At 41.0% G+C, this 71,122-nt stretch overlaps 5 protein-coding genes across 8 annotated transcripts; 2 read left to right on the top strand and 3 right to left on the bottom strand.

The window, feature by feature from the left end:
• Nucleotides 1–1,257: 1,257 nt before the first annotated feature.
• oxld1 (oxidoreductase-like domain containing 1) lies at nucleotides 1,258–3,618 on the bottom strand. The gene is made up of 2 exons (XM_054599346.1): nucleotides 3,432–3,618; nucleotides 1,258–2,553 (listed from the first exon to the last, which is right to left on the bottom strand). The coding sequence occupies exons 1-2, from the start codon at nucleotides 3,480–3,482 to the stop codon at nucleotides 2,158–2,160; spliced, it is 447 nt and encodes a 148-aa protein (XP_054455321.1). The 5' UTR covers nucleotides 3,483–3,618; the 3' UTR covers nucleotides 1,258–2,157.
• Nucleotides 3,619–13,525: 9,907 nt separating this feature from the next.
• gprc5c (G protein-coupled receptor, class C, group 5, member C) lies at nucleotides 13,526–24,180 on the bottom strand. Its single transcript, XM_054599340.1, has 5 exons — nucleotides 23,969–24,180; nucleotides 20,306–21,353; nucleotides 17,431–17,531; nucleotides 16,237–16,371; nucleotides 13,526–15,238 (listed from the first exon to the last, which is right to left on the bottom strand). Exons 2-5 carry the CDS (start codon nucleotides 21,291–21,293, stop codon nucleotides 15,206–15,208), a joined length of 1,257 nt encoding a protein of 418 aa, XP_054455315.1. The 5' UTR covers nucleotides 21,294–21,353; nucleotides 23,969–24,180; the 3' UTR covers nucleotides 13,526–15,205.
• Nucleotides 24,181–28,842: 4,662 nt separating this feature from the next.
• gpr142 (G protein-coupled receptor 142) lies at nucleotides 28,843–38,353 on the bottom strand. Its single transcript, XM_054598600.1, has 3 exons — nucleotides 38,176–38,353; nucleotides 31,984–32,138; nucleotides 28,843–30,488 (listed from the first exon to the last, which is right to left on the bottom strand). Exons 2-3 carry the CDS (start codon nucleotides 32,120–32,122, stop codon nucleotides 29,530–29,532), a joined length of 1,098 nt encoding a protein of 365 aa, XP_054454575.1. The 5' UTR covers nucleotides 32,123–32,138; nucleotides 38,176–38,353; the 3' UTR covers nucleotides 28,843–29,529.
• Nucleotides 38,354–45,393: 7,040 nt separating this feature from the next.
• On the top strand, nucleotides 45,394–50,128 carry btbd17a (BTB (POZ) domain containing 17a). Of its 4 annotated transcripts, none has more exons than XM_054598597.1 (3): nucleotides 45,394–45,496; nucleotides 46,838–47,132; nucleotides 47,828–50,128. In XM_054598597.1, exons 1-3 carry the CDS (start codon nucleotides 45,421–45,423, stop codon nucleotides 48,900–48,902), a joined length of 1,446 nt encoding a protein of 481 aa, XP_054454572.1. In that variant the 5' UTR covers nucleotides 45,394–45,420; the 3' UTR covers nucleotides 48,903–50,128. The 4 variants fall into 4 exon arrangements, with proteins under 4 accessions (XP_054454572.1, XP_054454574.1, XP_054454571.1 ...); XM_054598599.1 differs by lacking the exon at nucleotides 45,394–45,496 and adding an exon at nucleotides 46,155–46,447; XM_054598596.1 differs by lacking the exon at nucleotides 45,394–45,496 and adding an exon at nucleotides 46,155–46,513.
• Nucleotides 50,129–50,855: 727 nt separating this feature from the next.
• map2k6 (mitogen-activated protein kinase kinase 6) lies at nucleotides 50,856–69,953 on the top strand. The gene is made up of 12 exons (XM_054598719.1): nucleotides 50,856–51,009; nucleotides 61,340–61,403; nucleotides 62,426–62,474; nucleotides 63,513–63,626; nucleotides 64,332–64,451; nucleotides 65,152–65,268; nucleotides 65,362–65,413; nucleotides 65,960–66,087; nucleotides 67,143–67,220; nucleotides 68,164–68,303; nucleotides 68,978–69,023; nucleotides 69,773–69,953. Exons 1-12 carry the CDS (start codon nucleotides 50,916–50,918, stop codon nucleotides 69,848–69,850), a joined length of 1,080 nt encoding a protein of 359 aa, XP_054454694.1. The 5' UTR covers nucleotides 50,856–50,915; the 3' UTR covers nucleotides 69,851–69,953.
• Nucleotides 69,954–71,122: the final 1,169 nt, after the last annotated feature.

Raw genomic sequence — 71,122 nt, 5'->3', positions numbered from 1 at the left:
TAATGTTTGTCTCCAGAAAAACAACCCTAATCATATTACCAGTTTGAGACAATCGGATACATGAGATAAAACAGCCTGCAGTATTTAGGCCTTTATCAGAGAAAGAGAGGACGACATGCAGCAAAGTGCCGCTCCATCAGGTGACTGATGATGATTAAGAAGCTTCCTGAAAGGCCTCGTTGTTGTTATGCAATCGTCTCACCATCTGCTTCAGGGAAGAAAAAAAAATCCTCCATCATACAACAGTCTCTCAGTACTTTTCAGTGTAATTCCCTGTAATACTCCAATATCTGTAACAACAGATTACCTCTTGCAGTTGACACTAAACACATGGCTACATCCCACCATTCACTATTCTGCAAAAAATGTTGTGAGTTGATTGACCTGGATGAAGTTTCTTGCAAGAGACAGATTATTTAAAAAAAAAAGGATGCTCAAAATGCAGCAAAGACTGAGTTTATCCTGACTTTGTGTGGGTCAGACCTCTAAAGGAAAGGCTCTACATTTTTGGATTTTTGTTTATCGTTAGCTTCGATGTCTGTCCGTCCACCTGACGTACAGGCTCGATTTTGTGACATCACAACTAGTTTATAAGCCACACAAAAGTTGTGGTTGAGTAGCATTCTGCACTGATAACAGACCCTTCAGTGAAGTAGGAGACATAGCAGATCTGAACCTGCTCAGCTTCAGGGTCCATCAGGTACCACATCGGGTCTGCAAGACGCCTCCTACATTCACCAAAATCTCATTCATATATAAATTCTACTTTTAAACCACAAAGTTTACATTTAGTCAGTGAATACGCAACTTGTTTACATATATTTCTTATGCAAGCAGAAGTTTTTTGGTTGAAAACTTTGATTTCTTAAAGGAAACCAATTCTTGAATATACCGGAAGAATTTTTAATCATATATAAAAACTCTTCTTTATCATAACTATAGTAAATAAACACAGTCTGCCATCTCTGCCAACTGTTCCTGAAGAGGAGCTTGTCCGGCTCGTTGGGTAAATCCACACGGTGATGAAAAGAACACGTTAAGAGGATCAGACAAAACAATTTATCCTCCTGAGAGCAGACGGACAGTTTCACGTCAGTCTGTTGCTCTCTGGTGGCCTTTCACTGTGTCAGAGTGATGACAAGGAAAATCTGTTCATGTCCTCTCAGAAATATTTATTTAACAAACAACTCTGATAAACACATTTTAAATAAAAAATCTAAATAATATAATAACACATACAAAATATACTTTTAACACTTCAGTTCAAACTTATGTTAAATAAAACAAATGTGCAAAATGTGTGCTCTATGTTTTAAGAAAGGAACACAACAATGAATCAGGCTGTAAAAAATAAAAAATAAAAGTTAAAATAAACCACATGGAGTTTCCAATGAGGCCCAAAAACATCACTAATGTTATTACTAAACACGCACTTTCAAAATCCAACCACTTCAAGCACCTGATGAAAACAAGCAAAGACTACTGTGACATCAGTTGAAGCTGTCCTGAAATGAAACAGGTGAATAATTCAGATTTCTATAATGTTTGGCATTCTACCTAACAACAATAGTACTCACAAAGTTAACTGCTGAGATCTGGGAACACCAGACGTCACTGAAAAAACTTTAATTATAACCGTTCTTATCAAACATTATATTACCATCATTTCAGGTGTGGTCGCCTTCAGTTTTACCTCTAAATGAAGAGGTTTTAGATGATCTGGATAAACTGTTGGTTTGTTAACAACCTGTCTGATCATCTTTCCTGATGTGAATACAGCTGTTTCCAGCTCTCAGCAAAATACTTTGGGGAATAGAACGTTATCAAAACAAATAGAAATGATGGACAAAGTCACCATAGTAAGATCCAAGTTGTAATAAACTGGAACTAACCTTTAAATGATTTATGATCAGCAAAAGATTTTAGTCAGGCAGGAAAGGTGGACACCTATAGTCAACAGCCACATTTACTCTTCTCCTGTCGACCAGGAAGCTTGTGTCAGTTCTCTGAAATGTTCTGCAGACGTGAACTGTGTGAGCCACCGGAGGAGGGAGTGAAGATGTGGAGGTGAAACCGGTGACTGGAGTGTTTTATAAAGTTCTGACTAAGAACAGTCTCACAAGACTCAGTCAACGCTGTTTGAAGCTGCTGTTTCCATCATGTCTTTTTTAAGAGTCTTATCTCCATCTTCAGGTAGGTTTTCAGGTTCTCATCCAGAACGTTCTCCTCTATGGCAGCGAGCGCCTGGTCCCCTCCGTCGTGGTAGTACGCCAGCAGCTGCTCTGCATGTTCGATCCACACACAGTTGTGACAGCCGCTCATGCAGCAGTGGGTGGGAGCCGGCGGTGGACCGAGCTCAGGAGACCAGGCAGAGGGGGTGTTGCCGGGTTCTGGTTCAGAGCACTCAGAGGAGTCCGTCGGTGGCGGAGGAGCAGGTGGACCCGGTCCAGCAGAGAGGCAGCGGACGGCACCGCTGTGTCGGCCTCTCCTCCACGACTGCACCGGGCAGAGATAGGACCGATGTCTCATGTGGAGCAGGGAGAGGATGCACAGCTGAAAGACAGCAGAATAAAAAACGATTGTTTATAATCACACTTTGAAACCACAAAGAGCTTTATTTAAGCATTAATATATTTTATTGTTCTCAGTTAGAGACAACAGCACACTTCATCATTTTGCAGTGTAGCTTGTGCTTTATGGAGGACGAAAAATTACACATGTATAAATAAATAAATGCATAAATAATTGTATAAATAAATACAGGAATAAATAAATACTTAAATAAATGTATAAATACAGAAATGAATAAATAAATGTAAGTGAAAATAAATAAATAAAAGTTAATAATCAAACAGGACATAAATAAATACATATCCTGCATTTATTTATGTCCTGTTTGATTATTAACTTTTATTTATTTATCTATAGATTAATGTATTCATTTCTATATTTTTATTTCTGCATTTACTTATTTATTTATACTTTTATTTATTTATTTCAGTATTTATTTAAGCATTTATTTATTACTGTATTTATTTCAGCATTTAATTATTCTTTGACTTATTTATTTCTGCATTCAAACATTTATTTAAGCATTTATTCCTGTATTTAATTATACAATTATTTATGCATTTATTTATTTATACTTATGTCATTTTTCGTCCTCCACAGTGCTTATGTGCACATGTCAATAAAGTTGAATCTTGAATCTAAAGTTCATGCATGTCTAAAGGAAGGGTTTCCTCACAAAGCTGTGTTTTCATTGGTTGAATCTATATGTGTGCTTTGGGTCAAAACCCACTAAAGTTAAAGTGTGATTAGGGAAACATAAACATGTATTGTACTTCAGTTATATAGTGTAGCTCTGGTCCAGGTACTAGCACACCTAAACCAAAAGGAGCTATTTTAGCAACATTAGCTTAGCTACCAACCTTTTGCAAAGACACCGAGGACCGGGCCACATTTACGCCCAAACACAGCATGGTCGCAGTAGACACGAAGCTCGGTTATATGTCTGTGTCATTCATTATCCTTGAACTGTAGGTTTCATATAGTTGTTCCCTCCTGGACGGTAAAGTTCTAGCAGGCTAGCGACGTCCCCTTCATATTTTCATGACCTTTGTGTGTGGTAATAAACAAATACGTTGATTGGCCGAGAGGGGAAATAATGTGACCAATCAGATAGCGCTCCTCAAAATGTAAACCAATAGGAAGCGTAGGAGAGTTTCAGGGGGCGGTTCTCAGAAGACGAGCTGCATTTCCCATATTTGTCCAGCAGGTGTCGGTGTTACATCTGTATTTCCTGTGTAATCTCACAATAAAGCTCATCATACAAATGTCACATGAAGCCATAACTCATATTCAGGAGAGAAACGCCATATAAGTAGAGGATAAGAACAACATATCGATGTATATCCGAAAGAAAATGATAAAAACATAATATTTATCCTTTAATCAAAGACAATATGATGTGATAGTGAGTTTTTGTTTTGAGTTAAAGAAGTCCCTGTAGCTTTGGTTCATGTTTATTTTGTATTGTTGCCATGCACCGCTTAATTGCACTGTTTGCAGCTGAGAAGACTTTATGTGCCTTGTCAGGGCTGTATCATCAACTGGTGAACCTGAGCAACTAAATGTTTAATCCAGCCAAACAGACACAAAACTAGGTCTATTTGTTGCAAATGTCATAACAATAAAGGCTTTTAAATTGTTTTAAAAATAAATTGCTTTTGAGTTTTCTCGTCATATTTCTTTCCTTATCCAAAGAGCACCTCAAACAAATTCTCTCTGAGTCCAGGAAAAGGCCCTACCCAAAACTGTCCTGCCGCAGCCATTCATGCTGCTAAAGCAAAGAGGTAAAGCACAAAGTCAACAGTCATACCTCGGATTATCACATTTGAATGTAAAAAGTCAAAGAGCATCAAAAAGCAGATGGCAACATGCAAAACATTAAGCTTAGAATATACAAATGACTGCACGCTAACTGGGTAAAAAGTGTTTCATATATATACTCTAAAATCATTCTATATTTCTGTAAATGTCCTATAATAAATGTCACTCTGTTTGAGTGAATAATTTAGGACAAGTTTAGGACTCGAAACACATCCTGCAGGACTTGGACTTGACTCAGGACTTTCTTGTAACTTTGTATAGTGAACTGATACGTTTCCCATACACCTGTATTGTAGCTGAGATCATATTTTGGTGATATAATGTAAGCAGAAACCATTATTAGAGACTCAGTAGATGGTTTTTAGCCTTGAGGTATTTCCACTGGCCTAGATTTAGATGAAGTTTGTCTCTCTGCACTGAAAGAGCATTACGAACAAAGTAAAGCAGATTTGTTCTTTTGATGTTTCTTTTCTTTGTGTGTTCGACTGTTCTGTACCGTAACCTGCCAGTTCCTTCACTGTTTGACCCAGTCACCGATGCATGAGGAGGATGTGTGTGTGTGTGTGTGTGTGTGTGTGTGTGTGTGTGTGTGTGTGTGTGTGTGTGTGTGTGTGTGTGTGTGTGTGTGTGTGTGTGTGTGTGTGTGTGTTTAGTATATGGAAGAGAAGCAGCGAGAGAGTCTGAGCTCCCCACAGACCTCAATGTTTGCAAGCCACATCCATGGTAACGCGGTGTGGAAACACGGCAGCTGCTCGGCCTGGCATGAGATACCAGGTGTGTGGTGGGGCATGTTATCTCACCAGAGGCCGAATCACAATGTGACTTCATCCCGAGGAGAGGTTTTTCTCTCCCCTCAGTCACGCTTCGTAGAAATGCACACCTTTATTAGGACACAAAAAGCCGACCGCCATTTAAAAGGCTGCTGATATTGTTCTCTAATAATCTCTGAAGAGGGAATAAATAAAAGGAAGCTGAGTACACAGACTGAACGAACAAAGACGTGAGTTTAAATAGACTCAATGATTCATGCTTAGTCTTATGATAATGGTTTTATTATTATCATAGTAGATTCCACAGAGGTTTCTGTTATCATGAGGCGGGTCTGATGGCTCATATTTCATCATAAATACAAGAAGGGCAGAATAGATTTGATTCTATTTATAGGCTGACGTCATAATGATGATATCAGTCTGGTTATAGTCTTTACAGTCATAGAGTCAGTCAGAGTGAGAAAGTTAGTGTAAAACCAAAAGAATAGACCTTTTATAAAAGTTAAAGCTGGAATCCTTTCAGAAGGTTCTACTTAGAACCAAAGATAAAGACCATCCGTAGAGAAGTCAAAATGAAAAACAAAAGTTTGTTAAACATTTTCTACTGCTTTGTAATTTCCTTCTACCCAGGCTAAAAATAATCCACCCAGCAGGTTCTGCCAAGAACCCATTTATACTCCAAGAGTTTCATCTAGAGCCCACCCTAAGGGTTCCTCATGAGACTCCTGAAGGACCGGGTCTGATGTGGTGCAGCTCAACCCACAACAGTCCTGGTTCTCAGTTTTTGCACCCATGCTCTCAACAACTTTTTATATAAAAAAGGTTCTCAATTGAACCTCTTAGTCTGACGACGAACCCTTCTAAACCCCCTTTCTTCTAAAAAGGGTTCTTTAGATAATCTGGGTTCTTAATATAACCTTTAGTCTTACAAAGAACCCTGTCTTCTTAAAAAGGTTCTGTGGATCAAAAGGGTTGTTAATGGAACCCTTAGTCTTACAAAGAACTCTTGAAAATCCATTTCTTCTAAAAGGTGTTCTTTGCATAAAAAGGGTTCTTAATTGAACCTTTAGTCTTACAGAGAACCCTTGATAAAACACTCTCTTCTAAAAAGGGTTGTTTAAATAATCTGGGTTCTTAATATAACCTTTATTCTTACAAAGAACCCTGGAAAAAGCTATTTCTTCATAAAAAGGGTTCTTCAGAAGTAAGTTGTTCCAGGAAGAACCTCCGCCCTTCAAGAAGAACCCTTATTTATGCAACACCTTTCATATACACTGAGTCATTTGATCCGTTGTTGATGTGAAAATAATCAGTAGTGCAGCTTTAAGTAACATTTTCAATTCAGTTGCTTGTAGTTACTTGAAGTATCTGAATACTTCCTCTAGTCTACTGTGTGTACTCGCTGTGAGGTTCACTACAGGTACTACAATATGACACAACACGATGTGATTGGATATAGGTCGTGGTTAAGATGATCCAGCAGTGCCCGGTATCAGCTTGTGTAGGTCGGCTCAGAGAATGTCTTAAGTATGTCGGGTATGTGGGCACTGAGGAGGCTGAGAGGGACGCCCCCTCCCACACACACACACACACACACACACACACACACACACACACACACACACACACACACACAAACACGTACACAACCATCAACCCCCCCCCCGCTGCAGGATTAGGTTTCCCTCAACACCTTTTCTTGTGGAAATCCTGGAGCCCGGCTTCACCTCCGGCAGGCGTTTCCTGAGGGGCCCTTCGGTTGCAGATTGAGGGAAAGATAGATTAAGTCAGGCACATGACAAATACTCCAGGGAGGGAGAATGTTTTTATACAGTTTGATACTTTTTAAACTTTTCACATGACCCAGCGGTTCCCAAAGTGCAGCCTGAAGACTCCCAGGAGTTCTAAAGGAAATCCTGGAGGATCAACATTATTTCTCTCCGAGGAAGTTTAAAGATTGTATGTATAAAGACGCCAAATCTTTTGCCTAATATCTTATAAAGTATTATGTTTACAGTTATGAAGTCATGAAAAGGCCAATCCAACACTTAACATCATTTAACAACATTAAAACATCTAAACCACTACTACTTTTAAGATTGTTGATACATTTGATAGATATATTGATGGTGCTTATACAATGAAACCTACTGGCTCACTGTTAATTGAGCAGCCATGACGTTGACATTTGTGGTTTTGAGTGAAATAGGCTCAACAATTACCGGATTGATTGATTGTCATTTTGTTCAGACGTTCATGTTCCTCTCTGGATGGATTGTATTATCTTTAGGTGATCGTCTAATTTTTACTCTAGCGTCATCATTAGGTTAAATATTTGTGAGCAAATACCTGCAAAACTTTCCCAAACATTCCCATCAACCTCGGCTGTACTTTGAGTTTAGTGCCTAATAGCAAATGTTAGCATGCTTACTCGCTAAACTAGCTGCTAGCATGGTGGGATTTGATTGGCTCTGTAGATAAAAGAGGAGATAAACCTTCATTGATGAATTCTAATTCAGAAATGTTTTAAAGGTTTCACTGGCCGACGTAAACTACACAGGGCTTTGCTCTGGCTGCAGGCGTTCAGCATGAGAGGGATTAACTTCACCCTGATAATCCTGGTGAAACTCTGTGTGCACAAAAGGCCCGGCAGTATTTTTAACAACTTGTTACTGTGATGGATTACTGAACGGGCCGACCGGGCTCAGGTCCAGAGGCCAAAAGTGTCCGGTCCCTCCTGACTTTCATAAATGTCACTCAAAGAGACATGTTGAACCAGGAAGAGACTACAGAGAGATCAAAACAACCACACAGAGATGCAAAACAGCTGCAAATAGACATTAAAATACCCACTAAGAGACACAAAGAGAGCACAACTACTACAGAAAGGGGAAAACATACGCAAAAAGACTCAAAATGACCAAACAATTACACAAAACGACACAATGTGACCACAACAAGACATAAATTACCTCAAAGAGTCACAAAACAATCACAAAAAGACATAAAACAACCACAAAAAGACACTATATGACCACACAAAGACATAAATGACCTCAAAGAGTCATAAAACAATGACAAAAAGACATAAAACAACCACTAAGAGCCACAAAATGACCACAAAAAGACACAAAATGACCTCAAGAGCGGGTGTTGCACATTCTGCAACGATATACATATATGGGAACTGTTTTCCAGGAATGCAACCCAAACAAAGAGAATTTTAGAAATGCATCAGTGTAAAACAACATTGGTAACATTGGTGACCTCAGATCAGATCCAACGGGTTTGATTTCTGTCGTCAGCAGAGGAGTGTGCAGAGTTTAAGTTATCTGGTCTCCTGTAATGTTCCTCTGATACAGTTGTGGTTCTTACAGCATGAAGAAGTGTTTTCTAACTACAGCTGTGTCAACAGTCTGAGCAAACAGCTTCCCTTAATCCTTATTAACAGGGAGAGCTCAATATGTGACCGGCTGCGTTAAAAAAGGTATCAGTGAGGTGATTTGTTGCTCAGGTGTCCTTCCTCAAGGTCTTCCTCTCTGACTCACAGCAGTAGCTTTGTCCTAAACATACAAAGACCTCTCTGTTCACTGACCCCGAGTGGACGGCAGTCGCCACACTGCACAAAGTGACAAGTCCATGACACACCTGAAATAGCTACTGGTCAGGAATCAGTGGAAACCTGTTTGTGTGTCCGTCAGGAGGCTGAAACGGGAAGCTGCATTAGGAAACAAAGAAAACGTAGATACAGTTCTGCTTAAGAAACAATATGTGTTGTTAAAGTTTGTCACATTTCTGCAGTGATCTTTTTTACTGAAGACATTTCGACATAGTGGTTCTCCCTCTTGTTGTGCCTCATTGATTCCTTTCCTCGCCTCCTCGCCTCGCGTCTTAGTCCCACCCACGGGAGATGCAGCGGAGGAGGCGAGGAAGAGAGGAGAGGAGAGAGGAGTCGAGGAAACAGGTATTTAACAAATGAGACATCCTCACCTCGGAGCAAAATTTTATTAAATATGATGTATGGTATGATCAGCTGTCTATTGTTTAGTAATACTTCTGTAATTTATGATATAAATATGGACTGGTATATATATAGTGTATATATATATTTATATAGAATGTTCTTATTGATATAATATTTTTTTTACTTCTGAACATTATGTCAGGATTATAGCAGATGAATTGAATTAAGCTAGATTCAGTTTAAAACAAAAGTATGAGGTGAATGTCATTAATTAATGTGGTTATATCAGAGACTTATGAGGTGTGATCGCTCATCTGATCATCTTAAATAAATACAGTTTATGAAATCAAAAAGGAACTGTTACAGTTGTAGAGTCCAGCTGTGGTTTGCGATCATTACAGGTGTGTGTCACACCCTCTTTTATTTGTTTATGTTAAGTTGAACACGGTTGTGTGTGTCATATTCTCACAGTCTCAGAATTTGATAATGACCTTTATAATACCACGAAGGCCTCTCCCTCAGAGGAGGTGACGGTGACGAGGCAAACAAAGGATCAGAGGAAGAGACAAACTGTTCCAGGTAAAACTACAAGAGCTACTGAGAACCAAGACGCCTCTCAAACCTGATTTAAAGGGTTTTGTAAATAGACTTTTCTGTTTTCGGAACTGAACGGATAAATAAAGGCTCATCCACTCCTCTGACTGAACCCCTCTCTGTGTTTACCCGGAGCTCAGGTCAGGTCGAGCTGCTGGTAAATCATTCTGAAGGTCACGCAAAGGTCTGCGGCGGTTGAGTAACTGCATATGAGGAATGTATAGCGTGTTTTCGGTGAAAGCGCACCGGCCAATCAGAGGCCCCGGATATCAACACCTCGATCACCAAACACCTGCACTGCTCAGACCTGTGAGTGAGCAGCAGGATGTAAAGCTGTTAATCAACAACGGGCTCGGTTTACTCTCTGCAATCATGAAAAAGCTTTAACATAAATGTGTATGATGACACGAGCAGAGAGAGAGAGCCGGAGAAGTGGAGGGCCGTGGTCACTGGAGGCTGCAGAGGGTTGAGCCGTGGGAGCGAGGCGGGTGGGGGGGGTTTGGGGGGGGGGGGGGAGGTAGGGGGGTGGGTGGGTGTTATTCTGGAGAGACAGAGGTGCTTTGACTCTGTGAAGGGGCCGGAGTTCTGGGCTCTGGTCTGGCTGCCAACTACGCTGAGTTTATCAGTCGGTGCCTGACAGGAGTAAACAACAGGGAAAGAAAAATACTGTCATGGAAAATAAAGTACATTTACTAAAGCCGATACTTTAAAACAAGCTTTGAGGTAGTGGTATGTCAGTGTTAAAGCTACACTAATACCCTAGGCTGTATATAATAGGTTTGTGGAATGATGTTTTGCCACGCCCATTATACCGCTTCTTTTTTGGACTCATGAGGTAGAGACGCTGTATACGTCTCTGGTGTCGACCTGTCAATCATTGTGTAGCCCCGCCCTAAAGCATACCCTGCTTTATGGTCTGTTTGACTCTAAATGGACCATCATTTACTAAATACACATCATGCTGTATTGAAGAAGACTTGAAACTAGAGGTTGAGACCATAAACTCATGTTTACAATGTTTACTGAGGGAATAAATCAAGAGAGAAGTAGAGTCATTTTCTCATAGACTTCTATACAACCAGAGGAGTCGCCCCCTGATGGACAGTAGAGAGAATGCAGCTTTAAGACATGAAGCATTGGCTTCACTTTTCAGAACTGGAGTCCACAAACCAATGAGAGATATCACGATGACTACGTCCACTTCTTATATACAGCCTATATTTACAAGCTTATTGAAGTCAGCTATCGGACATTGTTAAGCTGTGTTTGCAACGTGTTTTTTTCATTTGCAGTGCGTTGATCTCCCAGGATCGCCGTAAATTAGCCCACAAGTGGCCCAAATATTTTTTTTAATGCAGCTTTAAGTTACCGTACTGTATACTTTTACTCCACTACTTTGATTTATGTTGTACTTTACAGTCCCCTACTGCAATATATAAACAAGCAATGGTAAAACTGTACACCCATTTAAATAAACACTGGTGAGGGTGTTTGAATAAGCTTTCTATTGCTCCGTGTGGAGAGTGTTGATGACATTATGTACTCTGTGTTGAGAGAACCTGAGCAGCATTAAAATATATCAAAGGCTGCTTCTCACAGCAGCTTCTTCTCGTGCCATTTTGTGCCATTTCAGATAGTTCACAGCAGTTCTCTCCTGAGCTCTATATCACACCGTGTTTGTGTGTCACTGACTAATTGGACAAACTGCTCGGTGTCTTGGATACGTGCGCTATCAGCAGGATGCAGCTGCTGGTTTCAAGCACCAATTAGCTCTCACAGTGAGACGCGTCCCACACTCCTGACACTGCTGCTTCCATATTCCCCTGGACGCACAGCCTATTCCTCCGGATCAGACAGCCTGCTGAGGCTTATACAGGGCTTTGGTGTTATAATATCTTTATTATGAACAGACGAATGCAGAAAGAACATCTGCAGATTTTCCTCGAACGTTTCATACAAGGAGAGTGTTTGTTTGTGTGTGTTAAAATACAGAGAGAGAGAGAGAGAGAGAGAGAGAGAGAGAGAGATCCAATATGGCTGCAGGGTGATGAAGGACATCAAGCCATGTTTCTTTCTTTCTATCTGATATATATATATATATGTTATCATAGAAAAGTAAAAGGATAAAACAGTAATACAAAATAGAATAATTTAATTAATAACTAAAAACCTAAGAGATGAGTTTGCACGTCAGGAAAGTCAGAGAATTAAAGATAAAAGAAAAAAGAATTTCAACAAATACAACCAAAAGATTTCCCACCCTCGCTATGAATAAAACATAAAAGTGCAACAAAGACTTCATGGTATGTTTGTAAGAGCAGCTCCCATCTGTTAAGACCAACAAAAAAACTCAATCAAAATAATAATTTCAGCATAGAAATTACAATCAAAGAAATCAACAATGTTGTGTTTCTTGTCCCCTCAGACTTTTCCAGATCTCAGGAATGAAGTTTGTCAGCATAATGTTGTTATTACAGTTATAATTTATGAAAATAAGTCATTAAACAGTCGTTATAAACCGTAACTTTAATCATTTTTAATAAGACATCATTGTTTGTAGGTGCTTCTTATCCCCTCATCATCCTCAAATAAAAATCCCTCCATCCACCATGAATCACACACAGCATATCTATGGATCCGTCCAACAGTACGGAGCTTTTGGCCTCACGAGGAGCTACTTGATTAATAATAAATCTAAACCAGGCCGACAGTGAAGAGCTGCATGTCCTCTTCTCACCTTGCAGACCTCTCATGATATATCGGTCCTGTTACTGGTTCCCTCTGTATAATAAATAGACGTCAGAGCCAGAACATTATCACACAAGCAGCTGCACAGAAAAGGTGAAAAAAAGACAAAGCATATTGTTGCATATTCCATTTATCTTCTCACATGTCTTATCTGGTATGCAGCAGTAGTTTTGCAGAACTTTTAATGCTCCGTCCATCATGTTCAAAGTGAGAATCACGGATAAAATAAAACACACAGTAGAGCCTGCTGATGTGGCCTTGAATCACCTCCTCAGAGACTCAGAGGTTATCAGGCCACAGCAGTCGGATCGCCTATTAATCACAGTCCGACCTCTTGACCACAGCGGTTAGTAGCCGGTTCAATAAAGACCATGAAATATGAGCGTGAGTGGATCGAGGTTTGTTTGTGTGTTTGTTTGATCAGAGGGATGTACATAATGGATTACATAATGGATCAAATAAAATAGAATAAAATACTCAATCCACATTTTGCCTGATACTTGTATAACACAGTATTTATTTAATATTATACTCAATGTACTTTTTTTTTAAGCTAATATTATGACTCTGTCTCCATATATTGTATTCTACTCGTGATACTTTAGTCTCGATACACACAACATCTTGCACGCCTGTGTGTCTTGGTGGAAGGACTACTTTTCTGTTGCAAAGGTTAAACCAAAGGAATACCTGGATACTCTTCACCCAAGCATAAACGCTGCACTGTGTTAAACCCCTCCGGTTCTGTACTTAGAGGATGTAATGTGATTTAATTACAGCATACTGTAGTGTTTTCCGCTCTGAGAGATACTGAAGATAAATCAGCATCGTAGGAAACAGATAACTGCAATCAGGACGAATGATCTCTGTCTCCTCTGATGACCTTGATGAATTCAGCCATCTGATGTCAGAGAGCTCGGATCGATAAATGTGTTTGCATGAGTTAATGAACCTGATTGAATTGTGTGTTCCTGCTGTTATCCAACGTCATGATGTGTGTGGAATAAATATAACCGGCTGGCTCACAGGACAAGCAAATGCTTCACCTTTATTCAAATAGATCCAATATTATTTTTGATGTATAGTTAAATAAAGTTTAGAGTGTGTATCAACAGTCTCCAGACTCTTCTTTGTCTCTCTTCCAGGAAATCTCCCATAGAATACAGAACATTTCCTGGTACACCCTCCGACTGCCCTCATCACCTCACAAGAACATGAAATAACACATTATTCATAACATGGCAAGTGGATATTTATTTGCTGTATATTAAAGACATATCACACAGTGGCTCTGGTCAAAAACATGTCGATACATTAAATCAAAGGGTTTATAAACAGCGGACATTGTGATATCTTTCTCAGACAGACAATACAGGTTTCTCTTTAAGGGTTTCTTTGATTTGTCTTTCTAAAAGTTAAAACATTTAAAACGTTTGTTGTTTTCTTTCATAATAAATTCAATATATTTAGCTTGGACTGTTTAACTGACACAAAACAAGCAAACTCTGGTTCAGAGAAACCAAAGTTCTGAGATTGTATTGACCAAATTACAGATTAATCATTAATGAAAATAATGGTTGGATGCAGCCATATTCAGGTTCATTTCAACCAGCAGCAAATATGTTTTTCATTCGGCATCCGTGGAGCAGCAGGGCCCCGCTTGGACCCAGGTCGGGGGTACATCACCCTGGTCTTGGTCACACCCCCGGGTTCATCACTGAAGACGTTTCCAATAGAACCAAGAAAGTGTATTCTTGACCTTTCCCTGTCTGCACAATGCATGATGGGAGTTAACTTTGAGTTAGGGACCAAATATTGATCACTCCAGGGAATCCTAACACACCATGTAGAAGACTGCAGAGTGAAAAGTGAATTATTTTTTGCACATCTGCTGATTGTTTTGTGAACATTCAAAAACTACAACTCCCATGAGGCTTTGAGGGTACTTCTGAAGCTAAACTGGAATGTAACCATCAGGTAAATAAGCAGAGTATCTATTGAAGAATATTGACACAAAGTATGTCATAGTCATCTTCTGTTTTCTTTTAAAGAAAGAAAAATAAAGAAACTCATAAAACAGTGAAACAAGTTCTATTTCAGCTCCATTCGTGTGATTGTTGATTGGTAGAAATAACATTAAATCATCAAATAGCACACAGTGGTGCTATAAATAATATTAAATAAACATATTCATTCAATGCTTCCATGCAGTGTACAACCATTGACACATTAACAACTTATTTACATTAATCCAACACCAGTTGCTCTATTTTACATGTGAACTTTGTGGTTAATAACAATATTCACAACCCAAAGCGAGTAAATAATGTTCCACCGGTGCTGCCGCTGCAGGTTTATGGTGGGTGTCGGGGAAAGGGGGAAGGGTGGGTGTATGGTGAATGTAATATATTTGCGCCGTCAGCACCCACCCTCTATCGGTGTGATTGTGGTCCAGCAGAGGGCTCACAGTCCGGCTAACTGATGCAAAACGTCTTTGTTCTGCAGCAAAGCCGCAGCTTTGACGTCCAAATGAAGCTCTACACTGTCTGACACACGGCGGCACAGAGGAAGCCAGCCAATAGAAGGTTTGGCTGTTTTTCCATCGGTGCCGGGTGGCTCGGCGTTCCTCTTAGAACCAGCTTAGAGAACCACGGAGCGACAGCAAACACACAGTCAGCGAGAGCAAAATGAAAAGACGTGAAGTTAATTTGACGTGTTGTTGAGAGCGTCAGGGTGTTCACCACTGGGACGTCCTATGTAGACCGTTTCCCTGCAGAAGAAGAGAGACATAATGAGACTTTAAATAATAACAGTTTACAGATTAAACTAGAGAGGTGGCTCTGAAGGGCAGCAGCTTTGATTCACAGCAAATTCAAATCTTTAGGCGATCAAAGGATGTGTCAAAACAAAATCCCTTTATTGAACACAAAAAGTTATAGTAGTAGCTGGATTGGACCCAATGATTTAATGACAAAAATAAACTCATGTGATGCATCTCCAGAAAACAAACCAGCAACACAAAACTCCTGGAGACTAACTCTGTTTCACTGATGGACTTCTTAGCCGAAAGAAGGAGCACCAAGACTAAATGAAAAAGGGACTGATTAACTGATGAAACACAGGCGGTGCAGAAAACACACAAAGACAAGAAGTAAAACCAAACATGGCACATGGGGAGGGTAACTTTCAAAGTAAAGCAGGAAACAGAGTAAAGGCCGAATAAGTCGGGTCACGCATTCCCCATAGGTGGATTTGTAGTATTGCTACCAAAATATGTCTAAATAGCTTCTGTATTGCATTGTAACTGCTGTGAATCCCTCTGACTACAGGCCACAGTCTATTCAGAGCCACCTTTAAAGACTAGAGGTGAGTGTTTCATACTCAAAATATAGATTTTCAGTTAAAGAAAATTTGACATTTAGAAGATAAATGTTAAAGACAGATAAATATGGAAAAGAATAAGACCAGAAAGAGACAAATCATGACAAATCAAACCCTTTTTCACCCACATTTCTTCTCCGTTGTAGAGAGAAACACAGATGTGAAGAACAGAGTGAATAAGTCCAGACGAGGTAAAAGACATGAGAGCTCCACCAGGTAAGAAAGTAGGAAAAAACTCCTGACAAAGAAGTGATTCATGGTCAACCTGTAGAAGAGGTTGCTATGGATACAGCAGGAGCTGAGAGGTCGACACGCACAGAGGCAGAGGGGGAAACAGAAAAAGTTGATAAGCGAGGAGAGCCGTGGAGGGCGGAGGAGACGACCTACGCTGTTCCCGTTGGTCTGAGCGTGGGCGGCGCTCCCGGCCTTGCCGTGTGTCGATGGAGTGCTGCTCCCGCTGTCGGTGGCTGAGTGGGTGGACGCTCTGGGAATGGCCATGTCAAAGGAGACCTCCGGAGGGTGCTGCACGACATTGGCCCAGGACAACAAACATCCAAGAAATGAGGGAGGGGAATGTATCAGTGACGGCCTGCTCTTTGGAGAGACCGCCACGACCCGTTTACCAGAACTTAAGATCCTCAGAATCAACAATTTAATTAAATATAAAAAAAATGGTGGGCCCTTTTTGTATCATGTACATGATTTGTCTCTTTGCTCCATTTTAAATTACTCCTCAAAACAAACTTGTCTAAAGAGGCTTTTGATTCCTGATGCAGATGCTTTTTTTAAATTTGTTTATTTTGTTTTAACTCATATTTTTTTACTATTTTGTCTGCTTATTTTAATCATTTTATTTTTCTTATAGATACCCCTGTAATAGTTGCTTTGCTACCTGATTTATCTCTTTGTATGTATTTAATTGCGTCGTTCAGTTTTTATCAGTTTATCACTTTTTATATTCTGCTTTTGAAAAGTGCTACCTGATAAAAGTTAGTTAAATTTTTATGATGATTATTATTATCATTATATTTATAGAGCCCCATGCACGCTGCTTCATCAGATTCAAAAAGCTTGACAGACCTTCTGTACCTAACAGTTGCTAAAATGTGATTGGACAATCTCTGTGAAGGGGAGGAGCTTAGTAAATAGTCATTTATTGGACTATATGGTACATTTGAAACGGCGTTGTGTTTTTAACGGACTGATCGGATCACTACTCCACACGGTATCGTGAAGGAATAAAATGGTATTGGAACATCTCTAACTACTACTATTAAGACAATTAAGACTAGAATGTATCATGTAATAGATGTCAAAATATAATCTAGTTATGACCAACATCTTTTTTATGAAACTTCTTGTAATATATTGCCCATAAAGGTTAAATCTTGCATCTCGTTTTCAAACAAAACAGCACATATTCTGCTGAAACCCGGTTCACACAGTTTGCTCTGTCTCATTGTTTAGACTGCTTCCTCAAAAACAGTCAAATGTTCTTCTTTAATTTCAATATACTCTATGCTATTAATGGCACATTCAAATGTGTGTCTCCGTAAACAAGAGGCGTGGGCGGACACTCACGTTTCCTACTGCTTTGCTGATGAGAGCCAGCTCGGTGGGCTGGTAGACGGCCCCACGCAGCTGACCGGTGTAGCCGCTGTACGGAGACACGGGCTTGGATCCTGTAATGGAAAGACGGGGGGGCAACACACGTCATTAATTTGTCACCCAAACAGTGCAAACACAAGGCGTGATGTTTCTGATGGGAATCAGGAGTGGGAGTGTTTGGGAGAGGGAGGCTCATTAACAGGAATGATTCAGAGGACACATTGCCACTGTTGAATACCTGACTGCAATTCCGGTTGAGCAATTTACGGTTGACCTATCCTGTCCCACTGCTGACGACTATTAACGACTCTTTAGTCACACAGTAGCTCACAATACAAAGAAAAGAAGTCAATTATCCGTAGGAGTAAATGATGCAGGAGGAAGTCAAATGCTGCCGCTCTGTATCATGAACCAGATCTGAGATCTGAAATCCCACAACAGCTGTGCGTACAGCATTTAGCATTCAGATTTGAAAATATAATAATCTTAACAAATAACAAATCTCGAGTTTTAGGGAGTTTGCTTTAAGATTGCATGGGGATAAAAAGAAGGGCTGGAAAAAAAGACGAAATAAAAACATAGAAAGAAAGAGAAACAGAAATTTGAAACTAAATATAAAGCTTTTTAGATAATAGAGTGCTGCAGGAATAAATCCTAAAACCAAGAAATGAGTCAGCATTTTTTCACATCCTGTTCCATCATCTTAAAGTCAATGTGTTTCTGGTTAGATGTCTGAAATAAGGTATCAGTAAAAACCCCTCTGGTGAATTTAGAAGCTTCTATGTGTCTTAAAACATGTCTAAATGAGACGATTAAATGTCCTCACTAGAACACCAGAACACTAGTCCTCCTTTAGGTTAGTGGTGGAGACGTGAAGTCATGTGACTAAACGTCCTCACTAGAACACTAGAACACTAGTCCTCATTTAGCTTAGAGGTGGAGACGTGAAGTCATGTGACCGTGGTGGAGTTCCTTTACAGCCTTACGTTAGCTTTTTACTCCTGCTGAATGTGGTGTTCATTTGTTAAGACTATCTCTATGAACAAAACATGTTAGTATCATGAACATTTGTTTGCCACAGAGATTATTTTCTGCAATAATCCAAAATCCAATGGAAAAAAATAAAAATGATCGAGGGAACCAGTGTGATGCTGACTTCCTGTTGGTTTTCAAAAATACATCATCCTTGCAGCACTCTATGTCTAAAAGTCATAGGAATGTATGAAAATGTAAATCTCTATCTCATGTTTAACTTCAAAGCTGAATCTGAACTCTAACTTTAATATAAATGTTGTGGGGTACAAAGTGTGATTTCCTTCCTGAAATGTTGCAAAGAAAAAGCTTAAAACTTCTCCCAGAATGGAAATATTTGAGTATAAACACCTAGTTATTTTTCCACCACGGTGACTCAAGCTGACAGACTGGTGAAAAAACTCCCTGTAACCCTTGAGGACATTATCAGCCACACAACACCGTCTACCTCACTATCTATGATTAACCTGAGAGGCCACAGACTGAGTGTTCTGATCTTTTTACTGGACTCAAACAGCAGAATATCGAGTTCTGTTTGGGTCATCACAAAGATGTAAAACAACCTTTTGAGGATTTTGCAGGGTAATCGCTCTGGTTCAATGTTTTTGTGGGCTTTAAACTCAGTGATCATCTGTACAAGGTCACTGTTTGTTCTGTGATAAGCACGTTATTATACAAACAGTCACTGCAGAGACAAGAGGACATGTACAATTCAACGTTCCCGTAACAAAACCAGGAAGCTATTCCTGATATTCCAGTGAAATGGAAACGTAGTCGGGTGGAAACTGCGTGAAACTATGCAAAGTGGATGTTTGTGACATCCTTCTTGTCAATACCTCACAAACTACGCAAACTGTCTGTTGACTGGGCATATATTTGCTTAACATGGAATAAAAGGAGTGAAAACGCTTTCCATGAGACTAGAGTGATGTCATACCTGAGAAAATAAAGGTTGGGAGGTTGGTGTGCCCAAACCCGAATATGTTTTTATAATTATTCAAAAAAATATTAACATTTAATTGCAGCCCTTGTAGGCCTGTAACGATAACTTCTTATTTTGGATGATATACTGTCCCAAAAGCAATTGCGATAATCAATGTTTTTGCCATTTTATGCCACTGATATGATAACATAATCGCATTATAATGCAATTACAACCTTTTAAAAAACGGTGAACTATTAATCCTTCATGATATTCAGATATTGGAATCGAAATGTGAAAAGAAATATCCTAAATAAATGAAACATAAATAAAATAAAACCACACAACCAAAACAATAAATTAAATGGGCTCTGTTCCTACTGTTTGAACTGTTAGCGCTGTTAGCACCGTTAGCTCCTAGCAGGCGGATCAGCCTTTGCCATACTGAGAGCCGTGTGAAGGAAGTGCTTCTAATCTCTTATATAGCACCTGTAAACCTCAAATGTTCCCACATCAGAGCTGAAGATAAAGTAAAACATATGGAGGTCATGTCACAATATTGTTAAATAGGTCCATATAGTAATTATTGTGGCAGAACATTTTGCTTTTCAGAAGTGCAGTTGATAGTATAGTTGATATTATTTGAGTTATATTAGTTCAGACTGCAGTAAAATTGCTGTTACGTACAAATGTATCGATAGAGTTTTGTAATCATTGGAATGTCTTGATATATCAGTGTCAACAATACAAAACATTCTGCCTGTAGATTCCTCTAACAGATGGACTACAGACTTTTCAGAGCCACATTTCTAACCTACAGGTGGTGAGAGTTTGATCCAGCACAGAGAGTTTTTCTATTAACTATAAAGATGAAATAAACAGCAGACTACATACCTTGTTTGGGCTCGTCCATAGAGAACGCCTTATTTTCCATGAACATGTTCTGGGAGCTCTGCTCCTTCAGGATCGTCTCGTAGCCGACTCCTCGGTTCGGGTACAGATCTTCCCCAAAGGTCTGCTCGGTCTCCTCAAAGCTGGTCAAGGTGCAGATGTCGGGAATCGAGTAGAGGATGATGAAGGTCCAGGCGTTCACAACCAAGGCGATGGCCAAGGTGGGGTCGTCCCACGTGGGCCCCCCTGTCCTCTGGTTCCCGTAGACGTACATGACGATCCACGCCACCCAGATACCCACAGAGACAAGGCTGATCAGAAGGATGAAGGCGCCTTCCTTCTTCCACTGGTTGTGTTTGCCCGCCATGATGGCGAGACTCGCCACCACCACGGCCAATATCAGGGTCATCACGTAGATCAGCGCCATGACGAAGTCCTCGTTGGCAACGTTGCATGGCGTCGCCGTGGCTCTGCCGGTTTCGGCCGTGGCGTTGAGCGGCCCCTGTGGGTGCCGAACCACCGTGATGATCAGCCACTCGGTGTTGATGACCACCTCCACCAGCCACAGCCCCAACGCCGCCAGACACAAGACCCAGGCCCGAGGCCCGCTGTCCCGCCGGGCGAGGAAGTTCAGCCTCACACACTGCATCAGGAGGCAGGCAAAGCAGCCGCCAAACAGCACGCCGAAGAGGAACCTCCGGGAGGCGCACGTGGAGAAGTCCTTTCCCACGATGAAGGCGAAGGTCAGGCAGAAGAGGCCGGCGGTGAAGACCACGAAGAAGGCCTGGAGCACCACCGAGCTCCTGCGGTTCTTGTCCTGAATGAAGGGCAAGCTGGCCAGCAGCGAGATGGAAAGCACAACGGAGAAGACGATGCCGGCCGCGGCGAAGGCCTCCAGCACGATGCCCCACACAACGTTGAGGTCACACAGATTGTAATAGAGGGAGTCCACCTCGGGGCCGCAACCCCGAGGGGTGGCGTTGGTACTCATGGCGACTGGGAGAAAACCAGGGTTCAGTTTGGACGAGTTGTTCTGGGATCCTGGCAGTAGCTGTACAGACGGAGGAACAAGGAGAGTCTGAGAAACTTTAGATGTGGACAGATCTTAACAAAGACTTAAATACGTCACCAAAGCTGCATAACGATACTGTTGTCTACACCCGATAAAGCAAATATTACACTTATGTGAGTCAGTATACACACAGCAACATGTGATCATTCAAGCCTTCATCATGATGTTTACACAGAAAATTACTTAACTGTTGTTCAGAGCTGGAAAGAGTCAGAAAAGCTCAGAGACCTCAGTAGCCACCTAAAATATCAGAGGAATGTCAAACTCTGGACTTTTCCCAACTCTGACGTTATTCATTAATGAGATTTGTCGACAAATATTGTTTCTGTACATTGAGATTACACCAGAATCAATGAGGTGAAAGTGCATTAACCCTAAGGTGGAGTGGGCATCAAATCAAAAAGTTTTTTTCTATTCAACAACATAAAATCAGAGCGGATCCTCGTCTGGTTTCTGAGTAAATATCTCCAGAGTCCCTATTTTGTCTTTTTGCCGAGTCTTCTTTTTGTCCCCGTCAGATTGTATTTCTCTGAACCCGAGGGACATTGTCTCTGAGCCAAATCGATACGAGTGTGGTGGCAAACATTCACACTATCTAACTTCCTGTGACTTCTGGAACAAAGAAATCAACCTTCTCTGGTTCTCCATGAGTTGGTTGGTCCCTTAGTTTCGTGGCTGTACCGCCCTTCCCTCCGTGGACTACAATTAACCACTAATATGTTTGTTTCATCTGGGCGTGACCCCTGATCACGAACACAGTATCAGTATTCTTCACTAGATTTCATGCCTGTCGAACACAGAAACAGGAGCCTGTGGACACACCGTATTAACTCAGGCCCTCAGTCTTTAGACATCAAAGTTATTTCCACCTCCGTTACCATGGAGAGCTCAAGGACCAACTGTTTTATGGCATGTTGGCAATTTCAATTGCATGCTCAAGGTAGGAACACAAAGATTTTTCATTCCAGTATGAAACAAAAAAAGTAAAAAATGAAAGAACACAACAGCAGTTTGGCTTTCCAAATATCTCACGAGTTCAGCAGGTTCATGCAAATGACCTAAAGAACTAAAGACTTTCACTGAGGATATTTTTTTTTCTTTACATACAAAAAGTTTGACAAAGATAAAACCTCTGATTCCTAGAATACTTTATCAGGATTTTAAAAAAGCAGTAAAATAACAAAACTCAGCTTGTCCTCTCAGTCTCAGAGCATCAAATACGAATGCTTTTGTTGTGGCCGTCACCGTATTTTAGAGGCGAGAAGTCCTCCAAGAGATGATGGGACAAACAAACACAGGACTTTTACTCGTTTGTGGCCCGATGTCACATGACGTTACATTCGTAGCTTACCTGACGTTCCAAAGGACATGTTTTAAACTGGAACCATGATGTTTTTTCTAATGTTAACTAAATGGTTTTGGTGCCTACATTTTCACAATGTTAACCATGTGTTAAGGCCTAAACTGGGTGTGTTAAGTATAAACGGCATGAAAATGCAAAATATTCGCAGGCAGGTACTTTGCATTTGCAAAATTCAGGACTATTTATTCTGAGCAGAGTACGGTCAGGGAGTTCGTCCAATCATTACACTCAGGCAGAATTAAATAATTGGTCAGGCTTATATCTGACAATTTTTTTGTCAGAGTATTTGATTAATTTATCGCCGCCAGGATGTAAAGACAATTTAAACAAAAAATAGGATTACAACCTTGCCTTTAATATAGCTGCTGTGGAGCTTTCAATCATCTCACATGGTCTTCATCAGCATGGTTTGTAAAATGAGACAATACAACACTTCACCGGCTGAAAAAGATCACATGATGTGATCAAAAGCTCATCAACAGCTTAAAGGTGTTTGTGTCAATCCAATCACACAGAAATCAATACTATGTTCTTCAAGGGGCCCCGATTCCCACGGTCCCCTTGTAGAGAGGCCCCTAGAAAAAAACTATCTCGCATGTGTTTTCTGTCCTCATCGGTACTTAAACGCAACATGATACCATAAAACACACAGAGCGTCTGGAAGAAATAGAAGCGTCACAGCTCATTTTGGCCCTCAGAGTCTTCTTCAGGTATTGTGATCAATATGAAACATGAATTAGCTCAGTTTCAGCAGCTTTTATAAAAACACACAGGTTCATCTCCTTCACGTCTGGCTGCTGCTACATGGTGATGCATTTCATTTACAAAACAACACTTTTTCCTCCAACAAAAAATGCTTCTTCTTATCCTTCCTCACCACATAAACTCAAACATCAGATCTGTTCTTCATCAATATGAAGTATTTAATGTATGTAAGAACAGTTTACACACTTCAGGGTGTTTTCAGGGACATAAATGAACATTATAAACACACAAACAGTTCTTAAATATCCATAATAACATGCTTTGACATCGGACACTTGCTCTGCTCCTTTAAAAGCGACAAAAATAGCATTAAGAGTATTTATTGCGCACTTAAAGGAGCCAGTATATTGAAAATAGAACAGAAATGTGCTCTTGAACATATCTCTAGTAAAGCGTCCTTAGATCTTAAAAGTCTGAAGGAGATAATTCATATGTAATATGATCATAAATGTGATGTATTTATTACCTGAATGCTTGTTGATCTTCTTCACCTGCTCCACACAGTTGAAGGTAAATCATGCAGAGTTCAAAATAAAAAAAGTTTCCTCCTTTCGATGAAATCTGATACAAACAGACAGAAAGTTAAAACAGTTCACTTCCGATTTAAGAGAGAAAACCAAAACCTTTAAGAATCCTCCACGAGCGTTTTTATAACGATCCGACTGCTGTGATGGTCTCTCTCTCTCTCTCACTTTCTCTCTCTCTCACATACACTTTCTCTCTCTCTCTCTCTCTTTCTCACATACACTTTCTCTCTCTCTCTCTCTCTCACTTTCTCTCTCTCTACTGCTTTCCCACAATATCCGAATGAACCAATTTTCTAATTTATCCTGTCCTCCCTGTTTTACTTTTTTTTATTTGTAATATTTGTTCTTTATTATCAAATAAACAAATTTGATCGCAGCATCACTAAAATCATCTAACACGTGACAGAGGAGAGCTCGTGGTGTGTGGTGACACCTGGTGGTGATAAAGTATTTCATCCTGCAGCTGTTTAAGGAGGTTTAGTCACATGAAGGTGGCAGCAAAGCACAAAAAAACCCTGAACACTCAAACTGTTGCAGTGTGTAATAAGAATATATTAATGTTTTACTCAAATCAACCATCTCAGAAGATTTTAACCAAAACATCAAGTACAATACTTATTAAATATGTCAGGAGACACTAATACTATATTTAACTAATATATATCACCATGAAACTTCCCCAGTTGATAACTGACATTAAGACAATTCTTTTTTATATTAACAGTTTTATGGAATTGTATCTTTAAATATGCAAATGAGGCGCATCTGATGGTTACTTCTAGTGATTTTATAATAGAGAAAGTAGTTAAAATAAACACCTAAATGTACATTTTGGATGTGTTCTTTTCACCAGTTTGAAAGGAGTCGTGTTATGGAAGAGAAATAGAACTAAATCTTTAAAAATGTGCATTAAAAAAAGAATGATGAATAAAATATTCACAATATGTCCATTTTGTGGATAAAAATAACGTTTCTTTTTACAATTAACACTTAAAATGATGACTCTGCACATGCAAATGACAAGGTAGTAGAAAATGTAAACCAAACTTTGGTGTTTCTAAATATGAAGCTAATCTTAAAACATACCATCTAAACTCAAAATAAATCTGATTTTAATTGAATGATTAATGGAAAATGCTGATACAGAACATTAACCTTATGTGATGCTGTGAGACTTAAAGCTGCTTGAGGCGGTAAAAAAAAGTGGAAACTGGATTTAAATGAGTTAAATGTCAGTTTAAGTCTGCCTCGTTTCCACTTTGTAAAAAGTTTCAATATTTAAAGACATGATTTAGAACATTCTTCTTTTTCTTTAGAGATCAGGCTTTAAGTGAAAGTACCTCTGAAGATTTTATTATTTGAGGTTTTAGTCAATGATTAAAGGACTAGTCCGCCCAGTTCCTTTTTGCTTGTTGACTTGTTGCACAAGAGCTGATTATTCCTGCTTCATTTCCCAGATCTCGACAAACTTCCCTCCTCTTTTCACCTCCATGTGTCTTTAACAGATGAGACGTCTTTTAGCTCTTTGTATTTAAGTCCTCAGTCCGGTGAGGTTTTTATTCTCCTTGTGGTCATCAGATTGGTGGTTAGGTGTAAGGGGTCTGTTTCAAGATATAGATTACTGTCTGACCTCCGTGACATCATTAATCATTATGTCACCTCAAGGTCTTTAAGGAGGTTTTCTTATTGATTCACCGTCTCCTTGAACCAAAACCCCAAAGAAATCTGGTTGTATAGAAGTCTATGAGAAAATGACTCTACTTCTCTCTTGATTTATTCCCTCAGTAAACATTGTAAACATGAGTTTATGGTCTCAATCTCTAGTTTCACGTCTTCTTCAATACAGCATGATGTTCATTTAGTAAATTATGGTCCATTTAGAGTCAAATAGACCATAAAGCAGGGTATGCTTTAGGGCGGGGCTACACAATGATTGACAGGTCACTGAGACGGATACGATGTCTCTACGTCACTCCTCCTCAGTCCAAATATGGTCACTTCCTGTTCACTGGTTGCAAAAAAGCGAGAGGGTGACGCAAAAACACCAAACTAGAGCGTTCAAAATCTCCTCTGTGACCTCACAGAATGAAACAAACCTCACAGACCCTGAGTTTAAACATGTATTTCCTCCGCACATCAAACTCTTCCCAGTGCTTACAGGCAGGATCATTCTGCTTTACAATTACAGAAATAATGTAAACAATGTGTGTGAAGTCACGTCAACAACAACAACAGGCAACTCTGTCTCCTACAAAATTATGTTCCCATACAACTAAACTGCAATCTTACTCACGTCCCATGGGTATTTTTTTTTTTTATCTCGGATTACAGTTGCAGTTTGAAACAGTTTGGAACATGTGGTTAAGCTCGTTAGTATAAACAAAAAATAACCACTAAAAAACAACTTTGTTAGGTTTAATAAAAAACATCATGGTTTGGCTTAAAACAAATCCTAATAAAAGTACTACTTGGTTACACAAGTAGTTGGTTCACACGGGATTCAAACAGCAGTCTCCCAAAAAGGTTCCCTCAAAACCTATTTCCCAATGCAGCTCTGCGTATGGGAACGTCATTTTTTAGGAGACAGATCTGCAACAGGTGAACATGCACGAGAGCAAGACTTTCAACTTTCATCATATTTACATTTACTAAATCGGAGAAACAAAATCATTGGACTGTATGATAACGTTTGTTCCATGTTAAAGTTTAAACCGACTGAACAGACTTGATTCACATGAAATATTAGGATGCACATGTGAGCCAAAGACTGATACTTTGTCAAGGATGTGTTTTGAGTACGCCTCGTAACTGTCCATAAAATACACGTTTTCAGTATTTATACACCTTCATCTGATAGGATACATTTGTCACTCTCTGTGGTTATTTGTCTTTTCATCGGGACACCTGCGGAACAGCATATACATAACCAGCTGTTTGAACAGGAACAAAGGACAGGTGGCAGGCAGACCCTGGGGGACGTTTGTCCTCACCCTCTCCTGGTCCCCTCCTCAACCCCTCTCCTTGTCCCTACCTCACCCTCTCCTGGTCACCCCCTCACTCCCTCTCCCCTCACTCCCTCTCCTCCCCCACAGCTCCATTAAACTTTAATCAAAACCTGCTCTTACATCTTCGCTTCACATTAACTGTTTATTCAGTCGTCTCTCTGACTCTGACCCCCCAGCGTCTTAACCAGTGTAAGGTCGCCGCCGCTACACGCTCTCTCACACCCCCCTCTGTCATTGTCAGGCAGCGGGAGACGTCTTCAAAGAAACGGTTTGTATCTACGTCTGCGTCCGGACTCTCAGAACTCAGTGTGGGACGACGGCGGGACGACATTGACACGAGGACATGAAAACTGTGTCTCACTGTTACAGTAAACACAATGAGGACTGTGGAGGGATGAGAGCATGTTGGAACCTGAATGGGTGGTCAGAGGACATTTGTATATATAAATATATATATATATTAATATATACTGAACTTGAGACTGCATTGCTGAGTGAAGCATTAAAACATGTTTGTGATGACACAGGAAGTTAGAAAGCTTTGAAGTTCTTTGTAATGGATGATGCTGCATTAAGCTTTTCTTTTGCACTTGAGGGGCAGAAGAACTACAAAACGAGCATCTTATTTTGTTGATAAAGTTATAACATGTTAGCAAACAGCTGCCCAAAGGCAACATTAGAGTTCATTAGGAGATGTGTCTGTGTCCATCTGATGAATCTAGATCTCCTTTTAGCTCTGGTTTGGTCTCCATCAGAACTTGAGAACAAATATCTGGCTGTTCAGAAGTTAAATGCTCCACTTTGATCATTGTACGTTTCAAACCACGGAATACGTTGAATGTTGATGTTTCTGAACCAAAAATATGTTTCATACATGCATTTCATATCCCCCCCTTATCATGCTTGCAGAAATGTTCACAGCTACGTAGTTACAATGTGAAACATAACAAAATTACTTCGAAAAAACATCATGGCTTTTGCTAAAATAACGTAAAATCGTAACGTGACAACGTTGTGATGTAGCACAACAATGTAATGGAAGCAGAGTATTGAAAGTATTGAACTTTATTACGTAACGTTATGTAAGTAGTGTAACTAAATAAATAAATAGCTTTTCTTAGCAGACTTTCTTGTGTTACATAAGTAAACATAAAGTCTACATTTATCGACATTAATCGTAGCCGTGGTTTGCAGAAACATACGTTAAAATGTTTTCCTTGCGACTGGGTTGATTTTACAAAAAATGTATTCAGACAAATCAGACAAATCCAGACAAATCCTATAATTCACACCAAATGGACTCCACAGTTTGTGGATATTATTTGAATATTTGTTAGACAGCATCTACTCAGACTCCATTAGAGACCTTGGTGACATATGATTGCTGCATGAAAAATCAAAGTGACAGCTCACTTTTCCAGAGGGCATTAATTAAACGTGTACACATCCGAAGCAGATGACTCATCCAAAACTTAGAGAAATGTATGCAAAATTAGCTGTTATTAGATATTCCTGTTGTAGCAAATGGAAATGTACTAGCTGACATCTGTGTGTGTGTGTGTGTGCTCGTGTTCGTACATGCATGAGAGTACGTATCCTCTGTGTGTGTGTGTGTGTGTGTGTGTGTGTGTGTGTGTTTGTGCAGACCATCAGGCTAATCTGAGGTTTGTTTAGCCAGAGCTGAGGCCGTGCTGGTGATGCAGCGGAGGGGCTGTTTGAAGAGCAGGGTCTCCTCTCCTGCCGCTCAAACAGCCAGCTTTCATTCGAGGCTCCATCCAGTTGCATTTCATGAAAAATAAACAGTCGCCTTAGCAGCTGGCGTTTTTTCGTGCCTTTGGAGCGCGCCGTATAGACGGAGTGCGATTTCTTTTTGCTCTATTGGTAAATGCTCAGCAGGGCGGATCGTCATTTGGGGCAATCGGCATCTTTACACAACGGCAGATACAGCAGTTCATATTTAAACTCTCACTCTTTGCTGAGTTGATATCGTAGCAGAGTGATTAGAATAGACAAATTGAACGACATGATAAAAGTGGGACTGGGTGGATGAATTGATTACACTCAGTGTAGCTTCATGTACATAATCAGTTTCCTTCCTCCCATTCTTCTCCTAATCATGGATCCAACTAACCACGAAGAAAACAAGCTGTTATTCTTTCCTTCTTTCTCATAACATAACATATAAAACATGTTTTGTCACATTGCTACCAAATATGGAAAAGAAAACTTTTATTTTGTCAAAGTCTTCTGAACCAAAATAAAAAGGCTGTCACGGTTATCTGATTTACGTGGACAAACAACAGACTGTGACATGCTTTAATACAAAACAACATGCTTCTTGTGAGTTCATCAGAGGCCCTTTCAGAAAGCCTCAGGGCTGACTGGCAGCTGTCCACGGTCGTAGCTGGAATGCAGTAAGCGTCTCTGGGGTCAGAAGTGCTCCGGGACCGTGGGATGATGGGTGTTTTGGATTAAGAGGAGAGGGGAGCGCGGGGTCACGAGGGCTTTCTGGCCCTGCGAGGTGACAAGGGGGTGGAGTCCCGTGGCGGGCGCTTGTTGTTCCCACTGTACAGAGAAGAGATGGAGGCGTTGGTGGGGGCCTGCGGGTGAGGCAGAGCGCGCCGGGGGTAGAGCGGGCCCCCCCGGAGCAGCAACACATCCCGCACGGCGCCGCGGAAGGGCTTGCTAACGAAGCAGTAGAGGAAGAAGTTGACGGCCGTGTTGAGCATGGCCAGCATGTTGGACAGGTCGTAGGCCAGGTGGACCCGCCAATCCCGGTGGACCGAGGACACGTACAGGTGGTAGATGACCACCGCGGTCCTGGGGGCCCACAGCACGGAGAACACGGAGGTGATGGCCAGCAGCATGGCCGTCGTTTTCCCAAGACGCCGAGGAGGCGCCGACTTGGGCCCGCGCTCCTCCTCGCAGCGCTGCTCCCTCTGTCTCACCCTCAGCGTGTGGATTATCAAAGAGTTCAGCACCAGGAAGATGCTGCAGGGCAGGAAGTAGATGATGGTCACGTGTGTCCAGATGAGGACGGTGTCCAGGGCCGTGGGCGTGTCGCTGTTCCTCCACATGTCCGACCACCAGAAGAAGGGCACGCCCGACACCAGAGACAACGCCAGGACCGCCGCGATGATCTTCCTGGCGCGGGCCGGGTAGCTGATCTGGCGGTGGAGGAGAGGGTGGCACAGCGCCACATAGCGGTCCACGGTGAGGGGAACCGTAGACCAGATGGAGGCATGGTTGGCGGCGAACTCGGCGGCGCTAACGGAGTGCAGCAGGAGTATGGGGACGTCTCGGTGAAAGACCGCCGTCTCCAGCAGGAAGCCAACGAAGATGATGAAGAGCTGGGAGAGAATGTCTGAGCCCGTCACCGCCAGAAGGTAGTAGTACAGAGCTTTCTTGGTGCGGGACGCCAGTCGGGATAAAGCAACGGCCGTGAGGATGTTCACTGACAGAAACAAACACAGAGGGGCAGAAATTATATAAAGAAGAAAATTTGATTATCTACTATTTTTACCTCTTCATTTTTTTAATATCCCTTTGTCATATTTGCTCAAACTGTCACAAAATATTGACAGAAGTACACAATACAGATCATCTGTGAATAAATCAGGTTCATCTGCGTCCTTTTAGTGCTCCTAATGACATTTACAAGATTCCACCACACCTGGAGCAAAACAACCAATCAGAGCGGAGAAGTCTCTTATTCTCTAATGCCCAATCAAACTGTCAGGCAGCGCTGATCAAATATGAATCAAGATCACTGAGCTCATTTCATGTTTTCCGCAACATATTTTAGTTACTGTGTAGCTTTAAAAATGAGAAAATTTGAGACTGTCAAACCTTGCTGCAGTAAAACGAGAGGTTTTCTAAAGGGTCTCTGGTGCTCCAAATCACGACCGCTTTCATCCACAGGGACCGCCAAAATCAACACGAAATGAAAGTTGCTTGATGTTTGTTTTTGTTGGAACTGCAAATCTGATGCAAATTTTATTGCCTGACACATTTTTATAAGGAAAAGTCAACACAGTAAAAGTCAGATTCTCGCATTTGTAAAATGCATTCAAAGCAGTTTAAGTTATAAACCAGTGATTTTATTAGTCTCCTTGCAACACATTTCATACAGTATCTCTTCTGTGCAGTCTCTGCAATCTGTTTTTTACATCAACAGCAGGATCTTTTCACTGCAGCATCTGTAACATCACCAGTCATTTCAGACCTCTCTGTTGACTCTGGCCTTTCCATTTATTCTCCTTTGGGTGCAATTACGTGACACATCTGAAAGCTCTGGTGACACGTCCGCTTGTTTTGGACACCACTCTGTCTGGATCAATACCAAATCACTGCCATTGATTTGTAGACGAGGCACAGTAATGAGAACAATATGGAGGTGAACACTGTCCATCAAAGAAGACAGTTATTCCCACTATTTCCAGAATTATTGATACATTTTGATGCAGATCAAGGGATCGATGGATGAATTGATACTTAAACAAACTGATACTCAGATGATTAGATTATTTTAACCTGTGAAAAGAGCCATCAGACCTTAGTCGTGTGCGACAACAGTGTTGCTGGTCCATTACAGCATTGTAATGTACCTCTAACTCACGAGTGTATTGATTTCTTCTGTCCTCTACAGTTCCCACTTCTGTTATAAATAGATATCAATAAAAACGATGCTGTGAATGAGATTCAGTGCAACTAAAACTAATAAAATCACGTTGTGCATCAGTTCATATTTTGACCTTAAATCGTCAATTCACCTAAATCACAAAATAATATGTTTTACTCACGTACAGGACATTTTTTCTGATAAGAGTCGCAAATGTTTCAAGTAATTATTTTACTGAGCTGTAAGAAATTGTGCAAATCTCTAAACCTTAAACCAAAACAATTAGCAAATGTAGACTTTCTCACAACAGGACATCGTGACAGTGTACCTGGTACTCCCACACAAAGCAGAATACTGTAGTAGATGACTGGGATGAAGCCCAGGACACATTTGGATTTCTGCAGCTCCTCAGGTTTCAGTCCCAGCTCCTGGTGGCCGGATGCTGTCACATTGGACCAGTCGACCATGACCTTGGCGCTTCCCCTGGGTTTTAATTATAGACGGCAAGAAAACAATGGGAAAAGGGTTGTGATATAAAGCTTTCTAATTGTCAATAAATCCTATGAAAAGACCAAAACCAGCACTAAATGTATTTATACTTTATACTACTAACAATTACCGATTGTGATATCTGTTCAATTAAAAACACATAAATGAGCCTCACTGTTGTTCCCCCATCACCATGAATATACTTTAGGTAATTCTGATTCAATCACACATACAAATACTCAATAGAGCACCAAATGTGGATTCATTTGCAGCTGAAAACAGTCCCCAACAAATGTACTATTTCCTCCAATTTGTTTGATAAAAACTATAATGACCAGCTGTTTTAGGAAATTACTGATGAAACTATATATTTGTGATGTTATTAAAGATTTACGTCTTCAGTCTGTTGGTCTACAGTCAGAGTCAGGTTGTCGGAAGCTATTGAAAGGCGGACTAATACATTGTTTGATTTGCTCCGTAATACTAAAATGGATTTAAGTTTAAGTTGAGTTAAGCTCAGGGTTAGCAGATACAATTAAAATAGTTTTAATTTAACTACTTTTACCCCAAATAATTCAAGTCTCACAAAGATTTAATACATTTAATTGTTGATTAATATTTTCTTGATTAATTAATTAGCATCCTTCACAGTTTCCTAGAACTCAAAGCGATGTCATCATATCTCTCCTTTTGTCTTATTATATCATCATTATATTCTCACAATTGGAGAAGCTGGATCCAGAGAATGTTTTTCATTTTATCTTAAACATTTTTTGTTAAGGGATTACTTGACTTATTGTTGCAGCTCAAACTTGCAGCTCCATAAATCATTGAATTTATTGAATATAGATATCTTTAGATTAAGTTTAATTTACACAAATTAAATAAAATATGAATTAATAGTTTCAGTGACAGAGGACAGACCTGGCTGATATAAGAAATGCATCAATATATAAAGATACATACTGTATATCCTGTCTGATATGAGGATATCAAGTATCAACACCTTTGCAGATGATGAGCCGCTTTATGTTGCTGCAGCTTATGAGTGAGGAAAGTCATGTTTGTTTAAGAGAGTTGTTTTTTTCTTCACAGAGTAAAACTGTGGAAAACAACAAGTCGGTTTGGACTCAGTCAATTAAACTGCAGGTCCACAACAGCAGATGGGCCGACAGTGACGACCCCATCACCCTCCACCCTCCCCTGAGTCATTACCATCCTGTCTCCTCGTCTAACCTTTTCACCTGGAATCCATCCATCCTGTTTTTCTCTGTCTGTCCTACTCTCCTAATTTACTTCACTCATCCGTGAAGCCGTATTTGGACTGTGTTATCTCTCAAGCTTTCAATGACAAACCATTTGTGGATGCTTAACCAACGTAAACATCATTGTGGAGCCACGATCGCCCAATCTGTGAAACTGACCTCATGATGTGACTTCTTCTAACAGTTGGTCATATTCAATCGCTGTGATTGTAAAGGCTGTTTTCGTGCCAAAACCCTGCTCCAAGTCCATTATATGACTGGAGTATTTTATGACTCGTAGCAGGAATGCGATCATAAAATTGAGAAATATCTTAGTGCTTGGCTGCTTTAATTCACCTTAGCACAATAAACTAGCAGAACAGCACGGATCAAAAAAGCAATCATCGAGGTCAATGGCGTAATTCAGTATGTGGTTGTGTAGAAAGGGGAGAGGTCAGTGTGATAGAAACCGGCCCAACGCCTTTCTTTAAACAAAGCTTGAATCATATTTGCCTTCTAAAGGGCATTCTGGCTTTTATTTAGAAGACAGCTGCCTGAAAACCGTGTATGATAAACTCAGATTTTTGTGAATGATGGGAAGTTAAGTGAGATCAGGAAAGATGATGCATTGTGGTCGTCTCATGTTAGAGTTGGCAGACAGGAGGGTGAGATTCGTCACAGGAGACGACCACATTTCATCGAACTAGTCTAAAATTGGCTCCTTGGTTGACGTCATCGGTCACCTGAAGGCCTTTGCTGTTTCGCTGGTCTTAAGTGTCTGGTCTTCAGCATCATAGGTCCGCTCTTTAAAGTTACGAATAGGAACTTTTAACTGGTTATGAATCTGTTTCAATATAATACTGATTACTCTATATGACCGCCATCAGTATACAAGAACATCAGAGAGGCTATTGTATTTTTCTATATAGTTATTCTTAATAATCCGATGACGAGACCAGATACCAGTCCAACGTAATACCAGTCCAACGTAACCACTGATGATCTTCATCAGATGGAGTTTTACCCATCTGTAATAGGACTGTCGATGTTCGCATTGCTATTTCTTCTGAGCACTTTAAGGAGTCCTCAAACATGTTGGCTTTAAAGGTGAGTCTGACTGTTTATTCTTGATTTTGGAAACAGCTATAGACGTGTAAGCCAACATGGATACGAAAACCATGCAGCGCTCGGGGAAGAACATGAAAATCTAAATATATCATCAATTTCATGAAAACTTGGCAACTTCTATCTGCTGACAAGGACCTATGCAATACGTTTCAAAGATCCAGAGCAGCTACTGAATGGAACTTGTGGTTACATAATTTTTTCCACTCTTTTAGTTCAATTAAATGTTTTGACCCCCCTCAAAAAAACTTTGATGCCAATATCTGTTTGAAATGAAGAACATTAGACAGAGTTGTAGTCTGACAAATGCCTCCATATGTTAGTATTCACGTTCAGCGTTACATGAGGACACAATATCAGTCTTTCATTCCTGTCCAGTCTGTGATTTAATCTGTTTTTCACTTCTCTGGTCTCAGCTGTGATGTGTTGTTGTTGTGATAAGAAGTCTTTTTCACACTACATTACATGCAGGGTTCTAAATCCAGGCCATAAAAAAATGACACTTCCTCAGTCTTTGCAGGAAATGTGAGCTCAGAGCTAATTCACTCACATTTTAGTTGCTTTGTTTATCTATGAAACGCTCTCACATTTCCCTCCTTGTTATGTAACAACATCCCACGTGCTGAGATAGGATGTCCTATTCAGTATTAATAGGAGCTCCACTGTAGGAGGTGTAGTGTAGATGTACATTCATCATGCAGTGTTTGACCTCAGAGAAGAACACTGTTTTCTGCAGTATGTGTTGATGTATAAGTACATCTTCAGATTAAACTCATTACATGAATTCTTTTGTGGTTCCATACATTAACTACTATGTAGACGTTTGGGGAAATACATGAAAACAATCACTAATCCAATTGCTTTGCTACAGAAGATAGATATAATAATTGTACACAGAGCTGCTTATCATGAACCAACCAACTCATTACTTAAAAACTCACATGCAAAGTAAAAAAGATGCTCTAATAGATACAGTATGAACTAAATATAGAAAAACAAATATTCTAACAACAAATGCAAAACCAAAACAGTCCAATAAGGTTTGTTAGTTTGGTAAAGAAATACAAATGTGTAACAAGATGATTAACAATCATAAAAACAGGATGAAATCGCTTCAAGGGGTGACAGTTCTACCTCTTTATGATACTTGATCTGTTTCCTCACGAGCCTAATCTCAGCACCAGCAGTAAAACAAAAAAGATGATGGTTATGACTGAGAATAAGGCACAGGGGAACAGTAATCACCCCGACCGATCGATATCCTTGCAGCCACTTCTTTCACGCCGGCTGAAGTCCATCTTTAAGAGTGCAAATGAAATCTGGAAGCTTGGAGAGATCTCTCGTCTCCTCTACTTACTCTTCATCACACTTTGTTCTCTGGGAAGTTTCCCGTGCAGACTAATCGCCGTGTTCGGTCCCTTGGGTGCTGCAGATTCTGTTCTCGCTTCAGAGAAAATCCTCTCTCAGACTGTTGCAGTCTTCGTAACCGGGGGAAATGAGATGTATTGACGTGTCAACAAAATCGGTTGATCATCCTGCTTCCATTTTAGTGTCAGCAGACAGCGTCCTCCGAAGAATACAAAACAGTTATGCGACAAGTCCGTGCGGATCAGAGGCCGAGGCGTGTTTCTGATTAAGTCTCTTCCCAGGGTCGAGATGCAGCTGGAGGCTGCAGGACGGGGCTCTGCAGGGGGTTCAGTGCCCAGGAAGCTGAGCTGAACTTTATCCATGCTCCACTGAGTCCTCTTAATAATTCATCAAGAGACTGAGCACCTGAAACAACACTGCTGGGAGATAAAGAGTGCTGCCAGCACGAGAGTGAGAGCGAGGACGACGCTTATTGGAGTTCATCGTGAAGGTGGGAGCTACTTCAGGTTTTGTCTTTTGATACATCTTAACGCGCCTCAGAAAAATCAGTCAACTGTCCTCAAACACATCACTTTCTCCCTCCCCAACTTGTCTAATGCCGAAGCTTGATCAAACAACAACGCTCTACGTAACCCTCTAGCGTTAGTTTTGGTCGACGTGTCAAGCTTTGTTTTTAGGGACGCCGTAGCACGAGCTTCCGCATTTAGCGTGCAAGCTACGAGCACGCAAAAAGGCGTGTTTGTTACATTATTCTATAAAACTCCAGAGGGTGTACAAACGAAATAAACTGGGAACAAACAAGAAACGAGTGTAACTGACGAAACGCCATAAACTAACCTCCACAATTACAAGGAGGGATTGTAATATCTCATATTTATGCACTACTTTATTGTCTTAATACAAGTCCTGTTAATAAAGAAGTCAAGTATACATGCATTAAACCAAGGTTGAATATCCTGTTAACAATGTGATTTGCCTGGTAAAATATTTAAGTCAAATGTTTTTTTTAACAGTGCTTTAAACTAGTTGTGACAGTTAACGTCTGAAAAGCTCACAAAAATCCTGAGGTGCACAACGAAGCAAAGCGATAACTTTGTCACGTCTCGTTCTGCTCCTTAGGTTAGGTTTTCCTTTATTTTGTTATTTCAGTATTTTTCTTGTTTTATTTTGTGCAACACACCTCTTCTCTTGTTTCAGGTCACTTCACTTCCCACCTTTGTGATATGCTTCGCCCCTGATTGGATCCACCTGTGTCTAATCACCAACACCTCCCCAGTACAGTAGACTCTGTGTTCCTCTGTTTCTGTTGGTTTGCTTTTTTCCTTTGTGTTAAGCGTTCCTGTGATTTCATTTTTTTCTTGTTCCTGTTTTATTTGTGATCTCGGCCTGTTTTTCCTGACCTTGGTTTTGCCTCATCCCTGCCTGAGAGGTTTGCCTGATATTCTGAAGGATCTCCTGCATAAAGAAGTTAAGACTATTTTCACCTTATCCTGCTCTCTGGGCTCGTTGCATTTGAGTCCTGTTTGTACCCGGGATTCCCCGGCTGTAACACATTTGCAGAGCCTTCGAGAACGACTGGCTTACGCAGCCAGCATCGGCTTAACTACTTCAGTTTCTACTCTTAACATCATAGACTGTATATAAGAAGTGGTTAACTTGGCTGACTAAAAACGTATGTCACTAGCGAGTCAATTGACTAATGACATGAACAAATCAAGTGACAAAATGTCAACGTTTGCTTTTAGTTTTGCACAGGACACAATCAGTCTCGTGGATGAAAGGAGAAAACACAGGTTGGTTTAAATTGGATTGATGCGTCGGTATCAGATGCTCAGTGGCATTGACCAATTATCAATATTTGACAAGTTGAGAATGAGAAAGAAGTTTCTTCATCATGCAGATCCCGATGCGGTTAAAGTTCATTCATGAGGCCAAAATCCTGACAGTCAGCGTTGTTAAGAAGATGGAATCCAAGAAGGCATTTTGGCAGAAATTGCAGGCTTATATGATGACAAATGTCAAGAAGACACTTTAAGTCAATTTAAAGGATGAGTTCAGGACGATGTGGATTATGAAACAACTGGAAGAGAGACAGTCCAGACTCTCTCCCTGCTTCCATAAATAACTTTTATAATAAGTCTGCAGTCAATGATGTGTAACAGTGCTGATTCCACAAGACACAGAAACATTTCATCTTTTTACAACAGAACAGCCGAGACATTTGCACATAAACAGTGAACAAGGAGAGTTTTCTTTAGCTTTGTTTTCCCTTGTATGGTCGGTCTCAGTCTTACCTTCACATCCAGTTTTTACAGCGACCCTCCACCTGGTTTACAGCCGTTCCTCCGCTCCGTCGTTCCCCCTGATGCTCCTATAGACGCCCCGACATCGCTGCTGGATACCCAATGAGGTGACGTGGAGGAGGGTAGAGAAAGGGAGGAGGAGGAGGAGGAGGAGAAGTAGAGTCCAAGGCAGCCGGTTCATCACTGCAGCGAGTGAGCAGAGGACGAGGGGAGAGATGAAGCAAAAGGGAGTGACGAGGTGGGTGGGGGGAGGGATTGATCTGTAGGCGTAAAGAGGTGAAGGAGGGAGGAAAGAGATGAGGAAGATAGTGAAGAGAAGAATAGAGGAAAAACTGATGGGAAGCTACGTGAATTATTTGGAAAAGAGACAAAATAAATATTCACAAAGCCGTCAGTATGCAGACTAATGCTATGTATAAATTCCATACTATTACTGTAACTATATGTCCTAATACTAATACTAATTATACTACGTTCAGAGCAAGTGACATAATGTAAAAAGTAAGAAAAACTACCTGAGGTATATGGGTTAAACAAACAGGACTTTTTTTGTTTTCTGTACTTATGTTACATTGTTTCTTATTTTTAGCCCAACAATGATGTTTTACTTTAACCTAACTAAGTAGGTTTACTTCCTAAACATAGCTGCGGATGTTTGTACAATGTGGCGTAAAAATGACATCTGAAAAGACAAAGATGCGTTATCGTGACACGCAGAATGTTTTTAAAATGTTGTGGTATTTATACCCCTTACTTTAAGCCTGTTAACTAAAAGTCACAGGAAGTTAAAATATTATTTTCAATAGTTTACAAAGTAAAGTTACAAAATCTATGTTTGATTTTGAGTCTGTTATTGATACACACTATTTGCATATCCCACAATGCAATGCACAGAGAAAGCAATGAACTGCTCACAGCCTACAATCTAAATAAATAGCCTTAAAATGAATGTGTTTTGGAAAAACGTATTCATTAAGTTTGATTTGCAACAGCTTTCTAAAGTTTTAGTTTTAGTAACTATTTCCTGTTTTTAATCCAATATTAGTATTATTTTTGGTTGCACAACATCTGATGCACAAAACATAATAAAAAAAAACATAGAATCAATTTCTACAAAAAAGAATAGCACAACTTACTTTTACAACACCATTTTTATCCTGGAAATTGGACACATTGTTGGTGTGTGTTAAGGTCTGCATCAACTTTACTGTGGTCTCAGGGATTAAACACACACACACACACACACACACACACACACACACACACACACACACACACACACACACACACACACACACACACACACACACACACACTTGTTTTTGTCATGCAGGACGACTAACATACATTGATCCGATTAAGATTTAGCCTAACCTCAACTGAAAAATAAACTTACCATGCGTTGACCACAAAGAGAAGGTGTGTCCCCAAATTTTACCGTGGAAACAGATGTCCCTACAACATCATTAGTATAAACACACCCACACAGATTTTTTTATCACTTTGGACAACACCTGCATTGAAACCATTAAGACGAAGCCTTACGTCCACCAAAAAAAACGTACCTTGTGGGGACCACAAAGAGAAGGTGTGTCCCCAAATGTGACTGTGTGAGCAGATGTCCCTACAACTACATAAACACAAACACACACATACACAAACACTTGTTTTTGTCACTTAGGATGAGGGACGTAGTGTAATCTCCACGCAAAAAAATGAACTTACTTCATGGGGGCCACAAAGACAAGTTGTGTCCCCAAATGTGACTCTGTGAACAGAAGTCCCTACAACATCATAAACACAAACACACACACACACACACACACACACACACACACACACACACACACACACACACACACACACACACACACACACACACACACACACACACACACACACACACACACACACATCCACAGGCTAACAACTAACATGGACCAATGATTAAAATGACCCAGCAGCAGCAGCTCCCTAATTTCATGCATTCATTCTTAAGAGCAGTTAAAACTAACACAATTACTGGCGAGAGCATCACTGAGATCCGTCGACGTGCGAGCCGAGTCGTTGTTTTGTACAAGACAAATGTGTCTTTAATTTATCCAAACCCTTTGACCGAGCCCGTCGCACGACTGCAGATTGTTGCCGTTAGCAAAGCTCCAAAGCAAACAGCGCATTTAGGAGTAAATTTGAAGAACTAATTAATTCATCAGTTCTGCTGAGAAGGCCTACGTGAGCTCGCTGCGATATAATTTGGCTTCCTGTAGCTGCATATTATTTGATGTGTTTATTAGACATACAGGGTTACACCTCTGACTGCTTTAGGGGTCAATCAGGGCAAAATTACAAACCACGGCAGACAACGATCATGCAAAGACATGACTCGCTATCGATCGGACCTGTTAGAGTTGAGGAAGATGACGCAGAAGGAATTAACAAGCATCAAGGATTCTGATGCAGCAGTTGATATTCATCACCATAGTCAACAGAAATCAAATCTTCCTTTAATGGACGGGAGTCACTTTAGAAAACCCAGAGTGAGTCACTGACACTTTTAAAGATAATAATAAATAGTTCCTTTACTAGCAACTCAGTTGTTGTAGCAATCATTTGTTTCTCCAGAAGAGCATCAGCTGTATCCTTTAAAGAGTCACTGCTCACTTTATTTAAATTAAATTTACCCAATATAATAACGTATCTATAATGGGTAAAACTGTTTATGTTGGCATGGCATATTACATGAATTCTACTATTATTTGATTTAATAACTTGTTTTGTTTTAGTATGAATACATGTATATATGTCCTTTGCCGTTTTCTTGCAATAAAGTGCCAGATATTTTGTGATATACGACAGGTAAGATTTCCATAAATCAGTTGCACATGGCAAAGTACGGTTGGAAAGCGGAATGCTTCAGAAAATGAAGTCTGCTTAGGTTTGGATCGCAATAAGATTTTGGCCGTGTTCATCGTGTTTTAAGGTAGTTGACCGGGCAAAATGTAACTTGGATGGAAATCACCGGCTGTCACGTTATGATGGATCTCTATTAAACCCCCGTTCAAGTTTTCCCTGGCTTCTGTGAGTACATATTTTAAAAGATTACATACTCCTCTACAGGTTAAGAGATATCATCTACATCTCCAGTTCCTGAGAAACGTCTTGAAAGTCGCCCAAAACAGAAACAACATCACCTGAAACATTTTGCATACTTGAGTAAATGTTAGTTGCTTCCCGCCTCTGATTACAGAATCAGGATTTACACAAAGATGTCCAATATATAACGACCATTACTGTAGAGGATGCTTAACTCACGGAGCCAATTTCACGCCTTCAGAGTCTATCGTTTGCTTAGATTTATAGTCAACACATTCAGCTCGTCCCTCACAAACAGCTGCCACTGAAAAACAAATGTTCCTGTGCAGCTGGAGGAAGAACAAAAAAAGGAGAAAGAGGAAGTGGAAAAGCTAATGGAGCCGCTGAAGAGAGATAAACTGGTGCTGAGGCAGGTCACCTCAGTCTGGATGCCTGCCATAACCTCAGCTCTGCAAACCGTCCCTCTGTGCAGCTGTGAACCTCTGCTTCTGACAAGTGAAGTGGACATGCTTCATGTCTTAAAGCTGCATTCACTCTACTGTCCATCAGGGGGCGACTCCTCTGGTTGTATAGAAGTCTATGAGAAAATGACTCTACTTCTCTCTTGATTTATTCCCTCAGTAAACATTGTAAACATGAGTTTATGGTCTCAATCTCTAGTTTCAAGTCTTCTTCAATACAGCATGATGTTCATTTAGTAAATGATGCTCCATTTAGAGTCAAACAGACCATAAAGCAGGGTATGCTTTAGGGCGGGGCTACACAGTAATTGACAGGTCGACACCAGAGACGTGTACGGCGTCTCTACGTCACTCTTCCGCAGTCCAAATATAGTCACTTCCTGTTCACTGGTTGCAAAAAAACAAGATGGCAACGGCCACTCGATGCCTCATAACATAAGTCCACAAACTTGTATGCAGCTTTTGGTTATATAACTTGCTCAAGTGGTAATTGCAGATTTAGAGAAATATGAGATAACTTCTGGTTGTCTTGGTGACTGATATCACATTTTTACCTTATTTGTTCGAAACATACCAAAGCAGTGACTCTTCCTGGAACTAATTCTGCATCATTCACTCATTTAAGATCAGCGTTATTATTTTTATTAAAACAAACAAGCACAAATGGCTATGTAATTACCTCAGTCAGTCTGCTCTGCTGCAGCTGTGTGAAAGAATGAAGAATGAACAGTCAGTCTGTGTGATTAAAGAGCATCAGGTAGAAATCAATCAGTCAGCACACATGAACACTGAGGCTTAAGGTCATCATAGATAAAGAAACAACAACTGTAGGGACGTCCACAGATGGTAGGGTTTAACTACTCACATTATAGGTAGAAATGTTCCTCTTAATTCTGATTTGTGTTGAGACATTTATGAGAAATAAATATATTGTTGAAACAAAATGATGTAGCAAAGAAGAAGAGCTTCCCGGTGAGGTTGTCTTTATTATCATTTTTCTAAAAATAGTAAAAAAAATATTATTATACTATTATTTTCCTTTAACCACTTAGGCATTAAATCCACATTAGTGATGATTATTTATCAAAATCTCAGTGTGTAAATATGAATGTGAAAGCAGCAATAGTCAACTCTACAAAATCGTCCCATTATAACATCTAGGTATTTGCTCTCAAATATTGAGATATTTAGATTTTTCCCATATCACCCAGCCTTAGATGTAATTGCATATTCCCACCGAAACCAATCCTCATGTGAACATATGTGTATCTATATAAATAAAACATCTAATTATGTTCAACCAACGACACTTTCTCTGACAAAATCAACTTATGAATCTTTTTTATCTTCCTGATTCCCTTTTATTATTTTCTTTCTTTTTATATTTTCTTTATTTCACATCCTGGAGTTGTTTTGTTTTGTCTAATTTTTTGTGAAGTAACATTTTTATGTTATGTCAGATTTGTTATTTAGAACTAAATTGTCAATAAAGATGTTTTTGGATAGAGAAAACTCAGCAGGTATCATATGTTTGTATCTATAAAGAGGCCAATGTAAATAACTGACTGCTGGTGAGATGTAGCTGTTCTGCCCTCTAGTGGATGTGATGTGTAAATACATTAAGTATCTAGTACAGTTAGTGGTTGTTCAACACTTTTGTTTCAGCCTCTCTCTCTCTTTAAATTAGGGTCTGGTGCATCTCAAAGACTTGAGATGGTCAAACACACGCACACTCTTACACACACACACACACACACACACACACACACACACACACACACACACACACACACACACACACACACACACACACACACACACACACACACACCAATGTTTGCTGTTAAACCATTGCATTGCCACAATCTTAAATGGCAAGTTCACCCAAATTACAAAACATATAACATATTATCTAACTAACCTATAGTATTATCCAATCAGGCAGATAGTTTCTGTTTTGGTTTGAACAGTTTTTAAAGGGAATATTTTCTTGTTGAAAGTAGTTCCACTGGATTAACATGTCATTTTTACAAATCCTGTGATGACTAGATACCACTAGAAGTTAAGGAGCAAATATGAATTTTATTGTAATCTGGGTGAACTAACCCTTTAAGCAATTAGTTCCGAAGTTCTCCCTCATGTGTTTGGTGATTGTTTTTCCTGTCTGTTGAGTTTTATTTCTATTTAAACTGAAACAGGTTTGCGGTGTCCTCCAGATCTTCCTTCCTCCCTGCTTGAATACAGGTTAAAGTTGAAATATACAACATATAGAGAATTAATATATCATCAAACAACTATCATTTATGTTAGGATATAGAGAAATAATTATTTGTTGCTCTCAACACTGCTGTCATATGGCAGTTACAGCTGATAACGCCGGCAGAAAGGTTTACTAAAAGATTTTGTCCGTTCATGCTGTGGCCAACTGATTTAGGTTTCACATTTGTCTACATGTTCACCAATGTATTGATAAAGTATTGGCTTTTAACTCGCAAATGTTTTATTGCATGTACAGTAACAAGCATAGTTGCCGTTATATAGATATAAGTAGTTTTTTTAAGCTACAAAAAATAACGATCTTGGTTTCAGGTGACATACACGGATTAAAAAATAGTTATGAATATTATATTCCATTGCTGCCAATTAATCCCCATATATGTTATACACTGTCCATTTTAATACATACAGGTTAAATAACTTTTTAAATAGTTCACTCTCTATGTAGTTGTAAGTGTTATGTCTCAACATACAGACAGAAGGGGACCACACATTGTATTTGTGCACATTTAATGACTGACCTGCTGGCTATCGTCCAAACACAGAGTCCTCTTTCTGTTCAGAGTCACACGAGGACAGAAGAACTCATCGTGTGAGATCACCATCGACTCCGACACACAAACAATCCGGAACACAGAGCCGAGGTCAACAGCGCTGACACAACACCACAAAAACCACAGCATCAACGTCAAACACACACATATCAAAGTCTCGCTGACTTCTCTCTTGAAAAAGAGTTTTGAGTTAGTGATTAAACACATTTTCAAAAAAGAAGTCATGAGGATTTTTAATTAAAATCATTAATAGAGGGATATTGATTGTATAGCTTGCTGCCCCCCTAATGAAGCGTGCTGCAGCCTGAAGCTGTGATTAAATTGCATGTGCTGCTGTGTCACGCACACGGTCTGAACCGGGTGAGCCAACTGACACACATATCTGCACGTGGAGTCCGAATACCGGTTCAGTTCATTATGAAGCTCCGGAGTTTGAAGACGTCTCCGATCCTAACGGCCTAAAATAAAACCTGTGATGAGGACGGATCGGTTCTCACCTGCAGGTAGATCAAACATCAGAGCCTGGTCTCCTGGTCCTCAGCTCTCTGAGAGTCCCCCCCTCCCAGTGGCCTCCTCATTCAATCAATAACATGCAGCAAGCGTTAATACCCAAGGATAGGAAAGTCAGAATCAAAGCGGTAGTCATGGAAACAAACCCAGGCCTGATTCCACCCACTGATCGATGAGGTTGTGTGTATGTGTGTATGTGTGTGTGGTGGGCCGGATGTGGCGAGGAGAACCCCTGTCCCACATTCAGACACCCCCCACCCCCCCTTTCGTCCTCAACGGTTAGAGAGGACAGAAGTCCAGACAGACGGCAGTGAGGACGGACGGAGGACGACTGAGAGAAGATGGTGAAACAAGTTCAAGTCCACGTTGGGATGCTGGTTCTGGGTCTCGGTCTGCTCCGGGTAGCAGCTGCTGCAGGTGAGTTAGTATTCAGAGCTCAGACGTCATTATTTGTGTTGAATAATATGCAGTCTGATGGAGTTATGATTCATTTCAATGAGCAGCAGCTTACTGAAGTAGAGTTTGACGCACGGGACGATTATAAAATAAATAAAATGTTCTTTTTGGAAAATAGTGAACGAATATAATGAAAACGTGATTAGAAAGTTTACTGAATCTGCTCTTTTGAAAGACACAATATGATTTTACTGGGAAAATATTTCCAGAAGAATTAAAAGTTGTATTATGGCCATTATATCAACACAACCAAAGTGTGTATTTTCAATATATATTCAGCATTTTATTTGCTGGTGTGGGGCTTTAAAAAAGTCATTTTTGCACAGTCCCTAGAAGGTGCTAATGAGTGAAACCTATAACTTCCTACACTGTTTACTATAAGAACTTAATCCCGAAAAAATGGTTAAAGTTTACCAAATATTTCTGATAAATCAGAAAGAAGAACCACACTGTTAATGCTAATATGAATCCCGGCTCAGATAATCTGCAGGGCCGAGGAGGTGGAGGAGGGGTGGTGTTCTACAACAGCCTCAGCTGAGACAAAGCTTTAATTAAACGTGACCCACAATCCCTCGTTATCCAGACAGGGAGAGCAGCTGGACGGATCAATGGCGTGGAACTGGATGACTCTGCCCTACTATCGCTTCCAATAGATCAGACCAGTGTCATGGCTGGTCGGGAAATAATCCCCAAATTAAATCTATAGGTTTCGTATATAGGGACACAGATTGTCCATTGTTTTGTTTTTTTATGTCACTCATCAGAAAAACAATGCCAATGGAAAGTCAATTAGGAATCCGTATTCGTAAATTAATCCACATGACCAAGCAACAGTCAGAGCAAGTGACAAACTTTATAACATCCAAAAAAGAAGACTTTTGTTGGGCGGGATGGGAGGTGGATCCCCTTCTGGTTTGTGGTCCAACAAACAGGACTTTCAGCCTGAAGACTGGTTCTACACCACGTTTTGGTTTTATGGTGGTAGTTTCCCAAACTGTTAGTGACAGTTCTCCTAAACGTTTTGTTGTCTAAACCTAACTGTAAATAGTTATTTTAACGCCAACCATGATGTTTTTCCTTAACCAAACTAAGTAGTTTTGCTGCCTAAACCTAACCTTCAGTTTGTGTACCAGTACAAGAAACCAATAGATTGCATTTTGGGACTATTTCACAAACTGCAATGAGGCTGTGTTGAATAGATAACTGACACGCAACTTCTAATAAAGTTAACTTTTGAATCATGCTTTTAGGTAGTCTGTTTACATTTTTCTTTTTCTCTAAATATCTCCCCTCCTCCACCAGGCTCGCTGAAAGTGGACACGTCCCAGGACGGCAGTGGCGGCGGCGGGGACACCATCAGCCACTCCCTCACCGTGGTGCAGCGCCTGGAGGCCCTGCTGCTGCAGGGGAACGGCAGCGACGTGTCTCTGAGGGTGGAGACGCCCAGCGCTGATGAGGTGAAGGTGATCCAGGCCCACTCCCTGGTGCTCTCCCTGCAGAGCCCCGTGTTTGAGGAGATCATGTTGAGACGCAACGGCAGCACGCTGGTCCTGAAGGAGAGCTCCGACTGTGCCGCTGTGTTCGACAAGTTCATCAGGTGGGAGTGCATTCTCATCTCCATGGAAGGGAGATATCACACTTCCACCCTCAGTTTTGGTTGAGTTGTGATGCCCTCTAGAGGAGGGACTCTGCTACTGCAGCCCAGCATCTGAGACAAACAATCAATAAGTCCAACATTAAAACAAACCAATCAGTGAGCTGCTGAGCTCGAATGAGGTTGATTAAAACCAGTAGACCTGCCATCTGCCAGACTGAGGAAATCTTAGTTCGTATTAAACTGGAACACTGAAATAAAATAGTTTTCAAACCTTGTAAGAAGCTTGAATAATATTCATAAGTATATTTTCTTTAGTGTATAATCTCCTGAAAATAACAATTGTTGTATTTCCGTGACCTTAGAGGGGTTGTTTGTATCTACATATGGACAATTATGTTTATGTGTCGCCCACCGTAGTTCTCCTAGACACTTGGCACCAGGAGAAGTTTCACTTGGTTGCGAACTGCAACCTAACCACTAGATGTCACTAGATCCTACATACTGGACCTTTAAAGGCAGAATGAGGGAGAATGAGATATCCCATGAAATTATTTTGTATGTTATTAATATAACTGTGAACAAGGAAGAATAAAGATGGCAACATTCTGTACGTGTGTTGCAATTTTAAACAATAAGTTCAAATGTTGTGCTTCAAATGCTCCTTCAATGAGCCTCTCCTTCTTCTCTCTGAGCAGGTATCTGTATTGTGGAGAGATCTCTCTGCGTCTGGACCAGGCCCCACCTTTACACAAGCTGGCCGCTAAGTACCAAGTGCTGGGCCTCCAGCAGGGCATCACCCAGTACATGACCCAGAATCTGGGCCGGGACTCCTCATCAGGCCACGTGGCGGGCTGGTACGAGTACGCCCTGCAGGCCGGGGACGCGACCCTGAGGGACAGCTGTCTCCAGTTCATGGCCTGGAACCTGTCGTCGGTGCTGCAGAGCGGCGAGTGGCCGACCATCAGCAGCCAGCTGCTCATGTCGCTGCTGCAGCGCTCCGACCTCATCCTGCAGAGCGAGATGGAGCTCTTTGCGGCGCTGGAGGCCTGGATCATCCAGAACGAGCCCGATGGCCTGACGGCGGAGAACGCGCTGAGAGCCGTGCGTTACGCCATGATGCCGCCGCGGGAGCTCTTCCGCCTGCAGACCCACTCGACGGTCCTGGTCCGCTATCAGGAGTCGGTGCGTGACCTGCTGTACATGTCCTACCAGTTTCACTCCGCGTCGCCGATGCACATGGCCAAATACTTCGACGTGAACTGCAGCCTCTTCATGCCGAGGAACTACCTGTCGCCGCTGTGGGGGTCGCCCTGGATCATCAGCAACCCGGCGCGGGACGACCGCAGCACCAGCTTCCAGACCCAGCTTGGGCCCAGCGGCCACGACTCCAGCAAGCGGGTGACGTGGAACGCCATGTTCTCGCCTCGCTGGCTCCCAATTGGCATGAGGCCGATGTACACGGAGGCGGGCGCCATGCAGCCGACTCGAGTGGATGGAGGGCGCCCTCGCATCATCATCACGCCGGCCACGTCAAGCGCCGATTTCGCCGGGGTGAACTTCCAGAAGACGGTGCTCGTGATGGCGCAGCAGCAGGGGAAGGTGGTGGTGAAACACGTCTACAACTTCCACCAGAGCACCGAGGAAACCGGGGATTTCTTGGCCGAGGCCGACCTGTACCGCCGGATGTCCGAATACCTCATCGACAGCTCGCTCTTCCTCCACATTGTGGTGAAGCCGCTGTACCAAACCCTCATCACCATTAAGAACTGACCCTCCACCCACAATCCAACCTTGTGAAGCCACATCTCGCTCATATCACGTCACGGGGAAATGGATCTGAATCCTCCTCGTGTGTGATGTTTGGATCAATTGTCTCGTCTCTTGTCTGCTGTTTTCATTGGGCAACTAACAATCCAAAACTCGTGACTATCTGAGAGCTTTTTGTAAAATCATGATGAAACATGTGTCTTAAAGGATTAGTCTGGTGCTATTCTGTATTTTTATTGATGTCAACAAACCCCATGAATAGACAAATAGAGGAGTGCCAGAGCTCCATTTGCTCCATTTTGCAACATAAAAACTTTGTTTTCGCAATGAGGAAGTATTAGATTATTATTATTATTGAACTCTTCCATTTCCATGCAGCTATTTTAATGCAGTATTTCAAAATGCACTGGGTGACACGCTCTTTCATCACCCGAACATACACACTGTAGTTTATTTGGACGCAGTCCAACATAAACACAGTCCTGCTGCCACAAATTCTCACTAGAGCATCAAATGTGGATTCATCCGCTGCTGAAAATAGTCCATGACAAACGCACTATTTCCTCTTGTTTCACTAGTGTATGTTAAAAACTACAAAGCTACGCTTTTTTTAAAGACAATAAAACTATATATTTATGTTGTTTTTTTTTTAAAGATATCAGCATTAGCCAATGTTCTTTTGGCTGAAAGCCACATACTGTTGGTTTTAGTCTTTTCATGGGATTTGTTTAAAAAAAGTAAAATAAAATAATATTGCCGGTCTCATCCTTTATGCTTTCTGTTCCTGCTATGTTTTCTTTGTATTGTTTTTGAAATATTGGTGCTATATGACCCCTTCTACAATCAAGGGGTCACAGTTGTCATTCATCACCCAGTGAGCACTGATTAGATGATTTGCAGGTTAAACTTCATCTAGATGTCGAGATTACCAGCATTTCAACAACTATATTTCAAAGTGAAATAAAGACCTTTAATGTTGCTGAAACAAACACTTCCCAGTTGTTACATGGCCCTTTTTTTTTATTTTTACCTGCTTATCTCTAAATCAGTGCTTACAGGGAACTAAACATTCATCCTGTTGAACTTCAGGTGCTCCAACAGACTGTCAGTCATAATGTATTTACAAAACCTCTCTTATAAGTTCTGTAGATGTCCGACTACCTTTTCATAATATTTAATTTATGTGATTAAAGTCATTGCTTAGATCCACTGTTGCATTAATCAATGTTACCTGATAATAAAGATTTTTACAAAAGTTTTAAAGTAAACTGAAAGTTGTCTTGTGATTTCATGTTTTCATCACTTCACACACACATTTTACTCAAGTCAGTTTTATTAACACATATCTAGCATGTGCAAGGTGAAGAAAAACAACAGACATGGATTACAAAAACAACAATATAATTGTTATATAAATGCACCAAATAGTGGATGCAATAATTCCAATGAGCTAAAACACTGCTTACCCAATATTACATCAGAAATAACATTGCAACATATCAAAGTAAATGAATCACTTTTACTGTTGACATTTTAAACACATTCATAGATTCAAAATGAATTGTTTTACTTCATTCATTTTTTTACAAATATCAGCTTTTTAGCTCAACAAAACCTGCAAATAATTCCGCCCCCAGTAAACTACCATTCCCATGATCCTTTGCGCCCCAAGCAGGAAGAACGTTCTCTCGCAAGGGGGCTCACACTGATCCAAGTTAGGAGCTTTCAGCTTGCCAGCCTCGGCCCATCATGTAACTGCTGCGGAGAAATCCTTTGCAGTGCATTTGCAGAATCACCTCGTGCACCACCCCCCCCCCCCCCCCCACGAAGCTCGCGCGGGCCGTGCATCCGCGACACCGCCTCCTGCACCGACCCGCGCGCTCAGGACGCACAAAGGCTCCAAGTGCATGAAGATCGAGGCTCGTTCTTCTTTTTTTTTTTTTTTTTTGGGTTTTCTTTTATTTGCATCTCTTGTCTGCAAGAGCGAGCCGCCCGAAGCTCTCCAGCGCGAGGGCGATGGAGGGAGGGAGCGAGAAAGAAGGCAAAGTCTTTAGTGCTTCCCCTCCCCCCCCTCATCAAAGCAAAGGGGAAATGTCTCAGCCGAAGGGAGGTAAGAACACGAAACCGATCCGTGCACAGACTGCAGACGTGCACTCACTGCTGCAGGGCTGCAGGGCGTGCAGCATGCAGCGTGCAGCAGCGCGAGCGCGGCCGGTGCATGTTAAAGTTGCATGCGTTAGAGGGGGGGGGGGCAGCTGCATTTCCTGCTCCAGATCTCCCCCTTTGCACAGTTCCTGGTGAGACGATGCTTGCTTGCTTGATGCGTGTGTGCTCGCGCCCGTTCCACGTTATTAGCGGGGATGTGGAGCTATGGGGGGGGGGGGGGTCACGAGATAGTCGCTCTTTATTATGAAACTCTGCACGAGTTAATGCACGCGCTCGTGGTGCACAAATTGCTCAAAGGTAAATAATGAAATAGATGTGTGCGCGCTTTATGGTTGCAGGAGGGCGTCCCCCGTGTGTGTGTGTGTGTGTGTGTGTGTGTGTGTGTGTGTGTCAGCTGTCAGAGGTCAACTTTTGAGTGCTTATTGGCTGTTGATTTGATTCTGCTTATGGGGCAGAAAATGAAAAATCTAAATATAGAATTTTTGTTTATGAGCATTGAAGTGGTGGTGGTGCGTTCAGGAACAGGGGGGGGTGGTGGTGGTGGTGGTGGTGGGGGGGGTCTCCAAGCAGAAAGAGTCCTGTCAGCTGCTGCTTCTGTCCAGGCAACTGGATATGTGTCAAACCTCTGGGTGTCCAGGCTTCTCCCTCCTCAGCCTGCAGACGGGAAGCGTGCACGTCACACTTTGACCCCCAAACTTTATCACCCAGCAGCAGCAGCAGCAGCACTGAGCTTGTGGAGAAAACGTCCTGCAGCTCTGAGGGATCTCCAGTAAATGCATTTTTGCAGAAAAACAACACACACACACACACACACACACACACACACACACACACACACACACACACACACAGCTGCAGTGAGTTTTCCTCCCCTTGCTGTGTTTTCCAAGAAGTCCAGAGTGAGGCTGGTTCATTGCACAACATGTAGAACACACACACACACACACACACACACACACACACACACACACACACACACACACACACACACACACACAGAGAGAGAGAGAGTAGTGAACAGGTAGCAGAGACAAAGCCCCTGATGGTCAGAGCCTCTCAGTGTTTCTCTGCTACAGTCAATTGTCCGCCCACCTTCACACACAGAGAGGAACTGTCTTGTTGCAGCCAGTTCATGATGATGAATAATGCACAGACGTGTGTGTGTATATATATATATATATATATATATTATATATATATTTTTTTCATCGTCTCTGTAGATGAATGAGTCGGTCCGGGACTTTCCTGTAGAGCAGAAGTAGGTTTCTGTTGTCATTCATTGATGATGTGTGCGGTGCAGGAAGCATCCGCACACAACCCACACACTCATGTAGAGCTGAAAGCAAAAGCAGATTAATCGATTGTTTACCACATAACGTTTTTTTTTTTATGGACTCGGAAACGAGAACAAAAATGACAATGTCGGTCACCACGAGGCTGAATGTTTCTGAGTGATGAAGAAGCAAATTATTTATCAGAGCTGCAAAGATTCGTCTATTACAGAAATCAAATATGTCACCGCTATTTTGATAATGGCTTAGTTTATTTCCCAGTTCCTGCTCGTCATTTGTTGAGAATTTGCTGCTTCAAGTTTCATGTTGTTTTAAAATTTTGGACAAAACAATCTGATGACGTAACCTTTGTCTTTAGGGAAGTGTGACGGATATGTTTTTTCTGCATTTCTGAAAATCCTTTAAGTCATTTATCAAGTTTCAAACGGCAAACATTTGTCGGTTCCTTCTTCTCCACTCTGAGGATTATCTGCAATGTTTTCTAGTTTCACGTGATTTTGAATTGAAATCTTCACATCGTTGGACAAAACAAGCTGTTGGGAAGTTGTGTTAAATGATCAATTGGGTGAACTGATTAGAAAAAAAGATTTAGTTGCTGCTCTAGACAATAATTATTTTACAGTTTACAGTAACCAGCATGTTATTGTTACAGTTTTTGAAATAGTCGACTTTGAACATATGAGAACTAACACATAATATCATTTGAATGAATTCAAACCCATGTAACCTGATCCCAAATGAAGCTGGAACTTTTTTTGACAAGCTGATCTTACTTGAAGGAAGTAAACAGCTTTGCTTTTACGTACGATTTTTTTTTTTTCTGTTGTGGTGTTGAATACAAAATGTTCCCTCACTTTTGTTGTTGTGGTTTAACGTTCAGAAGTGGATGAAGTCATCGTGACGTCACCCATTGGTTTCTTTGTTTTATTTGGCAGTGAATAGGAAGTGACCATATTTGGATCGCGGAAGAATGGCGTAGAGACGCTATATGCGTCTCTGGTGTCGACCTGTCAATCAGTGTGTAGCCCCGCCCTAAAGCATACCCTGCTTTATGGTCTATTTGGAGCATAATTTACTAAATGAACATCATGCTGTATTGAAGAAGACTTGAAACTAGAGATTGAGACCATAAACTCATGTTTACAATGTTTACTGAGGGAATAAATCAAGAGAGAAGTAGAGTCATTTTCTCATAGACTTCTATACAACCAGAGGAGTCGCCCCCTGATGGACAGTAGAGAGAATGCAGCTTTAAGACACTTAAACACATTGGCTTCATTTTTCTGAACCGGAGTTTTGCGCCTGTAAACAAGACTATAAATCAGATTAACATATTTCTGCTCCTCTGTGTAATGAACACACTGTTCTGTTACCTGCAGCTCTACAGCGACTGCTCAACATAAAAGTGTTGTGTAACTTACAACCGCTGAAGGAAATGAGTACAAATCTGCAGAGCTAAAATAAGCATCGTGTCCTTGTGTTTTATTGAAATCATGCCAGACTGTGTGAAGTCTCTTCACTCTGCTGCAGGTTTCCTTCCACTCTCTCATCATTGGGCTCAGATGCATGTTAGGTCTACTGTCTCCAGCTCTGTCCTGTGTGTTCTGGACAGTTTTTTTGCCCTCATCGTTGGGCGCACTGCTCTGTTCTGAGCTCGGCGGTCCTCTCGGCCTAGCGTCCCCCTGCAGCCCCGGCCGCCCCTCGCTCTCCTGCACAAACGTCCCGTTTGTCATGCAAATGTACGGAGGCTGCACTTGCACTAATTTTGCTGTTTCGACAGGGCCGATTGTTGGTGCAGTTCCAGGCCTGTAGCTGCTTTTTTTTCTTTTTTCTGCTGCATAACAGTGGAATTGTTCAGAGCATTGTTCACATGATCCACTTACTGTACTTCTCTTTTCTGAAAGGGGGGCGCTGAGTAAGCATGCATGCATTCAGACTGCAGCTACTTCTTTGAGAGCTGGTAACGATATGTATTTTAAACCCGTGTGCAGAGGTATGTGATGCAATTATGAGATGTTTTGCAGTAAAGTTAAATAAAGACTTTGTGCTGAAAGCGAGAGACTCATGTCGCAGTCGTGATGACAGCAGGTTGGCTGCTGAAATGGGGTGAGGATGGGAGTGAGGGGGGGGGGGGGTGTTGCACAGTAGAACAGTCTCTCACTTTAACGCAGTGGATGCAAATGATAAAATGCATTGCAGCTGGATGGAGACGTTGATCTGCTCCATTTAATTGCACAAAACATGTGAACTTCTTTTCTTTTATTTAACTCCAAACTTTGTATCTTCTGTTTGTATCTCACTTCTGAATTGTTTGAAAAATAGTTTAAGCTACAGATTCCCCTTCCTCTGGAGGGAATATTTATCTCTCTATCTATATTAATATAGATATATATCTCTCTCTGTGGATGGTGATTTTGGGTTGAATTGCAGACAGTTGTTATAGAATGAGAGCAACCTGAAGGTCATTTTAACGCTACATCAACAGTCAGCTGGTTTTATACCTGTGTGCTTATTTTTTTAAAGCACTGGTGTTTTCTGCTTGTGTTGAATAAAACAAGTCATCACCAGTTCCAATTAGCAAGTCAGCCGTGAAAAGAATCTCAGTAAATTGATGTGTGTGTGTGCGTGTGTGTGCGTGTGTGTGTGTGCGTGCGTGTGGAGAAATAAGGCTCAGGTTAAAACACAGTGGTTTTTTTGCTATTTGCATAAACGATTCATCTCTGGATACATTTTTTAACAATTTGTTTGTTTTATTTAAAGTCAGAGAAATGGTAAAAAGATCAACTTTGCCAAAGTGATGATTTGTTTTTCATTTTACTTGATAAAAGGCCTTAACAAATTAATAAATAAACAATCGTCTAATCCATTAACATTCTGCTGTCATCTTTAGTGGCGGATACAGTCTGGCTGTCTCCCATGTTGTCAGGGCGACAGCAAACTAGTTAGCTGTAAATAATGAAATTATGCTGTGTCATTAAAAAGTGCATTTCTACAGCAGGAGGCCATTTATGAGATAAGATAAGATATAACTTTATTAATCCTGAAGGAAATTCTTGTTTAATTATGGGTTACAACAGAAGAAAAGCAAAAAATAATAGAATAAAAATATAAACATTATTTTAAAATAAATAATTCTCAATAAACAAAGCTAAAGGTTGAATTTGACTGATGGATACCAAAATAATTTCGTTATCGTGAATTATTTTTGCCGCGATCCTGGTGCAGTGAACTGAATCTGATATGGTGACGTAGGTTTGTCGTCGCCGCCGTGGTCTCAGTTCTCCGTCCAAGTGGAACCAGCGTTCCCCCCTGAGGAGAACCTGAAGCAGACGCCCCCGACGCTCTCCTCCTTCAGCTAGAACCTCCTCGGGTTGAGTCGAGTGCACAGGAAGTACACCGCGCTCCCGAAGAAAGCTTCCAACAGCTGTAACCTAAAGGAGCGGCCATCTTTTGGGGGTGTAGAGTGTCTCACACGCTACCAGAGACGAGGAGAGGGAGTTATTTCCACTCCCCCCCCCCCTCCTTCTGTCCTGTGTTGATCTCTGTGTTGTCTCTTCCTGTCGTCGTCCCCCGTCCCCTGTCCCCCGTGATTGATCCGTCTTCCTCCGGCTCTGTGGAATTCCATTCAGGGAATTCTTGGGATTGTTGGAATTCCAGACTGAGTGCGTGTGTGTGTCCGGGGCTCGTTATCACACAGGCCTGCCGTCATCTGCACACACACACACACACACACACACACACACACACACACACACACACACACACACACACACACACACACACATCTCTGTTTCTGCACCAAACCTTCCCTGTCAGCGTTATTTCTCTCCCGTTCGCCGCTCTCTGCAGCGTGCCCGTCGAGGCTGATTGCGTTCTGGTTTTTCCGGGTGTGGTGGACTCTGGGAGAGCTCAGACACCGTCCTCCTTTCGGCCTCGCTCGGGCATCATCACACTGCATGCTGGAGCTCGTGACCCGCGAAACACCGGGCCCGATGCGTGCTGCTGCTTTTGATTTAACCCACACCGCCGACCACAGCGTGCAGGTTTGACGCTGAGCTCGGCAGGAATAAAGGAAGGAGTTGTGTGTGTTTTGAGTTATGCAACAAAAATCTGGAGAACGTCTCAAACGGGATATTTTTAGGTTGATCACTGCGTTTCCTTGTCAGCCTTCTGTCAGAAAGCAACTTAGTACATTGACTGTGTTTAAGTTCAGCTTTAAATTGACTTCCAACCATTATGAAAACAAGATAATCGACATAGAACAATTATTGTGCTGCATTCTATTTCACAATTTGGTGACGTCTTGTGCTATGAATCCAGCGCACCCCTTTACAGCTGTGTGTTTTTACCCCGCTTGTCGGGTAAGGCCTCGGCCGTTTCCCCGAGGCCTAAAGCTTTAGATAGTTGCTGCTTAATGCTACTTAATACTAATACTTCACTGCTTGTCAGTTGGAAATATTTTACATTTTACTCACAGGAAACATGATTAAAGTTTACCAGCTGCAGCACAACAATTATTTTCCTTCCAATGTTTTTTATTTTTTATAAATCGATATCGTCATAAATGATTAAGAAAACAAGCAGATATATTTCCATCTAAGAAGCTGAAATCAGTGATTTGTTTTGGGGCCTTTTTTACTTAAAAATGACTGAACTGATTTAATTGTCAACATTCCAGCTGATTGGTCGATTAATTGACTGATTATTTCTGCTCTAAATGCTACTTTTCCTTTTAAATCAAAGATCTGAATTCATTGCGAATCAAAGCAGAGCACATATTTCTTCCAGCCACACAGATTACATAATCATCTGCCCCGCCGACCCCCCCCTCCCACCACCCTCCACCTCCTCTCTCTTTCAGTCGTTTCTTCAGCAGCAGCAGGTTTTGCAGCTCTGAATCCATTTCTGTTCGTTGAGCCTGCACGACAGTTTGGTTTGCACGTTTGCATCTGCATCTCCTGCAGCGCCACAACATGCAGCTCTTTACATACAGATCTGCAGCACCGTGTGTTGTCTCGCCTGTGTGTCTATATTAAAGAGGACTGAATGCATTGTGCATGTCGGTGTGCATGTGGTGTGCATGTCGGTGTGCATGTCGGTGTGCATGTTGAGGTTTGGAGAATAAATCCTCTTCCTCTCGTCTCATGATCCGAGCGACCTGACGGCTGCAGAGGAAGAAAAAAACGATGCTGTGGCTCCGTCGTCGTCGCACAGTGACGCTTTTGTTCTGACGTTGTTTTTAGCGGTCGATCATCTGACAGACGTTCATGTCAGGTTAATGCAGAGGATGCATTGATCCGTTCTCTCCGTGTGTAAAGAGTTCTGCTGAAAAGGCCGTTTGTTGGGACGCAGGTCATGAGTCAGATTCCACCGAGGTTTAGAGGAAGGGCAGAGAGAGTCAAGAGGAACTGATTAGTTGTGTGAGTGAATCTGGATCCATTAGTGCAGAGTTTAAGATTATCTTGTCACATGGAGCAACATACACAGTCTATGGCTTATAAATACATTGAGAGTGTATCTGACTCTAAATAAACCATAATTTACTAAATGAACATCATGCTGTATTGAAGAAGACTTGAAACTAGAGATTGAGACCATAAACTCATGTTTACAATGTTTACTGAGGGAATAAATCAAGAGGGAAGTAGAGTCATTTTCTGATAGACTTCTATACAACCAGAGGAGTCGCCCCCTGATGGACAGTAGAGAGAATGCAGGTGTTAGGACACTTCTGCATCGGCTTCACTCTGCAGAACCAGAGGTTGCTGCCTGATAAAAGCTTCCAAATTCTCCAGAGTGGCATTTAGAGTCAAATAGACAATAAAGCAGGGTCTGCTTTAGGGGCGGGGCTACTGTGATTGACAGGTCTCTACCAGAGACGTATACCACATCTCTTTGTTACTCCTCCGCATTTCAAATATGGAAACAGTTTGGTAACTCATGTGGAGTTCCTTTATAGCCTAACGTTAGTTTTTTACTTCTGCTGATTGTATTCAAATGTTCATTTGTGAAGAGTATCTTGTCGAACAAAACGTGTTATCATCAGAAACGCTTCGATATTTTCTGCAATAATCCAAAATCCAGCGTAAGAATCCCATTGTCATTTTGTGAAGAGAATCAGTGAGATGCTAACTTCCTGTTGGACTACAATAATATGTAATCTCAGCTGTGTTATATCTCTGACCTCCATTAAACATCAGCAGCCAATCGGCATGACTCCAGTTATCTGATGCAGATTAAAAATCTATCATTCTAGTGATATTCTAGGAATATGCAGGTGCTTATTCTCTCTCTGAGGCCTTCAGTGTGTGTTAGCAGAGCGAGCTGGTTTCCAGTTACTATTGTTGTCTGTGTAAAAGCGTGTAGGAGGAGCTCAAACTGACATTTTTAGTGCAACAAAGCTGCTTTGCAAAGTGGAACGAGCAGGAGGCAGCGAGAGGCCACCGGCTGAGGGCCGCATAGCAGAGTCACACCCTGCACTGTGAACCAACCTGGTGTGTGTGTGTGTGTGTGTGTGTGTGTGTGTGTGTGTGTGTGTGTGTGTGTGTGTGTGTGTGTGTGTGTGTGTGTGTGTGTGTGTGTGTGTGTGTGTGTGTGTGTGTGTGTGTGTGTGTGTGTGTGTGTGTGTGTGTGTGTGTGTGTGTGCCTCCCTGGCAGCTTTTCCACTGACTGATCTGTCCACAGCTTCATGTGTTTTTTTGTTTGGTGAGACTTTTCCAGTTTTTCTTCTGGAGCCATCAGATGTCTTTTGAAGCCGACACACCTTCAGTTTTACTTTTAAATAGCAGGTTGTGACATCAGAAGGGCGGCGGTCTTAAACATCACCTTAAAGTGTTGTGCGTCAGCTGCTCACACACACGCACACGTATATCAGATACAGATCCAACATGGCTGCCTCCCTCAGATCAGAACATGCGTTTTGCTGCCACATCTAACTGGCTCGCAGCAGGTCAGCCCAGTCTGAGGAGGTTTGAGCCAGATGCTGCATGGAGACGAGGCGCACACACACACACACACACACACACACACACACACACACACACACACAGAGTCCCACCCTTAGCAACCTGTGACGCCCCGTTAACACACCGCCCGGCCGTTAATCCACCAGTGCAGCAGCTCCAGATGAAGCAAGCACACCTGAGCTGCCAGACTTCTTCTTCTTCTTCTTCTTCTTCTTCTTCTTCTTCTTCTTCTTCTTCTTCTTCTTCTTCTTCTTCTTCTTCTTCTTCTTCTCGCTCTCAGCGTCTGTTCCATTCAGTCAGGATCTGGAGTCACTCGCTGTGTCCAAGCGTAAGTCTGCGATGAGACAGGAAACGGTAGGAATCGTAGCCTGGATGTAACACATGAGAAGCTCTGTGTGTTTGTCGGCTGCTGCAGGAAGTTTGAGTCATCACTCTGCATCAGTGGGAGTTTTTTTGAAGTGGCTGCGAGCTCTGGACATCAGCGTTCTGACATTAAACCTGCAGCAACATGTTACTCAGCACAAATGGGCCTCGTAGAACAACAAGCACCGACTCTGAATGTCCTTAAGGTTTTGATAGAAGTTCCTCTTTAAGTTGCAGCAGCTTGTGTGGACATTGACAGAACAGCTCTCGTGGTGATGTTTGTTGCTGGAGAGAGAGAGAGAGAGAGAGGACGACTCACTGATCTCTCATCCAGAGAGCTATGTTAAGAACTTAAGTATGCTTTCATCTTGTGGTATGCTCGGCTACCGGCGAGGCCGTCCTCTCTAGAGTCTCATCGGTCTGCTCTCTGCTTCACTTAACCATCACGGAAGTTTCTGAATGGATTCTGAGATGTCGGTGCATCAGACACACAGAGATGAGCTGCATAAAGGGATTAAACTAGAAAATCAATCTTCAACGATTTGAATCAAACTTTTTCATGGTTTCAGCTTCTCAAATGTTTCTTGCATTTCTTTATTTTGTATGAAAGAATAATTACTATTTGTATTTTTTTGTTTTGGTCATTTGAAGAGGACGTCAACCTGAAACTAAATGTTTAATGATCACTCAATAATGAAAACAATCATTAGTAGCAGCCATCATTTTAAAATGCCAGTCTTAAGGTTTTGGCACTTATATCATTACATATATCATTACCTTTAGCTGCTACCAGGAACTTTGTGTTGATTTTGGCGCCCCATGTGGACAAAAGTGTGGACTCCCTTTAGAAACCCTCACATTTTACTGCAGTAAACAGTTGGTTTGAGGACGTATCAGCTCCGGAAACTTGTGTGTTTTCTCACATTTTAAAGACCTGATAATGATCAATAATATATATATTTTTTTAAATCATCAGATTAATGGATTATGACAATAATCGTTCTAATCGCTTCACTGACATAAATAGTTATAAAGCTGAACTTTTTGTGTAAAATCAGATGAGGAACTGATTTTTTTGGGAAACAGGAATGTTTGTTTTGGGCAAATATTTTTGCAAATGACATACTTGATGAATCAATTGATCATATTCATGTAAAGAAAAGAAAGCTCTATTATTTATCTACACATTATTCACAATGACCTGATTAGGGATGTGTATCGCCAAGATACGTATCATGATACAAGGGTTACAATTCAACATATCACATATATTTGGATTCTGTAAACCAGGCGATATATTGAGATTTTTTAAGTCTTATTTTAGGAAAACTGTCAAAGTATAAAGAACACATGAAAAAAATGCACTCTAATAATTTACTCCCTGTAACAGTAAACGTCATCGCTCTACAGTGAGAGGGTACATCTCTTTGCAAAAAGTAAATATTCATCTTTGCATGTAAACTAATAATTAAACTCGAAAACAGTGTTTTGGAAAATCGATTCAGTATCATGAAACATAATATTGCAATACTCGATATTTTCTATATTTTCTTAAACCCCTAGTCCTGACACAAATAGACCTTTACCTTTCTAATATCGTCTCATGGTTTCTATCAACTATTTTCTAATTATGTCTTTTTGTGTGTGTTTCCAGGTAAGAGGAAGCCGGTGCTCAAGCTCCCCAAGGAGGTGTTTGAGCAGCCTCAGCCCGCCGCAGCGTAAGACTCTTTACTACACCATGTTTACAACCAGGCTTTATCCCATCCAAGGCTCTTTATTCATCCTCAGCTCCTGTTATTATAAACCTGTTGACAGAATGCTGGATATGTTTAATGATTATCTAAGAAACTGTAGTAAACAGGAGAATAACGTTAAATGACGCTCATATTATCTTTTTCCTCATGACGAGTGCATCAGCTTGTTCTTGGAATTCGAACAAGCTGATGCTCGAACACACCGTGACTGTAAAAGCATTCATCTCTTCACATCACACCCCTGACATTTGCACAGTTTCAACACAATAAGACTATATTTGTTCATGTTGTTCCTCCTCCACGAACATCGTCTGAATGTTCAGTACTTCTTTAAGGTGAATCATCTTCATTGAGAAACCTGCAGCAGCAGAGAGGCGTTTTGGTTTCAGGCCAAATTCATGAGAAATATCAGACTTTCAGCCTCATCTCACTCTGTGGAAATGTGGGGGTTTAGTGCATTCACGTTGTTGAATGTATTAGTTTAAATTACATTTTCTATTTCATTTATCTTTTAAAATGTATTTAAATCTTAAATATTTATTTTTTGGTTATTTTTATTACTTTCTTTAATTTGAGAATTTATTTATTTATATATATATATATATTTAAAAAAGTGAGGTTTTTTTACATTTGTCTTTTATAATTTTATGTTTTTTAACAGTAGCATTTATCATTTTATTTATTTTTTTAGAATGTAGTTAATTTCTATTTTTTATAAACCTTTTTTTTATTGGATTTATTTCTGAATTATTATTTTTTTCTTTAATTTTTGTGATTTTATTGATTTCTTTCATTTGTATTTTAATTAATTTGTAATTTTTTTTTAGATTGTAAGAATTTTATTTTTCATTCATTTATTTAATTGTATGTTTTTTCTCTTCTACCATTTTTCAGACATTTACTTTGTTCTTCACTGTGTTGTTTGTTCCTCAGAAGTCAAATTTAACCAGTTCATCAGTAATAAAATGTCTGTCTGTGTGTTTCAGACCCCCTAGAGATTTGGATTCAAAAGCTTGTGTAACCATCGGAGAGAAGGTAATTTTATTTTTGCACCTTTTCTAATCCCAGTCAAGGTTGATGTTTTTTTTTTTTTCTCTCTTACCTTTGACTCTTACATAACTCCTCACTCGGCTCAGTAAAGCGTCTGGTAGCTGTAAAGAACGGCCCGCTGAACATTACGGCCGAATTGAACACTTCTGATTGTGGGGAGAGTGGAATGCCTTTTATCGCCCACCAGGCCGTAAAAATATTTATTTTAAACTCATCAAATAAGTGGAATTTTCCATTGGCAGAGCTGCCCACTTTTTTCTGTGCTCGAGTTGGCCAGAAGTCAAACTGAGTTTATTGTGTTTGCTCGAATGGCATAAAAGAAGTTGAGCATCTTGCTGCATCCTGGAGGAGAATGTGTTCAGTGAGTCAGACTTCAGAGCTTCTTTACATTCTGTGAATCTTTCTGTTTCTCACAATTCAATTCAAAATCGATTCTTGATTCCGTATAAAGAGTTGCTAATTTCAGGATCTACTCCAGTATGCTGTGCACTAATAAAAGGCGGATGAAAAGGCATGAAAGCAGAGTCAAATTTTATAAGATTATCAAGTTTTAATATTTTTTAAAAGTGAGATCAACTGAATGCAATAATGTAAACACAGACAGGCAAAAGGTTTAATATTTATTCATGTTAAACTTGCACAAATAATACATTTTTACTGAAAAGTGTTTAGTATTTCTCAATTCTCAGTGCCTTCTCAGTAATAGGATTTAATTTATACAAAATAAAAAATGCTGCCTGATATATAAATAAAATTGTAAAGCTTTTTTTTATCAAACAATAACGCTTGACGCAACTTTGATTGGTGTGTAGGATTACTGTCCATGAGTAGTAGTATTTGTTTGTATATTATTATTTATATTTAGTTATATCTTTAAAAATCGATTCATAATGTTAGATGATAAGAATCTCAAAGTTGATTTGATCAGCACCTGTTTTTGCTGTTAAAGTAATCACAGCTTCATTCACTTTTTCGTATCGACCTCTGACCTCTGACCTTCTTCCCTCGTTGTGTCTGGAGCAGAACTTCGAAGTGAAGGCCGATGACCTGGAGCAGATATGCGAGCTCGGCCGAGGAGCGTACGGCGTGGTGGACAAGATGAGGCACGTTCCCAGCGGCCTGATCATGGCGGTGAAGGTGAGTGTCGTACCCACAACCCCCTCTGTGTATGGTGTGTGAACCATTGACTGTATATGAGAAGTGGACGTAGTCACTGGATGTCACCCATTGGTTTGTGGACTGATGTTATGAAGCCTTGTGTTTGGCGATTACTCCGCCGCCATCTTGGATTACGGCCGTCACCATGTTGTTTTTTTCGCAACCAGTGAACAGGAAGTGACCATATGTGGACTGAGTAGGAGTGATGTAGAGACGCCGTACACGTCTCTGGTAGATACCTGTCAATCAGTGTGTAGCCCCGCCCTAAAGCATACCCTGCTTTATGGTCTGTTTGACTCTAAATGGACCATCATTTACTAAATGAACATCATGCTGTATTGAAGAAGACTTGAAACTAGAGATTGAGACCATAAACTCATGTTTACAATGTTTACTGAGGGAATAAATCAAGAGAGAAGTAGAGTCATTTTCTCATAGACTTCTATACAACCAGAGGAGTCGCCCCCTGATGGACATTAGAGAGAATGCAGCTTTAAGACATGAAGCATTGGCCTCACTTGGCAGAGCTAGAAGTACAGCTTCCCTGATCTTTTCAAGTGACATAAGTAAAGAAATAGAAAGTACGAGAAGACAAACACAAAGACATTATCATGAGTGAGGATTGTGTGTGGATCTGCTCTAAGTCTTTCTGAAGTGCTGTACTTCCTGTCCGTCCTCCCTCAGCGGATCCGGGCCACAGTGAACACTCAGGAGCAGAAGAGGCTGCTCATGGATCTCGACATCTCCATGAGGACGGTGGACTGTTACTACACGGTCACCTTCTACGGAGCGCTTTTCAGAGAGGTAACATCGTGTAGGGATGCAAAACACTTAAAAGAAAGAATTTTACAAGGACTCATCAGGTCAAGTATGTCTGCATTTTCGTAAAGAAAATGTAAGGATCATGGTGTATTATAATTACCATAGTTGTAAAACATTATAATCTTTATATTATGAATTATATCCACTGTTATAAAGCATTAAAATAAAAATGCAAGAGCAACACAATTTTTTTGTAAATTTACTTAAATCATACAATGACCACTTAAGAGTAACTTATAATCACATTATAATGCATCATAACAGTGATTATGAATCATTGTAAAAAGATAATTATGTATTACAACTATAAGAATTATAATACCTTATTATCCTTGCAGTTATGAAGTGTTGTGATACTTAACCTTATAAGTCATCATAAAATGTTTTTTAATGTGTGATGAATATTGTTTTAAGCATGATGAAATTGTTTTAGTCATTACAACTATATTTATACAGAGTTATAAGCCACCATTGTGTATTAATGACAAACAGTCAGATAGTGACAAACAACTGTGAGGACGTTCGGATGCAGACAACTTCCTGCAGCAGCGAGTGGATGTTCAGGATTTCCTCGTTTTGACTGTTAACACTGGAAAAAAAACAACTCTGTCGCTTCCCGTCTGTTTGTCTGGAATGCTTCCTGGTGCATCTCTTTTTCCAAATTTGCCTCGTCTGTTGCCAGGGCGACGTCTGGATCTGCATGGAGCTGATGGACACGTCCCTGGACAAGTTCTACAAGCAGGTGATCGAGAAGGGCATGACGATCCCCGAGGACATCCTGGGAAAGATCGCCGTCTCGGTGGGTTTTTCGTTTGAATATCTCACGTTAATTGAATGACACATGTTTGTTACGCAACTCTCGTTTGCTAATTGACGGGCTTTGTTGTTACAGATAGTAAAAGCTCTGGAGCATCTGCACAGCAATCTGCAAGTCATACACAGAGGTAAGAGTCTGAGTGGAGACCCATTAAACCTCTCAGAGGCAGTGTCAATACCCACTTCTGTGATGCTCCATCCAGCTCTCATTAAAGGACCACACCGCCGTTTCAGCCCATTAGCTCAAGAGTTATTTTTTTTCATGACCTCTCAGGCAGCCATTCTTTTCCATATGATATTAAAAATCTATCATCAGAATCTTGAAACTACCATTTGTAATAAATTAAAATAAATTTAACGCTAGAAATAATACTTCAAACTGTACAGAATTATTTGAACATGTTCAGCAAAGATAAAGTAGACATTATTTATAGCTTTTATTTATGAGCACACAGTTACAGTTGTGGTTATAGTTATGCTCCATTAAGGGTTAACACTTCCTGTGTCAAACCTCTGCGGCCTCGCAATGGCCACTGTGTGACTCGTGTTGCATCACATCTTCATGTATTCATTCAGAAAGATTACAAGTGACAAAAATAGAGTCACACACAGTCAGTCTTTACCAGAGACCACAGAGAGTGACTGTTTTGTGACTGTCTTTCTTTCGGTTGCAGACGTGAAGCCGTCCAACGTGCTGATCAACACTCAGGGTCAGGTGAAGATGTGCGACTTTGGCATCAGCGGCTACCTGGTCGACTCGGTGGCTAAAACAATGGACGCCGGCTGCAAACCCTACATGGCGGTAAGCAGGAGAACAAGTGGAGCTTCGTTTTAAAGCGAGGGACAATGTGAAAGAAGTCGCTAATTGTGATGAACATAACATTTCTCTCATAACATTTTTTTCATGTAAAAGCTGTAAAAAAAAAAACACTGTACCCCTCCTGATCAGCAGTTACAGTCTAGCTGGTGAACATAGTGGAGCATTTAGCAGTTAAAGAGACAGATGTTTCCCTCGGGAGTAGGTGGAGACCAAAAACAGAGCTAAAACAGAGAGAATAGTCATTACAATCAACAGGTGACACAAAGTTGCCTTATTACTCATCATGTTGCTACCTAACTGCTAAATCAACTGTTTGCCAACAAGCTCAAGTGTAATTTTATTCCCACAAGAATCTTCTGCCTAGTCCCGCCCACTGTGCTGTGATTGGCTAGTACGCTCTGGTACTAAAGAGCAGTGATTGGTACATTATCCGACGTTAGCAATGTGTTTCCCTTTGCTGTGATAAGAGCATAGACTGTATACAAAGTCTGTCTTTGGTGTGGATTGAAGTTTAACATTTTATACATTTAGCAGATGGCTAGTTGGCTTGCTAATTCCACCATGCTTTCATGCTACACAGGTTACAGAAAATGAGGCGAACTCATCGGGTGAAAGCAATGTGCTTTCCTACACTGTGATAAGATTGTGTAGATAAGGCATTGTGTTTTTTAGTATATACCCATTCAGCAGTTGGCTAGTTAGTTAGCTAGCTAGCTAGTCCATTCCATTGTGCTTTTATGCTACACTGGTTACAGAAAATGAGTTGAACAAAGATGTCACTCATTTGGCGATAGCAAAGTGCTTTCCTACCCTGTGACATGAGTGTGTAGATTAAGCATTACGTTATTTTTGTAGTTTACCCATTAAGCAGCTGGCTATTTAGCTAGCTAGGTTACTAATTACCACCATGCTTTCATGCATGTAGAAAATGAGACAAAGTCATCGGTGATAGCAATGGGCTTTCCTACACTGTGACAAGAGTGAAGACTGTAAAAGCCGCTGCCATGAGTGACATCATCCTTTCTTCTGTCCCGCAGCCGGAGAGGATCAACCCCGAGACGAACCAGAAGGGCTACAGCGTCAAATCTGACATCTGGAGTTTAGGAATCACGATGGTAAATCAGCTTTAATTTCTTTTTATTCATTAATGCAGAAGTGTATGAGGGGTGAAAACGATGCATAATAGTAAAAAGAAATCTTGTTCTTTGAGGCATGGCTCTCGTTCAATCACTGTAGTGTCTAGACGTTTTTATTTTGAGTCGTTAAATATTCATAGCTTCCTCATTTGCACATTTCCAACTCAGACCAGAGAATATTTTTGGCGTCGAGGATCCAGCGATGTATGGCAGCGTCCCATCGTTTAACGCCGGCTCTTCCTCCTCTCTTTCCTTCTTGTTCCGGCTATTAAAGACGAGCAGCGAATGTTCCGGCACAAATCTAATTTGAAAGGCAAAAGGAGTGCTGAGTGTTTTCGAGTGAGCTTTTAAATGATGGAGGTGAAAAGAAAAGTGTCATTATGAATCCTGAGTGACGGTAGTTTATGTCTCAACTCTCAGAGATCATCACAACTGGACGAGACAAAGTGAGCAATCAGTGTGGAACAAAACACACTCTGGGTGATTTTAAAGCCTCTGTTCCTCCTCGATAAGCCAAAGAGCCACCTGGACAGTGAATATGAAATAACTTTGGAGTGAAGCACCTCAGGAGATTTTTTTTGTTTTGAATCAGTTGGAAAACTTGCAGCTCTGTATCATTAGATATGTTGGAAATCCCTGAGTGGGTTTACATGCAGATTTAGTCAAATGATTGGGATTTTTTGAGTGATGTTTATGTGAATATATAGTGAATAATACGGTGGCCGAAAGAGCTCCACAAAATCAGCACATATATGTGAGAATAAATATGAAACACGCTATTTCAGAAACATATTTATCAATTTGACCATAAAAGTTTACATTTTTAACAGACAGAAAAACGTGTGAAATAGGGTCCAGGTTTACAAAAACACCAACATGTATTCAGCCTTTCAGCTCATGTTCAGAGTGACCTCTCTTCCAGATCGAGCTCGCCATCCTGCGTTTCCCCTATGACTCATGGGGAACGCCGTTCCAGCAGCTGAAGCAGGTGGTGGAAGAACCGTCGCCACAACTTCCTGCCGACAAGTTCTCCCCTGAGTTTGTGGACTTCTCCTCTCTGTGGTGAGTCTTCTTCTTCTCTTGTTCTTTTCTTAATTAGACAGAAAACATTCAGTTCCACATTTTAAATTCTTCTCTCCCTCCACACAATAAAGGAGGAAGTTGCTTCATAGTGACTATGTCATAGTGAATGAATTCAGCGGAACATGACTGACGCTTTATTCTGAAAAACATTTAAAATGTTGAGTCCTCGAGTCCAAGCTGACGTCTTCAAAGTGATCGTTTAGTCCGACCAACAGTTCAAAACACAAAACATATTCAGTTTTACAAACTACTTTCTTTCCTTCCTTCAGAGCCAGATATGTTCAGATTAAAGCCAACTAATAATCGATTAATTGTTAGTATATTTTTATGCAAAAATGTCAGAAAATGTTTGTTATTTTCAGCCTTTTCCTGCCGTTTTCTGTTTTATATCAATCTTAAAGTGAAGTTCTTGGTTTTGGACTAAACTAGACTCCTTGGTGAAACTGGAAGATTTTGCACTATTTTCTTTTACCCTATTTACCTGAAGTGTCTCCCTTTTTAAAGAGAAAAACGTGAGAGAAAAAACTGATTCATATGTTTTGAGATTCAGCAAATTGAAGCTTTGAGTCTGAAGACTGAGATCAGTACATGACTGATGTGTCTGTAATGAGCTGCATTTGTTGTGAATTAATGTTTCTTTTTTACTTCTGCAGCTTAAAGAAAGTTTCCAAAGAGCGGCCGACTTACACAGAACTCATGGTGAGTGTTTTAATGTTTGAACAGATCCTGTAATACAAGTAATCAGACACTGGAGGGCGCCCTGAGACCAGATGAGGCTGAACCTCCTTCATGTCACATAGATGAGCTGTGATGCTGTGGTGCATAAATCATTCAAGGGTTCAAGGATCATTTATTGTCGTTATGCAACACTCGGATGCAGAGTGAAAGTTGTAGCCCATTTGTAACGCAACAAACGCATGAAAAACAAAACAAAACTAAAACAGAAGTACATTTCCTGTAATGTATTTTTTTAATTTGCATCATAAGAAATGAAAACAGCAGCAGCAGCAAAAAAAAAAAAAAGGAAAACATTGTCCTTCAACTTATTTGAGCACCAAGCATCATGATGTAAACACAGAGTCCACCTCCTGTCGTCTCACCGGAGTCCTGCTCTCTGTCCTGCTGTCCGCCCGTCAAGAGCAGCTTGATCTAGGACCACGATGGATCCAGGTCTCTGTGAAGACGTGGACTCAACAGTTGTCGACATCCCGCTGCTTTCATCCATCTTTTCTTTTTCTGCGACCGGGCATCAGACAGCCAGGAGCATGCTGGGTAGTGAAGTAGCCTCAGGTCCTAGCTGGGTTAGCTTAGCTTCCATCTCTCCTCTCTGGGGCAGCTCGATTGCGTTCGGTCCGGAGTCTCGTTCTCCGTCATATTAGTCGAGTCTAAAGACAAAGTGATAGCATTCATTTGTAATCAGACTAAATCGATGTCCTCTTCCTCCTCAGCAACATCCCTTCTTCACCTCCCACGAGGCCAAAGAAACCGACGTGGCCAGCTTTGTGAAAGTCATCTTGGGGGATTGAGTCGCCTCACCTGCACAGGACGGACACCAATCGCAGCCTCCTCCCTGCCTGCTCCCCCCCTCCCCCTCCCCTCCTTCCTGATGGAGCCCAAAGGAGATGCTGACGAAGCAGAACGACCCCCCCCCCCCCCCCATCCACCCATTACCTGTTCTCCCTGTCTTCTCACCTGACATGGAGGGGGGCTTCACATGTAATCTGGAATCCCTAAAGCTCCCTCTTTGGTTTTAGTTTTTCCCTCCTTCTACTCCACCGATAGTCAGCGAGTCGACCGCGTGGAGTTCAGTCGTCGTGGTCAAACTCCATTTACATTGTTTTTTTGTTTTTGCTGAAAAAAACGGAGTGAAAAGATGCAGATATATATATATATATATAAAAGGAAAAAAAAGATGAATGATGTAATCTATGTGTAATCTAAATGTTTGTATACTCAAAGTGTTGCATCGGTTTATTAATTGACTGCATGTACAGAATTTATCTCTGAGCTCAGACGAGTCGGAGACCTGCAGGCTCCGAGTGCTCACAAACGCCGAGCTGCACTTCAACTGCTTTCGCTTGATTACAGCGCGGGGGGGGTTACTACACGTTTTGGGCTCCGTGTGTGTGTGTGAGTGAGTGAGCCTGGGTTTGTATATGTGTGTGTGTGTGTGTGTTTGTATATGTATGTGTGTTCACAGGACTGCACGGTTTTCGCGCTCAGAGTTGAGATAATGATTCTCTCTCTCTCTGGTCAGAGGGTACGGTTTTCAAAATGAAACTTGTTTCCTCTGAAGTCTCATCGAGTCACCGAGAGCTCCTCAGTTAAAGTGACGCTCCTGTTATTTAAGTGTTTTTGCAGCCAGGATGCAGGATCCCCCGGTACCTTCATGTTGTTCTTAGTTGCAGCGTTTTGATGTAGTTTGTCCCAAAAAACAGCTTGTGCTCACTGTGTTGACATGTTTACATACGTTTTTTTTTGTTTTTTTTATGGGAAGTTTTTGTCGGACACATTCATTTCTTTGATTCTGACTCTTTGTTTGTCTGGGGCGGTCTCCTGGTGGTTTGTTCAAGGGGTTGTTCTGCTAGTTTTCGTAGCCTTGGTACTTTTACATTGTTTTTTTTGTTTTTTTCATGCATCAGATGGCAAATTTCGATTAGATACATTTATTTGAATGATAACAAAGCTTGCTTTTTATCTTTGTGACGTACATTTTACAATTATATGTTGTACATGCACGCTCTGTGCTGATTTGTTGAGACCGCACGAACAAGTTCAGGGATCTACTGCGCATGTGT

The sequence above is a fragment of the Anoplopoma fimbria genome, chromosome 5, assembly GCF_027596085.1.
Source record: "Anoplopoma fimbria isolate UVic2021 breed Golden Eagle Sablefish chromosome 5, Afim_UVic_2022, whole genome shotgun sequence".
NCBI lineage: Eukaryota > Metazoa > Chordata > Actinopteri > Perciformes > Anoplopomatidae > Anoplopoma > Anoplopoma fimbria.
This window is presented reverse-complemented; position numbering and strand designations above follow the sequence as displayed.

Bases quoted from the DNA above. Each gene is read 5' to 3' on its own strand.
- oxld1 (XM_054599346.1), bottom strand. From the start codon at position 3,482: ATGCTGTGTTTGGGCGTAAATGTGGCCCGGTCCTCGGTGTCTTTGCAA. The intron at 2,554-3,431 runs GTTGGTAGCTAA...GCTGTCTTTCAG, and splicing joins CCTCGGTGTCTTTGCAAAAG to CTGTGCATCCTCTCCCTGCT.
- gprc5c (XM_054599340.1), bottom strand. From the start codon at position 21,293: ATGAGTACCAACGCCACCCCTCGGGGTTGCGGCCCCGAGGTGGACTCC. The intron at 17,532-20,305 runs GTATGTAGTCTG...TTTCCATTACAG, and splicing joins TATGGACGAGCCCAAACAAG to GATCCAAGCCCGTGTCTCCG. The intron at 15,239-16,236 runs GTAGGTCGTCTC...CTTCTTCTGCAG, and splicing joins CTCAGACCAACGGGAACAGC to GGAAACGGTCTACATAGGAC.
- gpr142 (XM_054598600.1), bottom strand. From the start codon at position 32,122: ATGGTCGACTGGTCCAATGTGACAGCATCCGGCCACCAGGAGCTGGGA. The intron at 30,489-31,983 runs GTACACTGTCAC...TGTTTCTGTCAG, and splicing joins GCTTTGTGTGGGAGTACCAG to TGAACATCCTCACGGCCGTT.
- btbd17a (XM_054598595.1), top strand. From the start codon at position 46,426: ATGGGAGGTGGATCCCCTTCTGGTTTGTGGTCCAACAAACAGGACTTT. The intron at 46,532-46,837 runs GTTAGTGACAGT...CTCCTCCACCAG, and splicing joins TGGTGGTAGTTTCCCAAACT to GCTCGCTGAAAGTGGACACG. The intron at 47,133-47,827 runs GTGGGAGTGCAT...CTCTCTGAGCAG, and splicing joins GTGTTCGACAAGTTCATCAG to GTATCTGTATTGTGGAGAGA.
- map2k6 (XM_054598719.1), top strand. From the start codon at position 50,916: ATGGAGGGAGGGAGCGAGAAAGAAGGCAAAGTCTTTAGTGCTTCCCCT. The intron at 67,221-68,163 runs GTAAATCAGCTT...CCTCTCTTCCAG, and splicing joins GGAGTTTAGGAATCACGATG to ATCGAGCTCGCCATCCTGCG. The intron at 69,024-69,772 runs GTGAGTGTTTTA...CTTCCTCCTCAG, and splicing joins CGACTTACACAGAACTCATG to CAACATCCCTTCTTCACCTC.